Source organism: Pristis pectinata, chromosome 8 (assembly GCF_009764475.1).
Source record: "Pristis pectinata isolate sPriPec2 chromosome 8, sPriPec2.1.pri, whole genome shotgun sequence".
In the NCBI taxonomy this organism is placed as follows: domain Eukaryota; kingdom Metazoa; phylum Chordata; class Chondrichthyes; order Rhinopristiformes; family Pristidae; genus Pristis; species Pristis pectinata.
In genome coordinates, this window is record NC_067412.1 from 77,074,143 (window position 1) to 77,146,231 (window position 72,089).

General features: G+C 39.9%; 1 protein-coding gene and 1 long non-coding RNA gene across 4 annotated transcripts in view; one reads left to right on the plus strand and one right to left on the minus strand.

Moving 5' to 3' along the window:
- Positions 1–2,304: 2,304 nt before the first annotated feature.
- LOC127573262 (serine protease 23) lies at positions 2,305–25,812 on the minus strand. Of its 3 annotated transcripts, XM_052021307.1 has the most exons (3): positions 25,499–25,812; positions 21,829–21,942; positions 2,305–3,683 (listed from the first exon to the last, which is right to left on the minus strand). In XM_052021307.1, the coding sequence occupies exons 2-3, from the start codon at positions 21,864–21,866 to the stop codon at positions 2,552–2,554; spliced, it is 1,170 nt and encodes a 389-aa protein (XP_051877267.1). In that variant the 5' UTR covers positions 21,867–21,942; positions 25,499–25,812; the 3' UTR covers positions 2,305–2,551. The 3 variants fall into 3 exon arrangements, with proteins under 3 accessions (XP_051877267.1, XP_051877269.1, XP_051877270.1); XM_052021309.1 differs by lacking the exon at positions 21,829–21,942 and having other exon boundaries at positions 25,499–25,808; XM_052021310.1 differs by lacking the exons at positions 21,829–21,942; positions 25,499–25,812 and adding an exon at positions 25,391–25,474.
- A 27,529-nt stretch (positions 25,813–53,341) lies between these two features.
- The window catches only part of LOC127573266 (uncharacterized), a 30,562-nt gene continuing 11,814 nt past the window's right edge, over positions 53,342–72,089 (plus strand). The window contains exons 1-2 of the long non-coding RNA XR_007956764.1: positions 53,342–53,454; positions 54,399–54,525. This is a non-coding gene — a long non-coding RNA (uncharacterized LOC127573266). The remainder of the gene's footprint in view (positions 53,455–54,398; positions 54,526–72,089) is intronic.

Consider the following 72,089-nt stretch of genomic DNA (forward strand, 5'->3'; position numbering starts at 1 on the left):
GCTTCATTTCATTCCAAACAAAACAATTTTAACAAGTTCATGGCAAATCAAGTGACAGTCAAAATATTTGAAGAAAATACTTTCATTAGTAATATTTTTAAATTAGCTGTTTTATAGTGTTGAAAGTAAGTGATTAAACTCACCCATCTCTAAATTGAATTTTCAATATCTCTTAAGTGGAGGTTGTTAATTGGGAATAGGTTTCAGGTGGGCAAGGTTCAACGATGTCAACCTTCCTAACCTTTGTATTACCTTCCATGTGGCATTGTTTCCTCCCACTAGCTGCCTGCTTAAAACTGAGTCTGCTGATCAACTGCTGGCTGGCAAAGATTGGGCAGCCTGATGGCCACCTGCTAGCACTTGACAGGTAGGAGGTATCATTGTCATGGTCTCGAGGTCATCATGGATAGAAGCCTGGGTGGGAAAGGTCTATGTTTTTCTTGGCTGATAAGGAGTTACGTTGGTCTATCTTGGGAAGTGAGTTTATTTGCCGGTGAGTACAATTGTACCTCCTCCTGTAAAGTTTTAGGACCAGAATGGGCACTGGGATCTATATAGAATTTTAGATAAAATATGATACTGTTTTCAAAACAGGAGTTGAGAAACTGCTGAAGAAGTGTACTTTTTAAAATAAAATCCTTGTGATGTCTTGTTAAGTAACTTTACACTGTTTGGTGCTACTGAGTCTCAATGAAAACTATGTGAGTAATCTGGCTCAGCCTGTCATACTATGTTGAACACCAATAATAAACAGTAATAAGTGTGCCCAATTACTGTGATGAGACATAAATTTGAAGTATGTCCAATCCTTGAATGAAGATGAATTAAAAGCAATAGCCTTGTTAGTTTAAGTCTAGTTTTCTCTTTCCTCCTTTCCTCTCTTCTGACTATTTACCACAACATAGGGATTGATCAAAAGAAAAGTCGCTTGTTATTGCAGCACCTATGTGGTGTGGCACAGATTGATGAGCAGTGAGTCCTATTCATCATGTTTTGCAGGTCTCAGCCTTGCCTCTGTAGGGAAAGTGAGAAGGGAATTCAGATCATGGATCTCTGTGGTTCTCCTCCAAATTGTGAGTGAGCAGTATTGGAATGGATCTCTATTTCTCTAGGCATTGTACAGTGAGGGTTCAGCCCGTTCTGAATCTTGCATTTGAATTTACACGTGGGGAAATTAGAGCAGCAATGGACTGAAGTCGCCTCTATACAGCTCCTTAACTGCATCTGCTCAGTATCAGTAAGAATTCCTGGGATCAGGCTAGCTAACAAAATAGCTCTGCCCCTACATCATCAGTGGTGCAAGTTGGTAGCCAATTAAGTAAAGTCACAGTGAACCACTGCTGTTAGAAAATTTGGCAAGATAATAAAAATAGTCTTTTCAATAATGCTACTCTTCCCAACAGCAGATATCTCCCACAATTTGCTGCTGCAAGGAATCTAGCCTTTTACAGATCTGATGGGCCCTGTATGTGATAGTAAGGGCCTGTTTCTTGGTGTACAGTAAGCCTTGGGGTAGCAAGTAGGAATGCTGAAAATTTCTGCGTAGCATCGGTCTGCTATTGCTGCCCCTTTCCATGATTTTTAGTGTTTCAAAAGAGTCAATGCTGGAATCATCCCTTTTCTTCCTCCCCACAGGTACTTTAACCTTGTAGATTTTTGGTGTTTCCATTTCCCTCTGTTATTAATTCATCTTGCATTGCCTAAAGTACTCTGGGTTTGGACACTGCAACAATAAATACTATCAAAGCAGCTCTTAAACGTGGATGGGGGCTTTGATCAAACTGGAGGAAAAAGTACCTGCATCAAAGGCAATAAAATTAACTTTGTGTATTTGGCTCTTGTTACACCATAGAACAGTAGGTGGAAGATGGCAACTTTTTAAGCAAAATGGCAGGCAAAAAAGGCATGGCTTAACAAATGACATTGGGGAAAATGGTCTTGGGAGTGATTTCTAAATGTATATTTTTTTTTCCCACTGATTTTCCTTTTCTCCATCTCTTTGTGATTTACTTCACAAAGTCTATGCAAATTAGAGAGAGAACTATTCTCTGTAACCAGAAAAGAAAGCAACTTCAGCCATTAGGTTTTCCAGGACTTGGGTTGCTATTAATTACTATCTTTAACCAGAGTAAAACCCCTTTACTTGGTGACCCTGGAAATTGTTTTAAATTAAAACTCATTACTAACAAATGTTTGAATTTTAAAATGAATTCCACTTGATTCATAATTTTACTACTGAACATCAATTTTCAATTAATTGCTATGATCAACTGGAAAAAAAAAGTGAGAACTTGACTGTGGCTCTTCCTCTATCCCAAGATGTTTACTTTTAAACTTGGCAACCTTAAACTGGACATACCAAGACTTGATGTAAAATTCCCCAACCTCAACTGTAACCTCCATCTCTGAGAAATGCCTTTAGGGTAGGCCCAACCTTCTGTGATCTTGTATAACACTTCTTTAACAAACCAATGTGTAGGGAATGAAATTTTGTATTGACTGTTTGAAATGGAAGGGGCATCTTGCTTTTCCTTGTGATATTTTAAGGGTTTCAATTGGAATGACATTCGTTGTAATTCCCTTTGATCCAGTAGCAGATCTGTGCATACTTCAGTGGTGTGATGCGGACTGCCACGTTGTAATCTTGCTGCACCCCATTGAGATCCACCCACTGGTGGCCTGAAAATATTCCAACAATTTTCCTTTCCCAGTTGTGTTTCTCTGGCAACCACAACTTAGCATACACACCAGAACCACTGGAACCTGGCTGGGCATCACAGTGCTGGTAAATGAGATGAGGCGTCTCATTGATGATTGGGCAAAATCGATACACCAGTTGCCCAGGCCTGTCGCTGTCAAATCCAGAAAAGTGAATTCTATTGCCAGCCACTTGGGCTGGAGATGGCATTACTGTAAGCTCCATGTATGGCTTGTCATGAGGCCTCTTCAGTTCCAGCAGAGCATAGTCATAGTCCATACTGAGTTGGTTCTGAGAACGTATCCAGCCCCTTGGAACCTGTGTGCGTTTGACACGTGACCACCTTGTCAAGAATTTTGGTGGATGCTTTGAATCTTTTGGCAACTGGGTTTTGAGATTCTCTGTTAAAAACCCAACCTTTAACTTTTTTGCTCCTTTGACATAATCCTTCCCATCGTGGATGCAGTGGGCTGCAGTTAACACGTGTCTCTCTGATACCAGGATGCCTGTGCAACCAGTGGAGATTTTCACTGTTGTAGAAAATGGAAAATTGAGCAGGAAATTTTTTCCACGAATATCAAATCTGCCGTCCACCCCAAAAATCTGCCGCTTGCGCCGTGATCGGCGTGAGGTGTACTTTTCTGAGAGCAGGGAGTCGGAGTCAAAGCCAGAGATGTCCACCCTGGTAAGGGTTCGAGTGCCATTGGTGTAAACTGTTTCAAAAGAGAGATTTTCCTTCAAATCCTCTAAGGTTGGGTGAGCTTCTCTCCACAGGCACTCTGCATTGCAGTGGGTCATCAGCTCCAGTCTGGCTTTGGCAGAAAATCGTGGTTTGCCTAGCTTCACTGTTTCTTGGGGAAGGAACACTGGTATCTTCTGCTTGTTCAAGGTCGTATTCGAGTGTGTGTTAGATACCCGGGACTGGTTGGCAAAATACAGAATAACCAGTAGGATCTTTAATTGGCCCATTGTGAAAACTGGTGTCCTGCTCAAATAGAAGAAATATAGTTCTTGTCAATAATGACAATGAAAACATTTTTGCATTTAAGAAAATCAAAGGATCACAGGTTACAGTAAAGAAGAAGGCAGACTTACTCAAGGGTCCTTTAATAACACAAGGTGTCTATATGTTATTAGACTACTTACAAGTAGATAATCAATTTTGTGAAGCAGGGGAAAAACAACTGATCTCTTATCACAAATCAGGTCCAAGAATTTGTACATATTGCAACCATGGAAGCAGGTTGAAGACTTTTGTAATGATTATGGTTATGTTATCAATCAAATGGATTAACTACACACAATCATTCCATGTACTACATAACACAAATTGTATAACTAAAGTTTAGCACACTATTTCACATTTAGCCACAGTTCAAAAAGATTTCACCACAAATAGTTGGCATAGTACTTTTAACAATTTACTGTACAACTTTTCTGTTAAAATAGGTTGCTGGTATTTAATGATTATTCTATGTTGTAATACTCTGCAAACTGCCACTGAGATCACTATAGAAACGTGTTTGCAATAGAAATTACCATTTAGTTTAATTATGCTTCACTGGTTTTCGTGAAGCTTAACGATCATGGAGTCATAGAGCACTACAGCACAGAAACAGGCCCTTCGGCCCATCTAGTCCATACTGACCTGGTCTTCTGTCTAGTCCCATCTACCTGCACCTGGACCAAATCCCTCCCATCCATGTACCTATTCAAACTTCTCTTAAATGCTACAGTTGAACCTGCATCTATCACTTCTGCTGGCAGCTCATTCCACACTCGCACCACCCTCTGAATGAAGATGTTTCCCCTCAGATTCCCCTTAAATATTTCACCTTTCACCCTAAACCTATGTCCTCTAGTTCTAGTCTTACCCAGCCTGGGGGGGGGAGGGAGCCTGCACGCATTCACCCTATCTACACCCCTCATAATTTTGTTTATCTCTATAAGATCTCCCCTCTTTTTCCTGTACTCTGGGGAATAAAGTACGAACCTATTCAACCTTTCCCTACAACTCAGGTCCTCAAGTCCCAGCAACGTTCTTGTAAATTTACTCTGCAATCGGTCAAGCTTAGAGATATCTTTCCTGTAGGTAGGTGTCCAGAACTGCACACAATACTCTAAATTCGGCCCCACCAACATCTTGTACAACTTCAACATAACATTCCAACTCCTGTACTCAGTGACCTGATTTATGAAAGCCAATGTGCTAAAAGCTCCCTTTATGAACCTATCTGCCTGTGATACCACTTTCAAGGAATTATGGATCTGTATTCCAAGGTCCCTTTGTTCTACTGCACACCTCAGCTCTACCATTCAGTGTGTAAGTACTACCCTAGTTTGTCCTCCCAAAGTGCAACACCTTACAGTTGTCTGCATTAAATTCTATCTGCCATTTTTCAGCCCATTTTCCTAATTGGTCAATATCACACTGCAAGCCTTTGATAGCCTTCCTTGCTGTCCACTATGGCCCCAATCTTGGTATCATCCAGTTTACCACATTATCATCTAAATCATTAATATTGATGATAAACAACAACGGACCCAGTGCTATTCCCTGCAGCACACCACTAGTCACAGGCCTCCAGTCAGAGAGACAACCATTTACTACCACGCTCTGGCTTCTCCCACCAAGCCAATGTTGAATCCAATTGACCACTTCATCCTGAATGCCAAGCGACTTAACCTTCTGGGCCAGCCTCCCATGCGGGACTTTGTCAAAAGCCTTGCTAAAGTCTATGCAGACAATGTCCACTGCCTTTCCTTTATCAACCTTCTTGGTAACCTCCTCAAAAAAAAACTCTAAGATTGGTTAGACATGACCTATCACATACACAGCCATGTTGACTATCCCTAATCAGACCCTATCTATCCAAATACTTGTATATCCTGTCCCTTAGAATGCTTTCCAATAACTTACCCATGACTGATGTCAAGCTCACTGGCCTATAATTTCCTGACTTATTCTTAGAGCCTTTCTTAAACAATGGAACAACATCCTCCAGTCATTCGGCACCTCACCCGTGGCTAAGGATGTTTTAAATATTTCTGCCAGGGCCCCTGCAATTTCTGTGCTAGCCTCCCACAAGGTCCGAGGGGACACCTTGTCAGGCCCTGGGGATTTATCCACCTTAATTTGCCTCAATACAGCCAGCACCTCCTCTTATGTAATCCAGATATGGTCCATGACCTCACTACTCTTTTGCCTCAGTTCTATAACATCTCAAAGTAAAAATATTTTTTAATGGATTCTCTTGGTTTATCTTGCTCTTTGAGATTTCGTATGTTTACTGCCTTTTTGTTGCTTAAAAAAACTCAACTAATGTAGATTTTTAAGTTGGCAAGAAAATGCTCTGTTGGTGTAAACTGGTCATCAGGAAAATGTGAAAAGAAATTTGGAATTTTGTCATAAAATGAATTGTGTAAATGAACATTTGATAGGTTCATAGCTTTTCTTTGTCTCGCATTTAATGGCGGTCTTGATTCATTTGTTTGAATGGGACCAATGCACTAGCGAGCAGAATTGGTTTTCAATGGTCTCCCAGACTGGACTTTGAATCAGAGACAAAACCAATCTATAGTCACCTGTAATATGTTTGCTTTCCTGTAGGTGGGAGTAAAGTTCTGGGAGAAAAGCTGAAACTACATTCGGCAAAATGAAATATTTTCCTGTTTATGAAGCCTAATTATTTTTGCCTGCAGGCACTTGACTGTTGCTTCTAAGAGATTAGAGTGAAATTAAACTTCATATTTTTGTGGAGTCTGACCAAGCAAACATTCTTTGTAACTAACAGAACCAATGGAGAAACTTAAACATTTATTTTGCTCATTACTCCCTGTTGTCTTAAATGGCTGTCCATAGCCAAAATAGTGGCAAATGCATAGACTAAGTATAGGAATTTATTTATTTTCTTAAAGCAAATTATGGAACAGCAGTGAGATCTTTGCCAACACTTTCATTGGCTGCTGTACCACTGCATGGGTCCTAACACACCAATAGGATGGTTAGTCAGGCCAAAGACACTGACAAAGAGGTGCAATTTCCAGACTTTTTCAGGTGGGTGTTGTGGGATCACTTGGTGTGCAGACTGACGATGAGAAAATTGGAGGAAGCTTGCAGAACAGCAACCACTATGGAGATGCCTTTAAGATAAGTGAGAGTTTCACTCGGACTGAGGTACAAGCAAGAAATAAGCCCACAGAAATAGTACTGGTGCCATGGTTGTCTTCTTCCCAGCTGAAGCACGTGACCACAACAAGTGTGTTTGCAGGGAAACTAATAGGTCGTGTCAGTGCAAAAGGTGGGAAGGCCTACAAGTCACTTGGGTGCAAAAGGTAGGAGGCCTTGCCATGGACATTAAGGGAGTCAACCTGCCTCAGACCACCTGTTTGAAGTCACCCAGTGTCGCAGGGTAGGGTACATTCTATGGGGGTGCATGTGCCTGAAGAAAGTAACCACAAGCAAAGACGGTAATCCTCATTGCCTCAGACGCATGGGGTGAAGGATTGACATTTTCCTGGTGGCCATCGTATACATGGTAGAATCACCTAATGAGGAGTGGAAATAGTTCATATTGCACACCTGAGGATGATAAAGATAATGTCAACTTATTGGTCAAGGAATTACCTACACGTGCACATCAGGAATGTGGCACGTTGGCCTGTTCTAGGCCAGACTGTGTATTTAAAATATCTCAAACACTTTCTGCTAAGATGAAGCAAGCCAGTTTGAGCACATATGCAAAAGAGACGCCTTGAGTTGTAGAGGGGGTGAACAGTTGGTGGCCAGTTGTCTATTTAGTTACGGCCCCTTGGTGTGCATCAGCCATCATGAGCATAAATTGTGTAGAATCACTTGGCTTGAAGAACTTTTTTTTAAAAAGGCGATTGTAGCAAATAGGAGGCAGAGATCCAGGAGCCAGTCATGCTTTGGGTTTCACTGGCCCGCCCAAAGTGAGTACTGGTCAGGTGAGCTTGAGGGCCACCTAGAAATCTCCAGCAAGTGGACCCTGGCAGGTCAGGGTCACAAGTTCCAGATCCAACAAAATGGTTATGAGACACGGCTATTTTACAGCCCTGAGAGAAGGTACAACCCTGGATGTGAATATTGGTAGCTCACACCATGAGGGCAGGTGTACACTGAAACCATTGTGGATAGAGTACAAGGACAGTCTATCTGATGAAGAATGTGGAACTTGGACTGAAAGAAAAGTTAAGTAGTTAAGTATAAGAGTTTACCAGAAGAAGATAAAGCAGCATTTTGGCCAGAATATAGATGTTGCATGCCAGAAAGGTCAGGAAAGTAATCAATGCAATCATAAAGCCAAGTGTCATGATAAAATTGCTTAAAAGGGAATGTGATATTCCAAATGTGACTTTACAATAAGAATAGTCTATAGCAATAAAGAATATACATTTATTGACATTGGGAACATTGAGAAAATCCTTTGAGAGCTAGAGATTTGCAGTGTTGACTGTTCAGGTGTTTGTCAGTGAGAGCTGGGCAAATGTATTTTACCACAGGCAGCAAGTGAAATAGGTCACGTACATCAGAATTGCAATGAGATACTAGGGAAGGAGCTGTCGTTTACAGAGGCACTTGCGGAGGCCACCATGAAGTTGAGAAATGGACCTGTAAAGCATTTGTGAGAATTAAGCCAGGATTGTGTTCCTAAAGAGGAAGGTTTGTTGAATTGACTGAGTGAAAGATGATCCATTATGAGAAGTTTGAGTCCAAGGCATCACTTGGACAGTGATTTGTCTTCTTCAGGACAATATGATTAGTCAAACTTTGATGGCAAGCAGTTCAGAGGAAGACTGATCTGTTTGAATGAAATAAGGGTGCCAAGTCGTCATTTTCTTCTGGCAATCTCTTAGTGTTGAGGATGACTCACTCCCACTCAAGTCCTCTGAGTGTTGTGGTGGCTGAAGAGGCTGACTCTGCCACAAGCAGAGTGGGCATTTGGTAGGGTGGGTGTGTGGAACACAGCTTGAGATTTTGTTTAAACTTGGCTTCTACGTGCTCTCAGTGAATGGACTCAAGGTTTTCGATGCCATCTGAAATGCTTGTCTTCCGTTTTGAGCTGGTGGGCCAAGGATTTCCATTAGTTGGCGGGGATATTAGGCTTTTTTTGAGGAGACTTTGAAAACATCCTTGAATCGTTACCTCTGTCCATAATGACAATTTCCTGCTGTGACAGACCTTGGAATGCTGTAAGAGTCCAGAAAATGGGACTGATGGATTGGGAGAGGTTGCTGTCCCACCAGTGGATTTGTGGGATAAATGAACCAGTGACAGCAACCTCTTTGGGTGGGGGCAGGTTGCTGCCTCCTATGCACTTGGTTCCAGGTTTGAGGTCTTGATCTTTAAATGCTTTTCCTCAGGCAGTGAAGATGATGAGTTTCATCTTTGCTGAGAGGTGGCTTCTGAGTTGTGCAAAGTGGTCCATATTTTCTAGGGGCTTATTGTGGGTCCTTTTAGTGAAGAGATGCTGTTACACAGCAGAGGCAGGTTGGTAAAGGACCTTTATTTTCTGGATGTTTAGTGTAAGCCCCATTCTTTTGTGTGGTTCAATGGACGAGTTGATGATGATCTTCAGAGTGTGCATACATAACTGTCGCCTATATACTGCAGCTTTGATGACCGAGCTTGGAAAGGCCATGGCTCTGGATTGGAGGTGACATCAGTCTCAGTTTCTATCTGTCCTGTGAATTAGCTCAACTCCAGCAGGAAGCTTGTTGGAGGTGAGGCATAGCATTGCGGCAAAAAAATAAGTCTGAGAAAATCTTGCTTGACAACAGTTTGGACTGATACTGGGTTGGTTAAGACAAACATTTACATGCTGTCATGGAGGAGATATAGGAAGGAGGCAAATTTCCTAAGGGCATTCAGCTTTCAGAAAGACATTCCATAGTCAATTAACAAAGTCAAAGATTTCTGTAAGGTTAAAAAAAACTGTTTACTTGTTGCTCCTTCCTTGCATGGTGAGGGCCAAGCCCACTGTGTCTTTAAATGGAGGAATCTACTGTGCAATTTAGGAAGGAACTCTTCAGCCACTGGCAGACAACAGAGAAATCCCTCTGTAATTACTGCGATCCAATTTGTCTCCATTGTTAAAGATGGTCAAAATTACAGCATCCTTGAGATCCCCAGGAATGTCCTCCTCCTCCTCCTCCCAGGTGCAAATAGTTTGATTTGGGATGGCATCGAGGACATTCATGTTGAGGACACAGTCATGGGTAAAGATTTCTTCAAGGTGTCCCTTTCAGCGAGTCCTGACTTCCTTGATATTTTTGCCTCCATTCTTGAATTTGGTGGGGTGGGTCCTTGGGTGTTTGAACCTTGACAACACTGAAGAATCCACCCATGTTATGGTTATCAGTGTGTTGCTGGACAGCCTTTAGGTATGTGTTGCAGTTTCCTAGTCAAGAATGCCTTGCATTTGCAGTTAATTAGCTCCTGGACATCCTGGTAAGTCTTGTCAAACCACTCGGTGTTTTCTGGCAGAGAATCCAAGAGTCTCTTTATAATGCATACACCATGAATACTCTACAGCTCCCGTTGTTTGGGGTTATCAGGATGTGTGAGAAGGGTAATCTTTGCAGGGTCCTCATGACCATCAACAGTTATTTTGTTGCAGCAGCTTTTATTGTTGCCACCATTGTTCTGAGGGCAGGCTGTTTGAGTTATAGAGTCATAGAGCACTACAGCACAGAAACAGGCCCTTTGGCCCATCCAGTCCATGCCAACCTGATCTTCTGCCTAGTCCCATCTACCTGCACCTGGACCATATCCCTCCAAACCCCTCCTATCCATGTACCTATCCAAACTTCTCAAGTGTTGCAATTGAACCCACATCTACCACTTCTGCTGGCAGCTCGTTCCACACTCACACCACCCTCTGAGTGAAGAAGTTTCCCCTCAGGTTCCCAAAAGAGGTGGGGGAATGGCACTGTTGATCAGAGATAGTGTCACGGCTACGGAAAAGGTGGACGTTGTGGAGGGATTGCCTACAGAGTCTCTGTGGGTGGAGGTTAGGAACAGGAAGGGGTCGATAACTTTACTGGGTGTTTTTTATAGGCTGCCCAATAGTGACAGGGTTATTGAGGAGCAGATAGGGAAGCAGATCCTAGAAAGGTGTGAGAATAACAGAGTTGTTGTGATGGGGGATTTTAGTTTCCCAAACATCAACTGGCATCTCCAGACAGTGAGGGGTTTAGATGGGGTGGAGTTTGTTAGGTGTGTCAGGAAGGGTTCTTGACACAGTACGTAGATAGACCTACAAGAGGAGAGGCTGTGCTTGACTTGATATTGGAACTGAACCTGGTCAGGTGTCAGATCTCTCAGTGGGTGAACATTTTGGTGATAGTGATCATCATTTCATCTCATCCTGAAAAGGCCACAGATGAGGTGACCCTGGTATAAAGTGACTATTGTTGGATTTTCTGATCAAGGTGTCCCTTCAGTAGAATGGCTCACACTTTGTGAAGGTACATCCTGATCCTTGTCACAATTCCAATTGCAGTGTTCCTGCATTAAGAAGGCTCTTTGTTCTTTGGAAGCTTGTCTTGGAACAGTATGGGATATTGTCCCAGAGGAAGAAAATGCAGTTGCTGAGTAACTTGAAGAATGAATAACATGGTTGTTGTTGGGTCTTTTGCTGCTGTTAATTGCTGGAAGGTAGACATTCCAATTGGATTGCTGATCTGCTGTTAGGTCCTGCATTGTTAACATTTGACAGACCATTGATAAACTGACTGTGTGGGATCTGGATGAGTTCTTGACGGAATCTGGATTGGGGGATTTGTATATATATAAAAAAACTAAGCAGCCTTCTTAAAAGACAGTAAATCTACAAACAAAAACACTTCAGGCTGCACATAAATAGAAAGATGTTGCAGTGTCTGAGAGGTGGTGCTGGAGGGGGAACTGAGGGTGATGTTGTTACTGTCTGTTCAAATTCATGTGCATGCTGGTTGCCAATATCCTGGGGAGAAACACTCTGTGTCTAACTACCTGCTGATTATGGAGATTATGTTAGTTTTGGATGATCATTAGCAAGTAGAAAGTTCTGTAATTGTGTGTGGTCAGCTGCTGGGAAGTGAGGCAGCCTCTCTTTAATGCAATCTAATATAAGTAAAGAGAATTTCCCATTGGGAGGCCTTTGTAGTATTGTTGTCTTTTTAAAAGGAAGCTTCATCAGAGGGTTTGACACAAATCCTTCTGACTAATTAAGTGGAAAAGAAAGGAAACAGAGAAAGATGATTTGCTGATGGCATCAAGATGCTAATACCAGTCTTGCTATAGGGCTGTCTAAATACTCTTCTGGAAAAAGTACATACCAGCGTCCTTTAATACCCATTTTCCAGGGATGGGCAGATATGAGTGCCAAATTGGCAGAACCACATGGAAAGTTTGCTTGGACATCTGAATCATGTACTTTTGGTATAATTAATTGCAAGCTATCAAGCAATGCTATTGGCTTTGCAAAACCTGATCAAAAATGTTACATTGGGAATGAAGTAGATGGAAAATTTGTGTTACAAATTCTCCCCCTATTTTTCTAATTATTGATTCTTGCATTATTAATCACACACAACCAATGAAAGGATTAATTGTATTTTAAATATGCCTCCAGTAGAGTCACTCTTGCTTCACCAGGATGAAATAACTGTCTTCCACGCAAGCGAACATGTGTGGACAGTTGACGTGAATGGGATAAATTAATGCCAGTGGTTTTGAATTGTGGCAAATGTTGTCCTGTGGTCGTTGGCCACAGAGAACTGGTTTCTCATCACTCATATTTTTGAGACTTAGAGTCATCAGAAACAAATACATGGATAATCTTCATCTCATCAATCAGAGGGTAGAATTGGAACCATATCAAAGTGATAAAACATCATTTGTTTTATTGACTTGAAACATCCATTTTTTTCTAAGTATGTGGGAAAAGTTCACTTTCTAGTTTCCATCCTTTAATGTTCACACAGTATTTGATCTTGCCATACGTTTTGAAATTTGCATGGTTGAAAGACTGCTCTTGAGCTTGGGAGGGTGTATAGTGCACTGGAAATAATTTGTCGGTTCTTCACTTCTCTGGATGGTTTTACTGTGACTAGTTAAGGAATTCTATCTGGCCGATTGTCAGCACAATGGTGTGAGAGATAAGTTGCTATGGTTGTGTTCTCCTTCCTCTGGAAAAAATATTATTAAATCTCTTTTATCTGGCATATACAGATGGGCTATTGTCCATTAATTATTCCAGTAAGTAAAACAAGTTGGGAAGGAGCAAAGAATAATCCTTTAAATGGGAGACACTGCATCACAGTGTCTCACATTTAAAATTTTTAAATTTTTACACATTTAAACACCATTTAAATCTGTACTGCATCAGCGTTCCAGTAAGAAAACTTTGGAATAGATCATACTGGCAAAGTTAGAAACTTGGCTACAGTCCGAAACCAAATCAATCTTTGAATTCAACAGATTAATTATGGAATGTTTCCCTTTGATTAGCTTTGCAATAAGAACGAGATTAGTATTTTATAATGGGGGAATTTTTTAATTTGATGAAGTTGTAGCATGGAACTGGGATTAGACAGTGATATGAATAATGCTTGTTAACAGGATGGGTTTTTCAGCTGGATGATGAACATAGAACTGTAAAAAAAAAAGTCTATGGGGTTAACCATAAAATGCTAGGTAAATTTTAGCATTGGCAAAACTCCCCCACAGTTGAAGCAAATGTCTGTTGTACTGGGAATGGCTTTGCTGCCTGTTGAAGATCTCAAAGGATTACAACATTAGGAGAACCAATGGTAAGCATGCTTTCCTGTGATCTTTCCACACAGTGTGCATTCAGTGCTATTGGACATAGTGGTAATGATGTTTGGCCATCTGCTTCATTTTCTTCCGCTACTTCATTTATCTTTACTTCAAATGATTTGGAAAACAAAATTTACATATACCTTTTGTTCTGTGCTCTCAATAAATTACGACTGTTAATAAACCCTTGCTGACCATTTCTAGTAACTCAGAAGTGTGTAGATGGGGGAGAGAAGGATAGCGGACCAGTTAACATGGGTCACTGCCATCTTCTTAGATGCATGATCTGTTTCTTGCATTCAGTTCTACATCTACATTTGTATCCAACATCACAAAAGCAGTAATACAACAATACAGTCCATTATATCATGAAAGCCATGCTTCCATGAAGTACTCTAAGATCCCTGAAAGCTACTTGCATTTCTAGAAAGTAGCTAAGTTTTATTGAACACAATCCCTCTTCATCTGTAGTCATTTCTTTCCAGTGATTTATGTTCCAAACAATTTCCTCCCTGTCTATGTAGATGCTTCCGCCACATAACCAGTGAAATTTGTGCCCACGTATTTTGCAAAAATGCTTCTGGCGCTGTGCATTCAGGAGGACCCAGTTAATGGTTCTATTCTAGTTATGAAAAAGGAATGAGAGTCTAATTTCTTGGGCCTTAGTGTTGGAGGTTAAAGAAAAATGCCCTTTCTGTAAACCTGGTGGAATCACACTTAGGCAAAAACAGGCTAGGTTCAGACTGAAGTGCCTTCTCCTCGGGAAAAGTCCAAGCCTGGCTATTGACTGGCTGACATCTTGAGGTAAGAACATTTATGAAGATAAGCAAAGACATAGAAAAATATTTTATTACTGTTATAATGTAATCATGAATTGATTTTGATCCCTTAATCAACTTGGTGAGGAAGCAAGGTTTTTTTTACAAAGTGATTTAATTCACTTGGTTAGCATTTAAGAGATTATTTACTCGGCTTAAGGACTTGGGAGATGTAAAGTCATAGTGGTCCAATGATCTAGATTTTGAAGTTAGCACTCTCTGCTGAGTTCAAAGAAATCAACACACAAAGATCTTGTGATATCTGTGATATTGCACTCCCCTCACCAGCCCCCTTCCTAAGTCGTTTGGTACCAGGCACCAGTCCATGGAATCCAGTAACTGTAATGGGATAAACTAGCTGAGCAGGTAAATTCAAGAAGAATTTTCATCGACAGCAAACCAGGGAGGAAAAAGAATGATTTTTATTTAAAAATTGAACATTTTCCACAACTCTAAATACTGATTTTAAATTTACAGGTAAGTTTAAGATAGAAACAGAAATATCATAAGCCTTAAAATTTATAAAATTATTTTTAAATCGCTTGTATTTTATAATATTTACCTAGGAAATGTAATCATATGCTTAAATTTATTTAGTAGCTAGAGCATTTGCTAAGCATTAACTATGGCTCACTGTGCCATTAAAATGTCACTTGCACGTCATGCAAAAAAAATGCAGCATTGCATCTCATACTACAGCAAGATGAATTGGTAAGTGTTTGAAGCTCTTGTTAATTCATTGACTTTCCTTGACTGTGGCAGAGAAGGCCGCAAAACAGGAGGAGCTCTTAATCACTGATAGCAATTGTTTAATTATTCATGTGTAGAACCCCTGAAGTTGCTGTTAATTTCACAAAGTAATGTTATCAAATGCTGACTGTTTTGCTTTTATTATAATTAAAAGAATTAGGCAAATAGTACTGGTGTAACTGCAGTAATACAAATTGGCACAGTCAGTTTCCATTATAACTTGGGACACCAGAAGTTATCATTTTAAAATAACTTGATTAGAGTGACAAAGAAAACAAGTATGCACAAATGGAACATTGTAAATCAGTGAGTGTATGCTCAAAAATGCCTTTTGACAAAATTAAGGCTATTTCAATTGTTGTTAATTAATACATCTGACTTGGTTTAACGGCACAGTAGCTTAGCGGTTAGCACGACGCTATTACAGCGCCAGCGATCGGGGTTCGATTCCCGTCACTGTCTGTAAGAAGTTTGTACGTTCTCCCGTGTCTGCGTGGGTTTCATCCGGGTGCTCCGGTTTCCTCCCACATTCGAAAGACGTACGGATAGGTTAATTTGGGGGTTTAAAATGGGCGGCGCGGACTCGTTGGGCCGAAAGGGCCTGTTACCACGCTGTAAATAAAATTTAAAAAATTTAATTTAAATTTTATACTAAGATATTAAATGAAATATCAAAGCACAGAAGGAAAATAAAGTATTCCTCATCAATAATTGAGTGAAAAGTTAGGAATGGTTTTAAACATTCCTTCTGAAACACCAGTTTAAAATAATCTTCAATGGAAGCAAGCTGCATGGAAGAGATTATCTTTTCTCAGTCTAGTATTTATGTTCCTGCATTTGAAACTAGGGAAGGAATAGTGTAACTATGTAAAAGGAGTAAATGAGATGGAAATACAATATGGAAATGGCCTTTTGGGAGGAAATAAAGTCCATAAAGGACAGTTAACATGAATCCAGAAAGTTGTGTGAGAATAAGCAATTAAACTTGCAACTCAACAACTTACTTGCTTGAGTTATTCCACACCAAGCCTGGCCCCTACACCTTAAGGTCTTTGAAGGCGTAGGGACTGGGATTGTTGAGGAACACCTCAAATCTGTATCTTAAAAATGAAAGCATTCTAAGTACTTTTTCTTCATTTCCCTCTGTCAGGAAAAAAATTAACCCCCTCTCTGTTATTTGGATTTGAGTCTAGTGTTGGTCCCTTTTAAAAGATTCATAATATCTGAATGTGTTTATGGATAAATTAGGCATCTGTATTGCACTTTATAACAATCCTGAAATTATTCTGTGGGAGGATATACACTTACTGCACACTCCAGTTTTATATGAAAACTAAGAATTAAACAATGCTTTGCCAAAAACCTAAAAGTTAATTCTTAAGTTAAAACAGGCATCATAGATTTTCTGAAATATTCACTATTATTAAGCTGTTGTAACAGCTATTTTTAAATTCATAAATGCATAGAGTAAATCCTGCCACAATACTCTTATTGCTTTTTGCCCCAAGTAACTTAATTATTGTCCTGAGCAACAGCCCTTTCTTACTAAGTTTAACAAAACCGGTTTTTTTTTGTTTATAGAAATAGTGATAGTGTTTCTTGTAAAGTATTTTCTTAATTAAATCACCACAGGACAGCATTAAGGCATTCATCAGGTTTGCTCCACTTTGTGTTTGTCTATGGGTAAACATTCACACTAAGTAATATTTTATTGATTTTCATTGCAGAGGACAAATTATTGGAAAGACGTCATTTTAACCTATTATGTTGGTCATCTGAATTACTTCAAATTATCAGGGCTTTTTTTTCAATTCAGAGAATTTCATCTGCCTTCATGTTCTTTCCTCCTTTATCACGCCACTACTTTTTGAATGTATATTCCTTCCTTCACTTAACAATATATTCTTCATCTGTCTTTGCTTCCTGGTTTATTGTTCCTTGTTCTTTTCTCTACCTTTTATTTTCTCCTTCTCTCTTTTGTCCAATATTCCATACTTATGTCCTTGTGCTTCTCTTTTGTCTCCCTTCATGACTTCCATAATCTTTGATTCATATTTTCTCTGGTCCATCTCCACATTTGAATAATGTAACATTGGTATTCAAATCACTGATTATATTAATCGCCTAATATGACTGACTAACTCCACGAAAGCCACAGCTGTTGTAAAATAATACTACCCACCTACAAATGCCGGCAGAGAATGAAATTCTGATACAACGGTTATTTGTTTGTCTTTAATTTGTCAACTGGAGTAAAATCAAAAATAATAAGCCTCTCAGTTTTCATACAAAGACAACTTAATTGGAATCTTATCCTTTTTCAATTTCTAACAAACGTATAAAGAAACACTTAAATTATTATACAGCTTGAAATATATCTTATTTCAAAGCCCAGATTTTATTTTAGCTTCTATATGATCCAACAAAATTAATCTTAGAAATCTTTCTGAACTTTTAATTACATTTTAAGTGGATTTTTTTGTGCAACGAATAGAAATTGCTAATCGATTTTGTTTTAAGGAAGGAAAAAAAAGTGCGAAGGAAATGAAAGGCAAGACTTTGTGTAAGGAGCTGTAAAATGGTACTTAATTGGATTGTTTTTTTTACAAAAGGCCATCACAGGATTCCTGGGCTGTGTCGCTTCATAATTTTATGATTCTGCACTGTGTGTGAATGTGTGACTTTCTTTCCAAGATCAGTTCTACCACTGCAGAGTTGCCCTCAATAGTTATCTATTTTTTACTTTTAGTTTATTAGATAAACTTTGCTATCTTACCAGTTGGATTGAAATGATATTAAGAAAAAAGTACAAATTTTGCCAAGAAGCTTACTATTAGGAACTGGATTTGAATCCACTTTTGCTAGAGGGAGTGTTGAGGGAATTTTATTTTCCATCTATTTCATTGGATAACACTGGGTTTGGTTGATGTGGCATTTTGGAGCTTTGTGTAATAGCTAATTCATGCTAATTTGATCTGGCTGTGATTAATGCTGATATGTTTGGAATTTTCTACCTCTGAGCTACGGATGATTAGCTGTTGAGTATATTTAAGACTGAGATCAATAAGTTTTTGAGCATCAGGGAAATCAAAGGATTTGAGAATCAGATTTAAAAAGTTAAGTTGAAATTGATCAATAATCATCTTACTGTAAAGTGAAGTTGGCTCCACAGAAAATGAGCTCATGAAATTGTTACCATCAATGCATACTGATGGTTGTCCAAATGTCAGTGGAATTGAACTGTTTTGAACCATCTGGTCATGCAGTCTGATTTTGTAGTCCCATCATAGTTACGTTGGGTGCTTTCTGAACTAAACATTGCCAGCTGGGATAAAGAGAACTCTAGTTTTATTTTCTGTTTTTGGTTCAGTATATTAGCATGGTACCAAGGAAATTCTACAGTGCCAGAGTGTGGTCTTTCATATGAGATATTAAATAGAGGTCCCTTCTGCAATAGTAATATTCCATGACACTTGAAGAAGAACAGGGAAACTTTTTACGTCCCAGTATTTTTTCTTCAAAAAGATACCAAAATATTTCTGATATGCATAAATCCATAATTGTGGCTCTGCACTATTCATTCTTGCAGTTGCTAGGGTTGTAAAACTTCTCTCACTGTTCAGTCTAAGCCGTACTTTAGCATGTTCTTGTATATCCCAGGCCTCTAAGTAACATGCTGTGATATACACCATACTAATTATAACATGTTCTGATTGGTACAACATACTTACCCATAGTATACATTATATTGGACGTAAAAGTAACATCTTACTGTGATAAGTATTTTCTTTTCTATATTCCCCACTCCTTGCCCAAATGCACTAATTATGTAAGCCAAGTTTCACAGGTATTGATGGCCCTCCAGAACTCACCTGTGGCAATTTGTCAAGTACAAAATTACATAGATCATATACAAGTCTAACTGGTGAATAGTTCAGCTAACGCCAAAGGAATCATCACCCATCCCTGTCCACCTGTCACTTGATAGTCGTACCCTCCTTTTCTTTGTAGCAATTGAGTGGAAACTCAGTCAGATTTATGCCCATCTGAAACCGTGGTTTGCAAAGGTCAATTGATTTACCCAGTGTCAATCTAGTAAGTTGTCTAAGTGCTTACCTGATTCTTTGATTAGTTTATAAGGTTTGGGTTTGTGCTAGATAAATTGTGTGCATTATGAGTCATACTACCAAACCCAAAAAAGGACCTGGAAGAAATTCTAAATATCCTTCGAGTCAAATGCTTGCATCGGAATGATTTGTCATATTGTAATGATTATACATATCACAAATATGTAACCAACTATTTTTTCTTCTCATGGAAACTTGTGGTTAAGAAAAAATTCCACAGAAGTTAAACTCCTTCTTCAAATCAATTGCTCAAAATTTAGTTTATTATAAGAAAATTTGTAGTTCTGTTTCTCTCATTTCTCATATCTTCCACGGTCAGGCATGTGGCTAAGTAGTTATATAGCTGACTTTTGACAAGCTGATATTGTTGCCCTGATGTACATTTCCCAACGTATCTTGAGGCAGGAGGGACAGACAAACTGCTGTTGCTACTCTCCTACAGGAACAGAACTGAAGAGTACAGTTGTCCTGGAACTTTGAGCATTAGTTATCATCTCACTACCTGTGCCATGTATCATCATTCTCTCATGACATTACAGAGAACATAGAACAGTACAGCACAATACAGGCCCTTTAGCCCATGATGTTGTGCCGACCTTTAAACTTCACTTAAGACTATCTAACCCCTTCCTCCCACGTATCCCTCTATTTTAAATTCCTCCATATGCTTATCTAGTAACCTCTTGAATTTGACCAATGTACCTGCCTCCACCACCGCCCCCGGCAGTGCATTCCATGCCCCAACCACTCTCTGGGTAAACTAGCAGTTAGCAGAACAAATCTTAACGCAGCCAGTTTTAATTAAAAATTGCCATTTGATCCATGAAGCCTATGTCAGCGTGACTGTCACTTCCGGAGGTTTTCACTCTAATTCTGAATCCATATTCTTTTATCATGCCCTTTAATATGATTTCAGTTCCTGCCTTAGTTGTATCAATTAGTCATAGTAATGCAACCCATACGTTAATAATCTATTGTGCAGAAAATTCCTTTCATGATCCCCATTATGTTTCCAAGCTATTCCTCACTTTTAAAGCCCAGTATTTATCACCTCAAACTATCTCATGGTTTTGAATATCTGCATTTTATCTTTTCATCTGATTCTAAAATATTGTTTTAGCCACACAAATGGATACCCCATATAGGGGAGTGTGTGAAGAGCAATGGGCAGAATATAAATCAGGAAATTACAGGTGTAAGTGTAATGATTTTATAACTCTTCAAAATTCCTTCACTCAAAAAAAAATGTATGAACATATGAAATAGAAGCAGGAGAAGGCCGTTTGGACTCTCATGTCTACTCCACCATTCAAACCAACCTTTTACCTCAGTGCCACTTTCTTATACTTATTCCATTTCCCTTGATTCCCTTAATATCTAAAAATCTATCGGTCTCTGTCTTGAGTATATCAATAATGATTCACTGCCCTTTGGGTAAAGAAATTTCTTAACAAAAGCCCTCCCATAGGAATTCACAGTTAAGTGTATTCAGGGAATACTCTAACTTTGAAAGAGGGGAGCATTTGATGAAATCTTGAAAGGGATGTAGATGGAGAACCTTCTATTGTATGCCTGAATTCCAGGGGAGCTAGTAAGTCATTTTCCTGTCCTTGATATTCTTAAACTGATATCTTGTGAGCTGTCTGGCAAGGGCTTCAGTCTCAACAAAGGCTATACGATATCAATATCACATATGTGCAAACAAAAGGTTTTTTTTTACTTCATTGTTTTCTATCCTTTGGAGAATTGATTCTCTGTATGACTTCTACCCCTTGGGTTATGCTTGGCTCGACGATTAGCATGGTGGATGGATAAATGATGATGACTGTTCTCATTGTTGTGCCTGAGGTTTTAAAACCTACTGATGAACAGAAGCAGCTTTATCTTTTATGTAACCTGTAGCTTCCCTGAAAGTACTTGGCAGGCTAGCACAAACCTAGCATCACCCTCCTTTTACCATGTGTAATAGCCAAACTAAAGGTTTGATAGGATTAAAGAGATGTGTGCTAGAGAATCTTGAAAGCAGGGTGGGTGGGGGAACAGAGGATTACAAAACCAACAATGTTTCAAGTTAATGCTCTTTCATTAAAACAGGTTGTAACACAGGGTTATTGACTTTAATTCGGTTTCTCTCTCCATAAATACTGACTGACCTGCTGGGTGTTTGTCACTGTAAAGGGCAGGTAGTCATTCAGTCAACCATGATTTCATGTTAGTAATTTGACCAGAAGTTGATAACGCATATCTAGTCAGCTGTTACAACTTAGAGGCAGGTGATGCAAATGCATTGTGCATTGCATTTAATATTATGTCTTACTCTCTAAATGTCAGTGTGCCTAATATGCTCAAGTTTCAGGGTAATAATGAAGTTATGCAACATAAGATAATTGTAAACCAATCACTTTCTTAAAAAAAAAGTTGCAGGAGAATTGTTGCCCAGCAAGATGTGTAGTAATGTAGGGGTAGAGGTGGGAGGGGGACTGAGGAGCTAGAATGAGTTACCCACACATAACACATAATGTGTTCTTGTTATGACCAACATTTTACTACTGATTCATCAGCACAGGGAGAATAGTTGATAGTAATGAAATTTCCTTGTCCAGATCTGACCTGAAGTCATGAGGCTTCATGGACTCTAACATCAGCATAGAGTTGCACCTATCCTGACAATATTCCTAGTTGTCCCAGCTCTGGCGGGTGTATCCTGCTGGTGGAAGTAGATACCTGGAGGTGGCAATGGAAGAGTCAACAATGTCAGTTCTGTGACCGTGACTGTATTAAGCTGTTCTTTGAATAGACAGTGGGACAGTTCTCCTTACTTTGGTAACAGTCTCAAGAGTGTAGGAAGCAATAATCTGCAGGGTCCACTGGCCCAGATGTGTTGTTGTGTCCTGCTTTAATATCCAGCTCGAATCCAATGGGCTGTTGGGTTTGTTTGATATATTGCTTTTTAATGGATTGAGGACCATTTCAAGAGCAATTAAGAATCAATCATAATTGAGTACACAAAGATCAGGCTGGCGAGGGCAGCATATGTATTGTATTAGTAAACTTTGAGGTTCTTCTGACATTTTGATATTTCAGGATGACTTTTCCAAATACCATTCCAGATTTTATATCTGAATTTACATTCTCATATTTCCACAGTAAAATTTGAATTAGATAATTAACTCCAGCATCTGAATTACTAATTCAACAGGATGGCCTGAATGCTATCATAACCAAAGGGCATTAACAAAGCAGCCCTGTCCCAGAAGTTACAAATTATATCACAAAACCCCGATTTTCATATTGAAATGGCCAGTGGCTGAAATGGGAAGTTTTGATTGACCAACGGTCAGCTCTATTCAAGGTGGCAGTAGCTGGAGTCTTGGTTCAAATAGGGTAGCAAGGATTATTACATGAGGGCAACTTTAAAGTAGACCCAATACTTTGAACCATTCATCCTGAAAACTCTACTTGGTACACTTACTGTTTAAAGGTTTTTATGGCAAATAAAATCTTGGGTTTCAACAAGATAAAATAAATTAAATTCCCTATTGGAATATTTCCATTTTTTCTGGTTCTACATGTAGTTTTGATACCACTTTTGGCATTTCTCTATTAACTTTATGTTAACATGACAATAATGGTGCTGTAACTTACAGTCCAATTTGCCATCCAAGAATACATGTAGAGACACAAGAGACTGTAGACGCTGTAATCTGGAACAAAAAAACAAACTGCTCTTGGAACTCAGCGGTTCAGGCAGCATCTGTGGAGGCAGAGGGATGGTCAACATTCCTCTGCCTCCGCAAGGATCTCGACCTGAAACGCAACCATCCCTCTGCCTCCACAGATGCTGCCTCACCCACTGAGTTCCTCAAGCAGTTCATTTTTTGCTGGAGAATATTCGCAATAGCATTGTCACATTGAAATATATTTGATGCTTAAAGGGATTCTACCTGTGTTGAAATTACCTAGTTGCTATGCTGACAAATAACAGGTGCAGGTTTATATTTAAGCTGGAGGATCTCATTGGAGAGTAGGCTCTATCTCACCAGGAGAGAGGAAGTAAATTGGAAAGAGTTGTCTCTAGGCTGCAATTGTTCACCTCCAAACAGCTGTTCAGAACAGAACTCTGGCACAGGTCATCCACCTGCATTCTCAGCTGCAGTTAGCATGTGGTGTAGAGAAACCAGAGACTAGGGAAAAAATAGAGGAAATAATACTTGTAAAGATTAACAATTGATGTCTCAGCAAGTCAAAGCACCACCGGATACTGAGTAATATTATACAGAAATGCTTTCTGTCTGTCTTTAGTCTCCACTGAATTAGTTGATCTTGGTTGAAGGAGCACTAGGAAGCTATGAGCTGAGCTCAATGTCCCTGAGCTAAGAAGAGGTCAACCTGGGTTCTCACTCCAGATCACTTTCAAGTGGCTCTGGCTGAATAGTGCATGTTTGTGGGTGTTGGATGAGAATAAAAACAGTCTTAACTCTGTTGAATTCCGTAACCAATAGCTCACCATTGCTTATTATTTGGGCTTGTACACGAAGGATGGAAATTTAGACATGGTAACATTTGCTGTTGGCATCTGTGAAATCCTACTCAGAAAAGTTTCATTTTCTGTAAGAGGGGAGAATAATGAACGGGAGATAAAATTAGGAACCTCACCCTTGCGTCCCCACCCACCCCCATTCTCACTGACAAGAAGTGAAGAGAGAATGAACACATGGATAGTATGAACTTGCAGTTGCTGCCAACATGGCTACACTACACACTGAAATCTTCAGGATATTCTGTTACTAAAATGGACCAGAAACTTGAAATTCCCCAACACAGAAACTTCTTCCTGTCAAGCCCCACAATGAATCAACAGTGCTCCTTTAATTTGAAGAGCTGCCTCTTCATGAACAAGGGGGCAGCAAACTTCTTAATGGGAAGAGGAAGAGTCAGTTACTGTTTGTCAGTTTTGGCACAATGATGTCAAACTGAAAAATAATCATTCCAAATAATCAACAAAAAAAGTTTACTAAGCAGTTTTCTTCAATGAGAAAATTGATCTGTTTCTATTTCTTTTAGTCATGCATAAAGAAATAATAGCAGCATTGAGTATAACCTAATCAGACAAGATGTATCAATCAATTCTCTTGTATACTAAAGTGCATCTTAAGTTAAACAGAAAAGCTGGGAAATGTAAATCAATATCATTTTAGTTTGTACTCAACACTGGAATTTGTGATAATGTTTTGAAGAAATTAATTCATTGTTTTTCAGATGCAGACGTGCATTTGCTTTTTCAGAATTTTTTTTTTAATCTGAGAAGGTAGAACTTTCAGGGAAACAAAAAAGAAAGAAAGCCTCCTATAGTATTGATTCATAAGTAAAAGAATGAAAGTAAGAAACACCAAACCTGCACACTTCATGGAGAGTAATGCTTATTGGCATGAACTGCAAGCAAGACAACATTCATTGCAAGCACAAATGTTATCTGGAGATTAAGTCAAACACAGCAATTCACTTTGCATTCATTCATATTGTGTGGATTTTGACGGATCAAATCTCTTATTCTCTTGTATTGTTCCAAATTCAAATGGATCACTGTGTCAAATTCCTAATCAAACAGTTAAAGTGAAATACAAGTATTATCCTAGTACTCAATTGTCAATCAGTTCTTCCGTTTAAATAACTCTGTGAAACATGTTTGACCCACATGGTATCACATCTGGAGCCAGCAATACAATTGAGATTAGTCATTTTTATGTTTAGAAAGTGTTTATTCCTCTCCAATCCATATTTTCCTTGATTTTCTAATCTCTATGCAATCTAGAAACTTCAGGATAAACAAGTTTAGCATTTACCTTCTCTACATTTTTAATTATCGCTAGTGCCTTACACAATGGACCACGATCTTCTCAAGTGGAAAAAAGGATAATTTTGCCTTAATTAATGGTTTCATTTCATCATAACTTAATTAGCATTTGCCAGGAACAAAAAGTGAGGGTTTCTCCCTCAACTTTTATATTCATCTGAATTCTATTGTCATTTTCTTTTTAGTAAACAGTCTTTGTTCTCAGAATTCAGCTGTGTTAAACATTAGCAACAGATGTTACAATCAAGTGACTGATCCATATTTTGATCTTAAATGCACACAGTGTATTCAACAGTACAATAAATCAAAATTCCTTACCTCAACCCTGAAGGAAACAGAATCACTGTTTTTTGTTTAACTCCAGTTTGTATGTGATAAGATTTAAACTCAAATCAATTTCCAGTACAATAAATCAAAATTCCTTACCTCAACCCTGAAAGAAACAGAATCACTGTTTTTTGTTTAACTCCAGTTTGTGTGTGATAAGATTTAAACTCAAATCAATTTCCATTTCAGAAATCAGTTGCCTCCTGTCTTTCTCTGTTGCGTTAAGCTAATATTGCTTGCAGTGCAGACATCCAGCAAAGACCTCTGCCTCTGGGGTTAGATTTGGCGTCCTGTGCCAGATCCAGACTGTTGGAATCTCTCTCTTTCTATGCTCGTGAACTCCAGCTATGTTTGAATACTTGTTCCTTGCTGGCTGTGTGGGAGTTTGCATTTTAAATCACAGTTTCCCTAAGATGGGTTTGAAAGGTTTCCCCTATGGTCCTAGTGCCCTAAATTTCTGTTCTGAATTACAAATACAGCTTCAACTATGGATGCTTCATTCCACATTGTTACAGTCATCCAGATTTTGCCATGTTCCATATTTTTTAACAGGCACCTTGGGATGTCGTACTCTATTAAGGAGACTATATAACTGTGTGCTGTTTCATAAGCAATTTAATTTATTTTGGTGTTTGCATTATTGTGTTTGTAGTTTATTCCTTTGAAAAAATTCAAATTTATTGTATATTAAAGTATGTTTCAAAGATCCTTTTGTTCAAATAAACAGTTTTAAACACTTCTGCATTACGTGCTTTGTCACTTCATATTTATAATATCCTGCCAGTTCTGAGGAATCTTTAGCTCTGTAATACTCTTCCTAATAGCCTAAGTTACTTCAGTGCCCTGTAGGACGTGGAAATAAATTTTGGTCCCTGGGTTGACGTTTGAAGACAAAGAAAATAGTGGAACAATGGATTCACTGAGGAATTGGTGATAAAATATTTGGCACATTGAAGGATCTGAGATTATATAGTCAGCAGTTCTATTTTTTTGATCAACGAAAATAAACTGAAACCTGACTCCAGGACAGATGTCAAAAGAAATTTTGCATCTTTTCGATGGATTCCTATTTCTGCCACAATCTTTCCACTTCTGGTCTCACTACTGTATAAATACATGAACTCTTGGCTTGCAAAGAATGGATTACTAATGAATATTCCAGTCTAAGCAGTTCAGTTGAACTGTGCAGTTATATAAATTGACACAGGCATAGCATAAGCATTAGTTAATATGTAATCTATTAGCTGCAGTTGATAAGTTGGCAGTCTTGTTTTGCACAAATGCAGAAAATTGAATGGAGATATGCATGGATATATTGTATATTTACACATGCACATGAATAAAAGTAAATCCAGTAACAACTTGTGTTCATTTAATGTCCCTAAAAATAAAAAAACAATGTAATTCAAATGTGAAAGAAGCACTGAAGATCAAATATATTATTGAAACCTATTTAGAATGTTTTTGAAGCAGCATGAAAGTTAATAAGGGAAATGGATTTTACCAACATTTTCGAAATGTCCAATGTTCTAGTTCTGGCAGATTACACCAGACCTAGGTAATGTCTGAACAGCTTCCAGATTAAGAAATTTAAAATAATAACTGCTGATGTAACTGTCCTTTAATGAGAACAGATACTGGCATGAGACCAGAATATTTCCTCCTTTTGAAGAGTTTAAGCATTTACTAGTGTTACAAGATCTCCCAAGAGAGGTTTGATGTTACAAGGATGAATCCCTTGAGGGTGCTTAACTAAATTTAATATTAATTTTAATATCTGTAACCTTTTATTAGTCAGAATATGACATCAGTATTGAGTGAAGAGATAGGTGCAACTTTAAAAAGGTAGCACTTGGGTGCACCTTGGAATTGCAGTTGAAAAAGTATTTTTCTGTAATGGAGTCTATGACTGATATGAACAACATTTTGGCTAGAAATGAACACATTTGAAAATGGAGAATAACTTATGAGCAGGGCTATGAATCATTAATGAAAATGTTTTCAACTTATTAAGGCAGAGAACTCAAAAGAACAAAGTAGCCTTGAGGGATGGCTTTTAAATATTTTTTTCCTACATGCATATTTTACCTTGGGAATCATCCTACCCCTTCTTGTGCTGTTGTAAGGCTTATAGGAAAGCTCATTCTTCATTCTCCAGTTGCAGGATTAAGGTTCTCTACCCTTGGGCAAAACAATATTCTGATATGTGCTAGATTTATGAATGCAGATCTGGTTACCAGTAGGTGTAGCTAAGTTTTTCAATCAGTGTGTATTCTTTCCTCAGCTGACCCCTCATCACCACACGTTAGCCTTGTAAGTGAATGGCTGTGGGAAGACCTGCCTCATCTTCTCGATTCTGTTTTGAATTCTTCTTCCAAGGCAGGGTTTGCTTTCACTCCAGCATAATGCGTTACTGGCAGTTTGGATTCCCTGAGACTGGACAGTATTTAACCTCAGATTAACAGTGCTTTTATCATCAGCACTTCAACATAAAGAAATTCCCTCCAAAATTCTTTGTATTTTCTTTAGTGAAGAATTTCTTCACCAAAACTGACACTCCCTCTAAGTGTTATTTTAACGTCTGATCTTGCCCCAGCAACAAACTGAAACATTGAAAATTGTTTTGTTCATAGCTGGTGCAAGGTTGAAGTCAGCCTCCTTTTGAGTTAAAAGCTCCGCATGTGTGTGAGGGGGGAAGAGAGAGTGTTTGTTTCCATATGTTTTCAGTCATAGTTACTCTTTAGCTTGACTGTATATATTTAGCTTTGCTGTGTCTTGTTTCCTTTACGTGCAAAATGTGTTTGATAGAAAGATATGATTCATTCAGGTCTAATGCAGTACAGCATGTGTCTCATTGTCAACTCCTGTGCAAATTTGGACCATGTCTCACATGGCTGAGATTTATACTAAATTCCACAAGGCCGTGAGGTAATGTTGCCGCTCTATAAAACTCTGGTTAGACGACACTTGGGAGTATTGTGTTCAGTTCTGGTCACCTCATTATAGGAAGGATGTGGAAGTTTTAGAGAGGGTGCAGAGGAGATTTACCAGGATGCTGCCTGGATTAGAGAATATATCTTGTGAGGAAAGGTTGAGCAAGCTAGGGCTTTTCTCTTTGGAGCGACACAGGATGAGAGGCGACTTGATGGAGGTGTATAAGATTATGAGGGCATAGATAGAGTGGAGAGCCAGCACCTTTTCCCCAGGGCGGCAATGGCCAATACAAGAGGACATCAGTTTAAGGTCAGAGGAGGAAAGTTTAAGGGAGATGTCAGAGGTAGGTTTTTTTTACACAGTGGTGGGTGCCTTGAACGCACTGCTAGGGGTGGTGGTAGAGGCTGATACAAAAGGGACATTTAAAAGACTCTCAGATAGGCACATGGATGTAAGAAAAAATGGAAGGTTATGGGCTGCTTAGGAAGGAAGGGTTAGATTGATCATAGGATAAATTTATATAGTTCAGCGCAACATTGTGGACCAAAGGGCCCGTACTGTGCTGTACTGTTCTATGTTCAAATACTTCCATAGAACTATTTTGACATCAACTTCACCAGGGAAGCATCAGAACCTCTATAAACTGGGTTTCCATTTCGGGCAGTGTTACAGTAGAATACAGCTTCAGTCAGAATTTCTGGCCTAAGTAAAATGTGCCTTGATTTTCATTCAGTATAAGATTTGTATTAACCCCACAGTACCAGAATAGTACATGTGTGTGCGTGTGTCTTGGCCCCACTTCTACACTTAAAGCATGCTTGGAATAAAAGGGAGTGATTTAACTTCAGTGCAAATTCATTCAATGTGTGTCAGGTTTCAGGATTTCAGGCTCTACCTGCCATAGAGTGAAGTTGTTGTAAAAATGTGTTCAAAATCACATTGGGTTAACTTTGCTCCCAAGTGAAATTGCGAACTTGCACAGTTTACAGCTGTAAATTATACTTTAGACATACTATCCAAAAGCTCTTGTTGTAGACAATGAGCAGTTTGGTATTCAAGTGATCATTTGATTTCAGTTTCGCTGCATCAACTCTTCATTTGAATTCAGCAGGGCTGTCTGCCAAGCTAAGCTCGGAATGAAGCTCTTGAAATGGGTGTGCTGGGCAATTTTACTAAAAGCTGGGTCAAGATTCCTGGCTTTTTAAAAAGGGAGAGCTGTAAATACATTGAATAAAGTTCATTCAGTGAGTTGTCTTTTTCTGAGGTAACAAAGCCAGGTCATAAATAACAAAAAAAAAGTGAAACCCTACATGTATGTTTGAAGTAAAAGGGGATATTTAAACTTAGTGCAAATAAGTTCAAGTTTCAGGCTCTACCTGCCATGTAGTAAAATGTTTTAAAAGATTGTGATAAATTTAACTGGTTTGCAGGTATAAATTATATTTTAGAGTATCTGTAATGATGCTTAATGGGTAATGAGAGTAGTTTGGCATTCAAGTGATCATTTAAGCTTGCCGCATCAATTCTCTTTATGTGAATTAAACTGGGCTATTATCCTGTATGTTTATTCACTGTGAATTAAACTAGCTTAATGGTTTGTTACACGTCTCAATGTCTTTAGAATGATTCACACAAGGTATGTTTCCAGTCCACATCACTAAAGGAGTTGCATGTTGTATTGCAGAGGTACATGATATAAGTATACAGAGTGCAAGATAAGTCAAATTCCATCAAAGTAAATGTGAACGTCACAGAACTTGAGAAAGTATCAATGACAGGCTAAACTTGTACCTCTATGATTTAAATAGATCTGTGTATATGCTAATAAGTGTGAGTAGGCACAAGTGATTATTCCACTTTACCCGGTGTGTGTTGTACATGTGGATGTGACGTGGATAAGTATCTGACTGGAATTAAATCTCCCCTTTACCCTTTGCTCCCCTTTTTAGGGGACAATGGGATAGTTCATATGAACATGGGAACAAGAAATATAAGCCACTGAAGGTCAATTTGCATTTGTGTGCAATTCTGTTCATCACATCACAGAAAGGATGTGAGACTCCAGGGAAAATCAATGTGGATGGTTCCTGGGATATAACTACTGTTACAAGGATAGATTAGAGAGGCCAAGACTGTTTTCTTCAGAGAAGGGAAGGCTGAGGAGAGGCTTGATTAAAAATATATAAAATAATGAGGGGTCTGGGAAAAATGGTGAGTGGGAGGCTGTTCTCTTGATGGAGGGATCGAGGACTGAAGGTCATAAATATAAAATAAAATTAAGAGAATTAAGAGTAACATGAGCAAAAACATTTTCACACACGCATTGTTGAAATATGCTTGCCTCAATCCTAATTCATTGATTCCTTATCACAGAATTGTCATCCCTAGTTCTAGACTCTCCATTGAAAGGAAGCAGCCTCTGAGCCTTTACCTAGTCAGTGCCTCTTGGTATCTTGGAGGAACTCAGCAGACCAGGCAGCATCCATGGAGAAAAACAGGAAGAAGGGTCCTGACCTGAAACATTGACTGCCTGCTTTTTTCTATGGATGCTGCCTGGCCTGCTGAGTTCCTCCAGCATCATCGTGTTTTTCATCTAGGTTCCAGCATCTGCAGTCCTTTGTTCCTCTTGGTATCTTGTTCTCTGTGAGATCATCCATCAGTTTTCCTCAGCATAAAATATAGTAACTCCTTTGTTACAGCTCCCCCGCATACTCTCTGTAGATTGTGCTGTAATGAGGTGATTTCACCTACCTACCTGTTCCTACTTGGTCTCCAGCATTGTTCTCAACCATCTGTAACTTCACAGCATGTGGGAGCCCAGCATCTGGATAGCAGTTTTCTGAGCTGCTTTCAAATCTGTCTGGTGTATCAGGGCTCTATTACAATGTTCCAAGTGGTGGGGGAGGTGGTTGTATACTTGATGTTATTGTTGTGTGCCCAAGCTAGAAGCTGACTTCTTGTACTTGCTGCCAAGTTCCAGCACTTTCCTGGATCACCATTACCTGCTCTTACTAACTTACGCTGATAGTTCCTGCAAACCTGGATTGCTCTAATTCATGGCCTAAATCAACCAGGAAGTAAATACTATGCAGGTACTTGGGAAGGGTGGAGCACAGGATATTGCTTCTGAGAAGGGTTTTCCCTCTCAGGAATGTTCTTCAGGGAATTGTTCTGCAGAGGGATGTAAAAGAAAGTTTGGGCATATCTAAGAAGTTCAACCATATCTCTTCAGCTCACCGTGTAAAGAATTTTGGAATTTTCTTTCTTTTTTTTGTTCTTGCCACATCAACTCAGAATTCTGAGCAGGTGATTGAACTACATGGCAATCTTATCAACATGACAGACCTACAGTCTGCTGCATTTTTGGTCGTATTAAATGAGAGAGTTCCTGAGTTTGCAACTGCAAGCATGTAGGATCAAAATATATTGTGACTACAGAAAGCCAATGTGAGTGCATTATGAAAGAATTGTGATTATGGTGTGGCCTCATGAATGGAAACATTGTGCTGCATAGGAAAGAAGAGTTCATGGTCTTGAGACAGATGGAAAAAAGTTTTCTGAGTATTTTGCGGAGATGTGGAGAAGTGATGAGCTCCCCGAGATGCTCATGCCAGACATTGAAACATTCACTACATTAAATCTGGTCCTGCAGGTGATACTGCTATGTCTTAGAAGTCCTGCCAGTTCTCTTCAGACCACTGTGTGAAAATCTTCAGAATTTTCTTCCTTTTATGGTCCTTATCCTGACCTCTTCCACTAAGACCTCCCAAACAGGTGATTGAAATAGGTGGCTATCTAGCTAATACAAAGGATCTACAGTCTGCCAAGGTTTTGGTCATCAGTCAGGCAGAAGTGAATGCAACTTTCCATTGGATTCATGAATGATTAAAATATTCCTTGATTCATTATAATATCCTGCCTTGCAAATGAACAGGTAGCTTGCTCTGATGCAATTAAGTAGCCCTCTTATCATAATTAGCCAATTAAAATCAGCCAATCTGTTAACATCATGTAGATTTGTTGCCCTCTACCCCTTAACCCACGCCACCTGAATCTTGTTCCAGCAAGATGTATGATGCAACATGCTTTAGAGTGCACGTCACCACTCCCTCATTGGAAAATAGGGTTTGTGATTTAACTAGTGCTGCAGGGTTGCATTGCTGTCCTTCAGAAAAGAAATGAAATCCTTGCCCATGACACATTGGATAAATTCACTGATTCCGTGCTCCTTGTGAGGCATTGCTTGCAAAAAAAAAGCTTGGATCAGAAAAATGGAACTCCTTTGTTGTAACCTTAATTCAGTACTTGTTTGTTTTGAATATTGAGTGCAGGGTTGTAAAATGTTAGCTTCCTTGGAAAATAGTAAGGAATTCTACTGAGGCTTTGCATTATCCCCTCAGACATAACCACCCCAAATAGATTAACTGATCACTGAATTCTTTCTGTCATTAAAAGCAACATCTTTTTGACTATTTCTTAGTAAAGAGTTTTAGGTTTTGCTGATACATGTGTTAAAGCAATGAATAAATACAACTATTTTCCTTCAAATTCTGTAGGCCACATTATCTTAAGTTTTAAGTTTTATTGATGTTGATAAATGTGGAAAGGATCATTAATTAAACTTGTCAGAACACTTGGCAGCTACCTTTCATGGTCAATGTTAATATTGATATGTCTTGTTTAGAAATGGCAGAATCACATTATTGATGCATTTTCACTGTGACAAATGATAATCTTGCTAAAATCTCCAATGAGTCTTCGGTACTGGGCTTAGTCACCCTATCTTGCTACACCACACTGCCCCTTGATAACAAAAGTTGACAAGGAAAACATGAATCAATTTCCATACCTCAGGAGCCACCTCTCAGTGAAGACTGACACATGGAGGCCAAGTGAAAATATTGTCTGAAAAGCATAAGAACTTCCCAAACAACCCATTTCTGCACCTGTGGCAGAGTCTGCAGATCCTGCACAGGCCTTCTCAACAACTTCATAACCCAAAGAACCAGAGTGGAAGCAAATCATTCTTGAACCCAGGGGAGTGCATAAGAGAAGAAAAAGCAAAAGAAGCAAATGTACTTTTTATCAAAACTGCAGAGAACAACTTGTATTTAATCATGAAAGATGAGCATTTGCTATAGAACATCTGTCAAATCTTCAGTACAAGCCTTTACTATTTAGAGCAATGTTTATACATAAATTTCTTGAAATTCTTGTCTTTATTCTTACTGGCCAGAAACATAATCTAATCACAAAATGTATCCAAGATTCAGGACAAGGAGGGCCAGTGAGAGAACTTTTGCTGTTGCTTGCTTTGGGCGTGCTTGGTGTTGACACCAGAGAAAAGATTTACCTCTGAGCAGACTTTGGGCAGCCAGTCTGGCAGTGATGCAGGCCAGCTGGCTGTTCAATATTCCCAGCGGGGGAACAGATCCTTTCTGAAGGCTGGGCCTCATTCGCATTTGGCTGGCAGAAAGTGAACATTGGATTGTCAATGCTCCAGGATTACTTTGGAGTCTCCTGGAATTAAAGACTGATCTCCAGAATACTGCTGCAAATTCAATTTAAGTTGCTTTAGGGGTCCTAAATCTGGCTGTGAATCTGGTTCTGAACTTGAGCATTCATCTCCATTTTCCGTTAAACCCAAGAGAAAAATTGTAGGGGCAATAAAATAAAATGTTCAAAGAAATTCTTCTGTAGACAATTTTTCACAGCTAAAAATGTTGAATGAGGGGTTACAAAAGCATTGAACATGGAGAAGAGTGCTGTTTCTTGATTCTATCAGTCAGATCGCAAAATTATATGTTCACTTTCTGATTACCATAGGCAGGGTTATGTGCCACAAGACTGGATTGTCAGGCAACCAATGGAAACGATGTGAGCAGGGCAGTTGGATGTGATGAATCCTCCAGGAATATGTCCAGCCAAAAACTACCTGGGTTAGGTTCAACAAATGATTGGGTGGTCAAGCCAGCCTCTGGCAGTGGAGGTGCATTGATGTGTGGAGGTGATTGGTCAGTATCAGGGAGGATTCATTGCATCATGGGCTGGTTTCGTACCTCCACAGGGGAGCTTCTCTTCACTTAGTCCCATCAAGATAAGGGTAAGATAATGTGTGTGCTCTTTACTGGTGGCCAGCTAACATAAGGCAGAACACGTGCAAAGTACACTTCATTCAGTACTGACCTGAATTGGGATGCAGTATCCTGTCTATGTTAGAGGACTATAATCTGCATTTTAAATAAGCTTGGATCTGATTTTTTTATATCATTCTGGCTAGCCAGTGGCAGATGTGGGGTTAGTTTGTGAAGACCACAGTGCCAGTAGATAAGTCACATCCCTACATTTTGGGGCTTTTACTACCCCATTCTGCTGGGAAAGCTTGCTGAGAAGAATCTTGATCATCAGCACTGATACTTCATACTCTGAATTCAGTGCAAAACCCACAAGTTTATTCCTGACGTTGGTGGTGTCCAGTCTTAGGAATAAATAGGAAGTTGATTAATTATGAGGAGAGTCTAAGGAATTTCAGAAGGTCAAAGGCTCGTAGATTGAAATGGTTATCAAAAGATATTCGATGGAGAGAACCATGAGGGAATACATTTCGTATTCTTCCTCCTCTTGAAGAGAACATAGATTAAATAAAACAAAAAGAACAGCATAACAGAGAAGTTGAGGGCTTGATGTAAAAATCTTTAAAAGTAGGGAAAGTTGATAAAGCTTTATTAAATTAAAAGTTTTATAAAAGGAGCAGCAAATGTAAAAGCAAGAGAGAATAGTAAAATGGTACAAAACAGACTGGGCCACAGATTATGTTCAAAGTTATGTGCATTTTTATTATATTAGTGAATTCATTGCTTAAGGGCAAGGAGTTAGAGTCAACAGAAGAAGCTGAGGAGATGGTTTTATGTAAAAGATGTTTAAACGTTTGGAATGCCTGACCAGAAACGATGCTGGAGGCAGGATTCATACTGGCTTTTGAAGGAAAAGTGGACTAATATATTAAAAATGCAAAGGCAGAGAGGAAAAAGTAAACCATTAGGGATGGAGTCAGGTTTGTTACTATAGTAATCTGGAATATTTATATTTGACATAATTGGCGTTTAGTCAGATCAAATGGTAAATTTGGACTATTAACTACATTAGCTATGACTCAATGGGAACACACTAATTCAAAAGATTGTAGGTTCAAGTCTCACCCCAGGAACATGAGTACAAATATCTAGGCTGACACTCTATTGCAGCACTAAGAGCTTGGCACACAGATCCTTAAAAGTAGCACAGGGTGAATGCTGCTGTATTTGAGATGCTACCTTCAGGTGAGACTTAATATTGTTTTTGTTCAAAGTTGACAGGTGACACTTTATTTAGAGATGGTAGCACTTGTTTTTTAGCTTGTGTCTTTATACCTCCCTCTCCCAACCTGGTCTCAGGACTCCTGCATGGATGAGTGTGTGCCTTCAAGAACATAACGAGTTTTCCCAAACTAGAAGCCCTGGATGAACGAAGAGATTTGCAGTCTGCTGAGGGCTAGATCTGTGGTGTTCAAAACTGCCAATCCAGAACCCTACAAGAAGTTCAGGTATGACCTGCAGAAGGCCGTCATGAGAGCAAAAAAGCAATTCCGTGTGAAATTAGAGACACAATCGAATGCACAACAGTTGTGGCAGGGTTTGCATGCCATTACTTTTTTTTTATAATTTTATTTACAGCGTGGTAACAGGCCCTTCTGGCCCAATGAGTCCGTGCCGCCCATTTTAAACCCAAATTAACCTACCCGTACGTCTTTTTGCAATGTGGGAGGAAACTGGAGCACCCGGAGGAAACCCACGCAGACACGGGAGAATGTACAAACTCCTTACAGACAGCGACGGGAATCGAACCCTGTTCACTGGCGCTGTAATAGCGTCGCGCTAACCACTACGCTACCGTGCCGCCACGTACCGTTTCCTATAAAGCAAAACCTAACAGCAAAAATTGCAGTGATGCTTCACTCCCCAATGACCTCACACCTTTTTTGCACGCTTTGAAAGGGAAAATAACATTATATCTATGTGAATCCCTACAGCATCCAATGACCCTGTGATCTCTGTCTCGGAGGCCAACATTAGAACATCTTTCAAGAGAGTGAACCCTTGCAAAGCATCAGGCCCCGACAATGTACCTGGCTGGGTACTGAAAACCTGTGCAGACCAACTGGCTGGAGTGTTCAAGGACATCTTCAACCTCTCACTGTGATCTGAGGTTCCCACCTGCTTCAAAAGAGCATCAATCATTCTGGTGCCCAATAAGAGCAGGGTGAACTGCCTCAACAACTATCACCTGGTAGCACTCACATCTACTGTAATGAGAGGTTGGTCATGGCTAGAATTAACTCCTGCCTGAGCTAGGACCTGGACTCACTGCAATTCACCTTCTGCTCCAACAGGTCTACAGCAGATGCAATCTCACTGGCTTTCCACTCGGCTTTGGAGCACCTGGACAACAGCAAAACATGTGTAAGGCTGCTGTTTATTGATTACAGCTTGGCGTTCAACACCATCATCCTCTCAGTGTTAATCAACAAGCTTCTAAACCTGGGCCTCTGTACCTCCCTCTGCAACTGGATCCTCCACTTCTCATTGGGAGACCACAGTCAGTGTGGATCGGTAGTAACATCTCCTCCTCGCTGACAATCAACACAGGCCCAGGGAAGTCGGGAGAACATACACCAGTCCTCATTGAGGGGTCAGCAGTGGAAAGGGTGAGCAGCTTCAAGTTCCTGGGTGTCAAAATCTCCAAGGATCTGTCCTAGGCCCAACATACTGATGCAATCATGAAGAAGGCACTGGAATGGCTCTACTTCATTAGGAATTTGAGGAGATTCAGTATGTCACCAAAGACTCTTGCAAATTTCTATAGATGTACAGTGGAGAGCATTCTGACTGGTTGCATCACCACCTGGTATGGAGGCTCCAATGCACAGGATCGCAGGAGGCTACAGAGAGTTGTAGACTCAGCCAGCTCCAGCACGGGCACAATCCTCCCCAACATAAAGGACATCTTCAAGAGGCGGTGCCTCAAGAAGGCGGCATCCATCATTCAGGACCCTCACCATCTGGGACATGCCCTCTTCTCATTACTACCATCAGGGAGGAGGTACAGGAGCCTGAAGACCCACACTCAATGATTCAGGAGCAGCTTCTTCCCCTCTCTCATCAGATTTCTGAACGGTCCATGAACCCATGAACACTACCTCATTGTTCCTTTTGTTTGCACTATTTATTTATTTTGTAATTTATAGTAATTTTATGTCTTTGCACTGTACTGTTGCCGTAAAACAACAAATTTCACATCATAATCAGTGATAATAAACCTGATTCTGATTCTGGTCTACTGCATCTGGCGCTCACAACGTGGGGAAACCAAGCATAGACTAGGTGATCATTTTGCAGAGCACCTACGCTCCCTGCACCTGCCATTTCAAGCTTCTGGGTGCATTTCAATTTAACCCTTCCCCCATTCTGCTATATACTTGGAACCTTTCCTCTCCCCTCTCAGTCCTGATGCAGGGTTTTGACCTGAAATGCCAACTTGCAGCTTTTTGCCTTCACAGATGCTACTTGATCCTCTGAGTTCTTCCAGGGTTCTGTTTTCTTTGGGGTTTTTTTTGTCATTAGTCCAGACGCCAGTTAGGTGAGGTTGTTGACAGTTGTCGTGAGTGGTGAGCAACACAGGGATTCTGGAAAGTAGAGAGATCACATCACTAATTTAACAACAATGCTGTGATTTTGGAGCTCTTGCATCTCTTTACCTTGCCTGCACAGGAAAGTGACAGGGAGGATTCCTGCATTCACAGTAAGTTAAAGAAGATCACCAACTACAAACAAGTTGGTGGCTAGTTGATTTCTTCTGCTGTTGATTTGGTGGTTCTTGTATTTGATGTTTTCCATATTTCCTAGGTTCAATATTCAAGCACTTATGGACTTTGCCTGAGCTTTAAGCTTTCTGCCTATTTTTAAATATCCCTTTAGTAACAGAGCTTGGTTGGGAAAATAAGTAGTGGGGACTAGCAGCAAAGGGAGTGGAAGATGATACTGCTGACTTAAAGACCCAAATATGCCACCACCTGCTGAAAAAGAAGAAAACCACATTTCATCAATCATGGTGCAACAACTGGAGACTATATGAATGTGCAGCAGATGGGTACGTGATCAAAACATAACTAAGTCAGAAAGTGCAATTTACCCTGGAGCATGGGCCATGACTGGAGACCACCATGGTAGAGGCCCATTAATCTGCCCTTCAACTGTGGATTCTCAGGTTGTTGATACAAGCAACTTGGATGTTTGACTGGAGAGGGGTGTCTCTTTTGGTTCCCAATAATTGGGGCCAAGGGTTGAGTTATGTATCTTCACCACAAGATGTCACAAGGGCTACATTATTTCAGATCTGTGTTTGCTTGCAGACATGTTGTCTAAAACTAGTGTCATAGCAGTTATGGAGATGTATAATCTTCTCCATTAAAATCACAGCACAAGTAGATCTGGTGGTACCTGCATGTGTGACAGAGAGGATGCAGGCCCAGAATGTCTGTGCATCTGAATGGCTTTCAGCCTCAAATCGGCCTCTGAGTTTACCCACACTGAGGCGAGAAGCACTTTGGTCTCTAGAATGTGCTTCAACACCTGCCACCCTGTTGTAACTCAAGTAGCACCGAATAGAAGCATTGGGTTGAGGATAAGAATTTACACCACACACATATAGAATGTGTTTTGATAATGCATCCAATAACTTGATAGGCCAATAAGAATATAATTTTATTATAGATGAGAAACCTAAGGGGGCAGTCAAAGCTTATAATGTTCATACCATCAGGATGAAGATAGATCAAGAGATAGGCTAAGATTTTGATCAGATTTCAAAAATTGCCTTCCAAGCTGTTAATATAGTGGAGAAAAGCATTTCATTTAAACATGTCAAAACTTTCATTATTATCATTACACAACATGAAATCAGTCTCCCTTGGAGGCTTTTTTAAAAGTTACTCCCAGTTCCACTTCAGTAATTGCCTTGATTTCTATCCTTTCTTTCTCTTCCTGAGTAAAGACAGATGTGAATTATGTAACTCCAATGTCCCTTTGTTCCCAGATTCTAGCTTCCCATTATCATTTTGTACTGGGCCAATACTTCACTTCAACCTTTGTTCATAATGTTCTTTCTTGTGATGTTCTTGGCAACCTTCCATTCAATGTTTCTCCAATTAGTTGTTCATTTTAATTGCTTGCATGTTGCCCAATGTGTATTAATAAAAGAATTGCAGAAAAATACAAATTTGATTGGTAAATGACATATTTTATCAATCTCATCCACGATTCATGAATTGCCTGAATATGTTGCAGAGTACATGCAACTTTTCTGCCGGAAACAGTGGTGTGCAATGTGCCTCAGTGGGCTGTCCTTTGCCTCCAGCTGTAATCACCATTTTATCAGATATAAAATGCCAGTGTGGGACACAGTCACTACAAAATGAAAGTATGTTCAAAGTAAAAAGGCTGATTTTACTCCCCCCTGCACCACCCCAACCCACCCACTACCATCACCACCATGCCTGACTAGAATGGAGAGTGTAGGGGATTTTAAAATCTCCTGTCCCCTAGATTGACACTGCATTCACACTGGCCAGTTTTTTAACTATTGTTTTGCGATGAATTTGGACTGGCCAGATGAAGGGTCTCGACTCAATGTTGAGAGTTAGAACATCGATTGTTGCAGCACAGTACAGGCCCTTCGGCCCACAATCTTGGAGTCAAGTGAGGTGGAGAAAGGGGAGGAATCAGATTGATTAGAGAAAATAGGAACAGAAGAAGGAGAAAGGAGAGGTCAGAATAAATTGGGGATGGAGAAGGAGAAAATTGCCAGGGGATTAGAGGCAAAAAAGGAATGGTTGGGGAATGGAAGATGGGCAGAGAAAGAAGGTCGGGGGCAGGGAGGGGTGAAGCAGATATTTGATAAACATGGTGTACTGGGTGATTGTTGGGGAGTGGTGTAGACATCATCTGAGTGTTTATCAGAATCAGATTTATTATCACTGACATATGGCATGAAATGTGTTGTTTTGCAGCAGAAGTACAGTGCAAAGACATAAATCTACAAATTACAAAAATAAGTAAGTAGTGCCCAATCAGATTCTGATTCAGTTGAACAATTCATTGGCAGCTGGTAACACTAACTTCAGATAACTTTACCTGACTGATGACAAATGGACCAGGTAGTCACTTTGTTACATAATGCTATTCCAGCTAATGCTGCAAGATGGAATCAGTTATTTAATTTTCCACCTACATTTATTGCTGTTTCAGCAGCCTCATGTTGGCAATCTTAAAGCTTTTTCCATTGTGAGAACATGGCAATAGAATATGGAAAATATTTTAAATGGAATATTGTAGCCAGTCAACATTTTGATATACAGATACATGTAGTTACATTCATACCAATTACAGTAGCAAGTTAATCTAAATTTGTCTCTTCATAAACTGTCAAAGATAATCGAAGTATAACTAAAATAGTTCTGAGTAAAAATTAGACAAAACTTTATTCTGCTTCAGACTTTGCTATATCTGATGTCAGCAACACCTTGATAAGCACAAAAAACTTTTTTTGTGAAGGAAAGGAATAACATTTAATTTTTTTTCTCATGTTCTATTGATTGAGGCTGAAACACGTGCTGTCTACAGTTTGTACTGCAGCGACCCTTCCCATTTCTGGGACTTCTACCATCAAGTAGAAAAAGAGCAATAAAACCAGGGGAACAGCATCAGCTCTTGGGTTGTCTCTCTAGCTTTGCATTATTCTTTAATATTTAACTATTCCTTCATTGTCCCTGGGCTGAAATCCAAGAATTTCCAGGCTTAAAAAAGTGTTGTGCTGATGAAAATCACATTAATGTGCATCATGCATTAACCAGTTTTGTGCAAGTTTCCAACTGAGTTGATGGCAGTTGTTAATAAGGTATGGCCATTTTAGTGCCACACTTTTGTGTACCCTTGACACTGTAGTGCAACACCCAAAATTCATTTCTGGGAAGATTTCCAACTATATTGATCTGAATCACAGTTGATTACTTTCATTCATTGAAAAAGCAGGTTTTAATAACACTGAGGGTTCAAAATGAGATTTTAAAGGCAGAAATATCTCTCCGGTAGCCACAGGCTTAGAATTGTACAACTCTCTGTAAAACAAACCTCAAGCATACTGTCCCAGACTGTGGACCTAGTCCCCAGGTGGTTTCAGCAGATAACTCTTCAAAATTAAATGGCGAGAAATGCTATTTAAAAGAAAAGTAAAGTGATTAGAAATGTGTAATCAAACTGGAGAAAGCTCACTGACAAAACAGATGCCAGACATAGCATGAAATTGCCAGTGGGCAATGAATGTAAGGGCATGAGTGCCCTATCTGAATGTTTGCACTTTGGGCAGGCCTGCAATATAGCAAACTGTGCATGCAAAAGTCAGATATCAAAAATGATACGCTCCCTCATTTATCTATAATCTAGATGGCATCAAAAGCATTGTGTCGCCTGGACAATCTTGGTTTCCAACTTATCACAGACACTTCCTTTGTTTGCTCCACCACTACCCCCTCTACAATTTAAAACAGTGGTTTTCCCACTTTTCCAGTTCAGATGAAGTATCATTGACTTGAAAAGTTAACTGTCTCTTTTTCCACAGATGCTGCCTGTCCTGCTGAATATTCCAGGCACATCTGGTATTCATTTCATATTTCTGGCATCAGCAGTTCTCTGCTTGTCAGAAAAATACCCAAGGCTCACTAATGTTCTTCAGCAAAGGAAATCTGCAGCCCTATTTGATCCCACTTATATGCGAGTCCAGGCCAAGAGCAATGCTTGCCTCTTAACTGCCCTCTGAAATGGCCTATCATTTCAGCAACAAAGGAACCTGTTTGACCATGCTGCATCATCCAAGGCATGGGATTTGGACATGGCAAATTTCCTCCCAATCCAAACAACCATTAGAAGTCCTAGAGAAACAAAGGACTGCAGATGCTGGAATCTAGATGAAAAACAAAATCCTATCTATGAAGAACTGGGAACTGGCGATTAAATTAGGAAAGCTATCCCACAGCTCAGTCATGCATCAATCTGATTTACTGAATCACATCATACAGCCAATTTCATAATCTAATCCACCAGAAGGACAGACCCACCAGAGGGAGGAGTATAAATAGTAACAGATAGGATTTCATGGCCCAAGATATCTCCAAAATTGACTGAAGGTCCCTCAAGTTCTCATGTTATCAAGTCAAACATGGGTAAGGAAGCCTCCTCTTGCATTTATAGGCTATACTGGGGCTATCCTGATGATGGAGCAGGATGGGCCAGGGAACAATGACAGAGGTAGCTGGAACATGATTGGAAGGTAGGATTCTGTTTAGATGTGTTGGGCTATTGCTTGACTGGTCTGTGGAACAACTCTTCCAACTAAGGCATATGTCCCCACATCTTTGTGAGGAGGATCTTGCAGTTGACTGGGGTGAGTGTGTCTTGTTCAAATCTGGTGTCCCATTTGAGGCTGTGTGATCTATCTGGTTTTATTTCTCATTATGTTTTGTAATAGCAGTTTGGCAAAAATTTACAAAAGGCTATTAAAAGTGATCCACATTGCTGGGGATTTGGAGTTGCATGGACCAGACTGGGTATGGATAGCCAAAAAACATTAATGAATCAGATAGTTTGATTTTTTAAACAGCACATAACTAGTTCCATGTTTATCACAATTGGAAACGTTAATATTCCTGGTCACTTAATTGAATTATAAATTCTTCATATGCTGTGGTGAAGTGATTTGATCTCTGTTCTCCAAGTTATCAGCTCAAGCCTCTGAATAACTAGTCCTGTATCATAACCACTTTGATGCTATTCTATAATGAATTAGTGCATAATTTTAATGAACAAATGCTTAAAGAACTTAATATGAAAAAGTTAAGCATTAGTTGACTAAACCTTGTACAATGATCTTTCATAGGTATCTGATCTGTTGAGTATTTCTAGCATTTTCTTCATTAATGATGCCATTATGTTGAAAATGAATTATAATATTACTTTTACCTCAAAAATTAGCAAATATAAGACCATAAGACATAGGAGCAGAATTAAGCCATTCAGCCCATCGAGTCTGCTCCGCCATTTGATCAGGGCTGATTTATTTTTCCCTCTCAACCCCATTCTCCTGCCTTCTCCCTGTAACCTTTGACACCCTTACTAATCCAGAACCCATCAACCTCCGCTTTAAGTGTGCCCAATGACTTGGCCTCCACAGCCGTCTGTGGCAATGAATTCCACAGATTCACCACCCTCTGGCTAAAGAAATCCCTCCTCATCTCTGTTCTAAAGGGATGTCCTTCTATTCTGAGGCTGTGCCCTCTGGTCCTGGACTCTCCCACTACTGGAAACATCCTCTTCACATCCACTCTATTGAGGCCAAATATGTTTTTAAATGAACCTTAATGAAAGATCATGTTAGTTTTCAATTTGAGTGTGCGTAGCTACTTTGCTGTAAGTCAAAGCTAATGATTTGTATATCGCTTTTAAAATCAGCTGAAAAAATAATAGATGCTGCTTGTCACCTGTTAATGCTAATGAATGGGCAGAAAGATTTGAAACCTTAGCATTGCTGTTCAAAATGCATGGCCACAGCACAATTGATGTTGGTACTGCTAAATGGCCAAATAACCTCTTTGATTTCCATGAAATTGCTGAACTTTTGCATTAATTGTGAATTAATCAAGTTGCAAAAAGAGTAAGTAACCAATAGACTAAGTAATAATTGTTGATCATTAGTATATAAAATCATGAGGGGCATAGATAAGGTCAATGGTCACAGTTTTTCCCATAGTAGGGATGGGAGGGGAATCTAAAACTAGAGCACATGGGTTTAAGGTGAGAAGGGAAAGATTTAAAGGGGACCTGAGGGGCAACTTTTTCCACACAGAGGGTGGTCGGTATATGGAACGAGCTGCCAGAGGAAGTGGTAGAGGCAGGTAGAATTACAACATTTAAAGGACATTTAGACAAGTTCATGGATAGGAAAGGTTTTGAGGATAAAGGCCAAACGCAGGCGTAGGTAGGCAAATTGGTTGGCATGAACAAGTTGGACTGAAGGGTGTGTTTCTGTGCTGTATAACTATGACTCTATGACAGTCTTTAATGGATCCACTCTAATTCACCCTCCATTTCAATCCTTCCACTAATTATTTAGCACTCATTTCAGTTAAAGCGGAACACTCTTGGATCCTTGAAAGATCAAGATTTCAAGTTCCTTATTATCCACACAGTGCTGCTTACAGCTTCCATTTCCTTCAGCTTTTATGCAAAATTAGTGAATGAAATGCAAGGTAATATTGCAAGAATGAAATCTGCAGTGGGCTTCATCCTTCCCTTTTGCAGTCAATGACCTGTCCTTCATGGTCATTTCTGCATTGAAATTGATTGCAGTTTTGTTCTAGTCTTTATATTTAATACTTGCACCTTTCTGAGAAGTTTTTATGGGACTGTGACCTTATTCATGGAGTCATAAGGTCACACAGTGATAGAGCATAGGCTCTTCAGCCCACCAAGTCTGCACTATCAACTACCCATTTTTACATTAACGTTATTCTAACCCATTTTATTCTCCCTGCATTCACCATCAACTCCCAACCAGATTTGCCACTCACCTACCCACTGTCAGCAATTTACAGAGGTCAATTAACCCATCAATCTGCATGTCTTTGGGATGTGGGAGGAAAATGGAGCAGCCCAGAGGAAATTCATGTGGTCAGAAGGATAACTTGGAAATTCTACACAGACATATGTCAAGTGTTGCATTTTGTTAGGTCAAATGGAAGAGGAAAGTATACAGTAAATGGCAGGATCGTCAGGAGCAGTGATGTACAGAGGAATCCTGGGGTGCAAGTCCATAGCTCCTTGAAAGTGGTGACACAAGTAGATAGGGTTTTAAAGAAGGCATATAACATGCTTGCCTTCATTGGTTGTGGCGTTGAGTATGAAAGTCGGAAAGTCATGTTGCAGCTGTGTAAAACTTTTTTTGGTGAGGCCACATTTGGAGTATTGTGCGTACAGAGAGTGGGAGGTGCCTGGAATGCACTGCCAGGAGAAGTGGCAGAAACAGATATGATAGAAATGTCTAAGAGGCATTTAGTTGGACACATGAACAGGCAGGGAACAGAGGAATATAGATCACATGCAAGCAGATGTGCAGTTTAAATTGGCCTCATGGTCAGCACAGATATTATGGACTAAAGGGCCTGTTCCTATGCTGTACTGTTCTATGTCCTATGTTCTAAGACCAAAGATCAGGTTTGAACCTAAGCTGTTGGAGCTGTGAGACAGTAGCTGTACTAGCTGTGCCACTATATTTAATTTTCAAACAATGATTTACAGTAGTGTAGTGGGTACTGTGAAGCAGGGCTAAATTACTGGATTATTTTACAGAGGCCTTGACTTTCAAATCAGAGGTGTGAGTACAAATCCCACTATGGCATTAGGAGGATTTAAATTCATGTATTTAAATAAACCTGGAATGAAAATATCAGTAATGGTAACCATGAAACAACCCGAATCTTATTTAAAAAATTGATCCAGTTCATTGAGGTCTTTTAGGGAAGGAAATCAGCCAATATAACCCACCATCCTAACGAAGTGTGACTGCGGACCACCAATCTGGTTGACTTTTAATTACCCTCTGAAATGGCTAGCAGACCACTCATGGGGAAAATAGAAGTGGACCATAAATGCCAGCTTTGCTGGTGACATCCATACCATGTGAATGAAGAATAGGGTGGATTTCCGCAATCATCAGCAACTTTTAAACAGGATGTTGAAATACATCCAAATGGATGTATTTCGAAATAGTGGTCCCAGCAGCGAGTCCTGAGTCGTAAGTACTATTTCAATGCTTCATCCCGCTCAAATGTAAACTTCTTTAGTGCATACTCATTATTTCTACTCTTCAGCCATTTCCCTATTCTAGCAGTCGTTTGCCCATTAATGGTGGGAAGATTTGCAACAATAGGAAGTTGCCTCAAAAATCTATAATTGTGTTAAACTTAATCAAAACCCCTTTGAAGATTAAAGTAACCCACATCACAATCTATTGTCCACATGAGAGGTCATTTCATCGAAGAAGTTCAGGAAATTGTTATTTCCATTATGGACCCAGGGTGACTGCTGTTACTGTTGTATAGTTGAACTGTGTGTCTATCCTTAATAAGTTCCATTACATGGACCAGAAGTAAGACGAAAACTTTAGCAGTTGCCTGCTTTTCTTACTGAACATAAGCAGCACAATAACCCATTTCCAATCCTCTAATAATTTCCTGGTGCCATTAATTCTGTCGTAACTTCGCAAACCTCATCCCTAGTCTCCTGGCATTTTGGGACAAATACCAACTATCCTGTGGAAATTGTTTTTCTAGTGTGTTCATTGACAATGCTGCATTAGCCAATGATTTGAAGCTGGAACAAGACATATGAATCACAACAAATGGTTATTGTACAGCAAACAGTTAGAAAACAATTTATTTAAGGAATAGAAAAAATATCTCCAGCAACCTCTCCCAATAGAAACAGAAATATATTGCGAGTGAAGTGTAGTTACATATAAATTAGGGGCATTAGCTCAATCTCGAGTATTTACAGCAGCATGATGACCAAAGCTATCAAGTAATTGCTTCTCATTTTTGGAGCAATTATTGATTATACATGGAATCATTTTGTTTAGAGAGGACAGTTTGCTTATTTTTCTCATATGAAGAGAGCATTTCTTCAGAATACCTATCATTCTGTGCTACTCTAGAGTTTCACAATCCTTGCTCTTTTCTCTGATCCTGACTGAAGAATTATTCAACTATTGTTCTCAATTATTTATTTAAATTGGTCCTTAATTTCACTGTACCTGGTTATTATTGTTGGCTGTCCCCCTCTCTATTTTCTTTTTACAAATAGAAAGGATTTGCTTTCAGCCTGTTTAATTTCTTCATTTCTATGTGAAAAGCATATAGTTGGAAGGGGATTGAGGTTTTATTTAGTGAAACCTAACACAATCTATCTTAGTCAATAGCACACTAGGGAATTAATGAAACTGTTGTTGATTTGGAAGGAGATATATAACAATTTATAAAAACAGTGAAGGCTCTTAATTGCTTGGTTGTCCTTTTCTTTAATTCTATTGACTTGAGGGGGTTAAAAGTTTCTGTTGTTTTAATCTGGGTGTAACCTTGGCAGAGATGTTGCTGCTGCATCCATCACCATTTAAGCATGAGCCAGATGGATATTTTCTAATATATTTTGCACCACTCCAGAGCAAACATTGACTCAGATACTGCCTGACTGCCAGCTTGTTATTATGGGCCAGATCACGGTGCAAAAAATAATGGTGAGTGAAGATGCACATTGTGAGTAATGTGCAAATTGGCTAGCAACCTTTGTTGAGAAAAAGATATTTCATGAATTACAAATTGCCTCAGATTGCTGGACAATTTACTCCATTCCACTCTTATCTTTACAAAAACAGCATTACATATTTAACATCCCTTTAACTTTAATGAAGTTATAATTGTTCATTGCTAAGTTTCATAACTAATGTTGTTAATACTTTACAGACTAAATGCAGAATAGCTTCAGTGAATCACTCTGGTCCAGAAAGCGAATGATCAATCATTTTTTCGGATATTTCACTCTTACTGGAGATTTCAGTGCAATAACCCATTTTATTCAGCAGATTCTGTTGAATACTCAACTCTCCCATGTCAAGCATATCTTTTCTATTTCCCAGACTTCTACCCCACACCCTTTCCTCCCACCAGCCTTCACATTCAATAGATCATCCGCCATACTTTCTGCTACATTCAATGAGATTCCTCCACCTTCTCCTGCCCTTTTAACCTACTGATTGTCATAAAGGGATTGTTCCCTTTATGACTCCCTGGTTCGCGCTTCCACCTTCACCAACTACTCTCCTTCTCAAGACACTTTCACATACAACCACAGCAGATGGAATACCTGCCCCCTTTCCTAAAGTTTGGCTTCCGCGACTCAGATAGTTCTTCCAGGTGAAACATAATCAATTGCTACTTTTTCTAATCTAGTCTACTGCATTCAATGTTCATGATGTGGTCACCTCTACATTGGAGAAACCAAATGCAGGTTTGGTGACTGCTTTGCATTACACTTCCATTCAGTCTGAAAAGTGAGCCTGAGCTTCAAGTTGCCTGACACTTTAATTCTCCATCCCACTTCCACTCTGATCTTTCTGTCACTGGCCTCCAATTGCTGTTCCTATGAAGCTCAATGAACAGTACCTCATCTTCCATCTTGCACTCAATTTCAGGTAACTGGCCTTTCCTGTTTCTGTCAGATTTGGCCAGTTCCTACATAGGGTTATCCACATCGGCTCCATTTTTCTCCCTCCACAGATGATGCCTGATCTGCTGGGCATTTCCAGTTTTCTCTTTTGTTTCAGCATCTTATTCATCTATGAATTAGGTGGCACCAAGAGAATTGTATCCATTGGATAACTTTTGGTCTCCCTCATTTCATGGATGGACCCTTCATTCTTTCCCTCTCTCTGCAACTCAAAACAGACCTCTCACTTTTCTGGTTTTAATCAAACATCATTGACCTGACATGTTAAATCGTGTTCTCTCTCCATAGATGTCACCTGACATACTGAGCATTTCCAGCATTTTTTATATTCATTTCAGATTTCCATCTTCAGATTTTTTTTTGGTTTTCAGCTCTTCTAAATTCTCTTTTTTTTCTTTAAGTTCCTTCTCTTTTTCTTAATGTAATTTTGAATTCACATACACTATCTTCCTCCTCCTAAATGTATTTCAATCCTTTATCCCATTCCATTAGTTTGACAGGTACTCAGTTGGGATCTTGTTTCCCACACCATGTTTTTGTCAGCTTCGTCTTCCAGCAGCTTACAGGGTGAAACTGCAGGATAACGTCCAGGTAACTGGTGGTCTTTGGGATGCCTTGCTCTGGCCTTTTTTGGAGGCCATTAACTTTTAGGAAAACTGAGATGTATTTTAGTATCCAGAAAGATCTGCTTTTGATAACTGGTTGTGGTTTATGCATTTTTTAAAATATTCATTTAAGATGTGGGCTTCGCAGTCTGAGCCAGCATTTAATTGCCCATTCCTAGTTGCCCTTGAGCTGCCTTCTTGAACTGCTGCAGTCCTTGAGGTTTATGTATATCCACAATGCTGTTAAGAAGAGAGTTCCAGGATTCTGAGTCAGGATGGTGTGTGGCTCGGAGGGCAACTTCCAGATGGTGGTGTTCCCATGCTTTTGCTGCCCTTGTCCTTCTAGCTGGTAGAGGTGGTGAGTTTGGAAGGTGCTGTCTAAGGAACCTTGGTGAATTGCTGCAGTGCATCCTGTAGATGGTACAAACTGCTGCGACTGTGTATCAGTGGTGGAGTGAGTGAAAGGTTGTGGATGTGGTGCCTACCAAGTGGGCTGCTATGTCTTTTGTGATGTCAAATGTCTTTAGAGTTGTTGAAACTGCACTCATCCAAGCAAGTTGAAGGATGTACATTGCAGCCTGGATGTTGTGCATTAAAAGAGCATCCATCTATTTGCTCCACCTTTGTTTCTACCTATGTAAACAGTTTGAAAATACCAGAACAATGGCTAGTAGTAGATTAGAAATTTCATTAAGTGGTAGAACAATTGGATCAGAGAGTAGAAAGGGAAGACCCATCTTATCTTTACCTGCTACATGTCTGCCAGATGAGAGAGGGGTTGGCAAAGAGGGTTAAACTTGTTCCTTATAATTTTATACCTCCTTTAAAATAGAAACACATAGCAACTATATTATGTTCCACGTGAAAGATTTTTGTGAAATAATAACATGCCAAGGTCTGATTGAAAGAACAGAGCTGAGCACAGCACTCTGCTATCTCTTCGTTTTTGCTAAGCAATTCCAGTGCTTGTGGGGAGAACTCATTATATGTGGTTGGCATGCTTGGTAGAGAACATTATTGAAAGGTGTGGCTGATCCTTCTTGCATTCATTAACGTACTAAGTAAATCAATATTGAACACAACTGGTCTGAGCAGATGTTGGCTGTGACTTAGATTAGTAGCACTCCTGCCTCTGAAGCAGAAAATTGTAGGTGCTAATCCCATTCTAGAGACTTGAGCGCAAAATTGAGTGCCATATTAAGAATGTGCTGCGTTATTGGAAGTAGTTTTATTTTGACTGCATTTTTTAACCTCCATAGCAACAAATAATTTTTTCTACCTGATTCCAGTGTTTGCATTCCCTTTACCAATGTCTGCTTTTCCAATTAAATCTTAAATAATTCCATCTTTTCTGAATTGAGACTTGTGGATGCTGAATCATAAATGATATACAAGGGTGAGATAGATTCTTTTCTAGCAAATAATTTTTAATTTTTGTAATTTTTAAATCAAAAATTACAGGAATCAGCCAGGAAAGTAGAGTTGAGGAGAAAAAGCAGACATAATCTTATTGAATGGTGGAGAAAGCTCATGGTGTTGTATGACCTACTCTTGCTCCTATTTCTTATATTCTTACAGTGAGAAAAAGAAATCCCCAGCTCTATAATGTATGAAACCCTCCTTTTTAAATTATTGTTATTATTTAACCTTGTTTCTGCTTCTATCCATCCTGCTCCATTCTTTCATCATTTTAATTCTACTCACATTAATCTACATGCTTTTTAAGATATGTATTCCCACTTCATGTTTTATTTAATTGACAGCTCCATCTGTAGTGAGTTAAAATAGCTAGCTTATACATCTTTTCTCTGTGATCAATTAAACATAGTACATGGTGTACTAAATTGGAAATAATGCACACCGAGTTTACCAGAATGTTTTGAAAGAGGTCCACAATGGGGTGGGGGGGGTGTGGTGAGGTGGAAGGGTGTTGGGAAGATATCACCGGAAGCCAAAAGAGCTAGCTTCCTACAGCTGTGCATTTTTCAGCTAAATATTCCAAACACATACAGATTCTGTATTGCTTAATGGAAAAGCTGCAAGAGAATTTGGAACAAGTATGAAATTGCATCACAATATATTGAAGCTGCAGAGATACTAAACAATATAGATTATTGACATGTGTTGAAAATACTTGGCAGTCTTCAACTGGAAGAATCGAAAATAAAGGTCCAGGTGGGGCCATGAGGTTCCACCCACTATGGAACTCCTTCACTGACCCAGCCAAACTTCATAGGATTTTGGCTATTAGAACCACTAGAACTGCTCTTCCCTCAGTTCTCAGGTCCTCAAGACCAATGCCCTAACCCTCTGCTTTTCCCTGAACTTGCATCTTTTGCTACTTTCTCTTATTTCCCCTGAAGCTCATTCCAAGTTCACTTTGTCTATGAACTCCACCATCTCCCCTATCAACAATTCTGTTTGATTGATAAAAGTTGCCTCTTCAGATACCATCCCTTCCACTCCATTAATCTTCCCTTTCTCTACACACCTATTCCAGTGTCTTTGCAATCTACTACTGCCTTTCTCCTGCTTTTCAGTCCTATTGAGGCTTATTGAATTTGTTTCTGCTTCCCAAATTGATGGCTAATTTTTCCTCAACTCCATATTTATATTTCCAATCAGGAATCTACCCTGCCAAATTACAGAAACAGACCTCTTCAATATGAAAGATGATATCCTGTGTGATTGCAAGTAGTCACATGAAACTACTGGAAAGTGGAAAAGTTACTTGGTCCAAATGGGACGCACCCAAAGTTACAATAAGCAGAAATAGCAGAAACTCTTGTCACAATATTTGAATCCTCTTTAGATGTTATGTGTTGGGAGGACAGTAGAGAGGACTGCAAATATTAAACTTTCTTTTAAAAGAGGAATGAGGTAAATCCAGCAACTCTTAAGCCAAGCAGCCTAACATAAGTAGAAAGTATGTTGTAAATAGGGACATTTAAGAGACTCTTAGATAGACACATGAATGATGGAAAAATAGGGGGCTATGTGAGAGGGAAGAGTTAGATAGATCTTAGAGCAGGGTAAAATGTCGGCACAACATTGTGGGCCGAAGGGCCTGTACTGTGCTGTAACGTTCTATGTTCTAAATACTTGTGTACAACATTCTAGGGAAACATAATTAATATATCAAGCAGGTAAATTTAGAGTTAATAAACTGAAAGAAAATCAATTGCCATTTAGCAAAAATACAGAGGTGAGCAAAGTTTTTTTTAATTAAAAGCCAACTATATCATTAGAGCCCATGGGATAAAGAGAGAGTGACAGGATGATCACCAAACTGACTAAAGGATAGATAGTAGAGACTAGTAATGAATGTTGTTTTTCAGACTGGGATTCCCCTTGAGGTCCATATGAGGACAACTGTCTGATATAAAATAATCACCTGAACTTGAGTATAATATCAAAATCAGATGATGGTGTAAAACTCATAGATATGGTAAACAATTAGAAGGATAGCAACAGACTTTGAGGGGATTTAGGCAGATTGGTGAAATGGACCGACATATAACAGGTAAAATTTAGTGGGGAAAAACTGGAATTGACGCATTTTGGTAATAAGAACGAGGATGGGTCCCATTTAAAGTGGTGTAGGAATAGAGCTCTCTGGGGTGTGGGTACGAAACAGATGAAAGCAGCAAGACAAGATGGGAAAGCTATGGCAAGTGACAAGGCAAGATTTAAAAAGAAAAGCCAGAGGCATCCTTGACTTTAGTAGTAGGTGTGTCAGCTGGAGTATCATGTTTAATTCTGGGTACCACACATCGAAAAGATTTTGGCATCAAGTTGAGAAGCTTTGATTATGTGGAGAGACTGGAAAAGCTGTGGTCCTCCCCAGGGCAAAGAGGAAATCTGTTGGAGATGTTCAACGTCTGAAGCAAATAAAAATGTTAATTCCAGTGGTTGGATGTAGGGAGGAGACGTCAGAGGAATGGAAGATTGCAAATAGAGTGGTGAAAGCAGTATCAATAGTAACATTCGAGAGAGAATTGGATAAGTACTTGAAGAGGAAATTGAACAGGACAATGGGGAAAAATAATGAATGGGACTAATGGGATAATCTGCTATCGAGTCAGCACGTGTGGTAAGATGAATGATCTCCTACATTATTCAATCATTCTTTGAACATCTTGCCTTTTATCTAGTGTGGGTCTCACAGTGCAACTTTGCATATTTGTTATTTGTGTGTTCTTTTAACATTTTTGAATTGCCCAACCAGGTGACCTTTTTATATCACTAAATAGATTTTTATTTTAAGCAACTTGCAAGGCACTTAACCCATCAACTTGTTCTCTCCCTCTCTGCAGTATGAATTAATCTGTTCTCTCCAGTTTTTATCCTACCAAGGCAGTTGTTCAACTTTCAGTTTATGGTTTTGTTGAAGGATTGTACCCAAAACTTTAACCTATCTTTTCTTAAAATGTTGATTGACTATACTGAATGTTGAATATTTTCTGCTATTATTTTGATTTTGAACATTTGCAGAATATTTTTCTTATATTGTTTAGATTTCATTATTGCTCTTCTGCCTTTTAAGTCTCCTCCCTTTTTTCTTTTTCCATTTGCTTAGCCATTAAAACGAGGTCAAACTATTGCAAATGTTATTTTAAGCCAAATAGAGTTTACAATATCACATTCTAACATTAACTGTTCACATACAACTCACTTTCCAACAATTTTACAGAGAAGATGAACAATTTATTTAAATTATTGCATTTGTTAATAACAGGAGCATTTCATGATGACGTCGAAATGCTAATATTTCAGTTTTTGGGAGAGCAAGATACTAGACAAAGTGGACTCTTATTAATCCTTAACTGTCAGTAATTCTTAGAGCAGTGAAGCTACATGCAGAATGACAAGTTAGTGCAAAGCACAACATATGTAACTAGTAATCTTTTAAAATGTGTCACAAATGGAGTGAATTTAAATGAAATCCAAGAGATGAAATTAGACCGCTGTAGGCTGTTGAGTTCCTACAGTAGATTATGTATGAATAAATTGGCAGTTTGTACCCTTCATTTCCAGAGAGAACCAACACACTCTTGATGTATCCTGGCCAACAGTGAGACATCAAATGTTATTGCGACTCCACTATTCTGGGAGTTCCTGATGTGTTTTGTGGAGAGAAGTGCCTTCATCCATCACTTGAAATGTAAGTAAGCAATGTTGATGGTGGATTCTCTTTGTTGGGAATTCCCTCGAGAATGGTTCATTCAGAAAATCGCCTATCTTTGAGGTGAAGTATACTTGACTTTACATGAGAGAAGATGATAGGACACAAATGGCAGAATCCAAGCCAAGAAAAAGAAACATAGGCTTTTTCTCAATGGATCCCTCAAACACTGGGCTGACAGGCATTCAACTGTGATGACATAAAACAGGAAATAAATTTTTGGACAATTATAAGAGCTCTTGTATTTTTATATTTATACTTCTATATTCTTATTTTTTAAGAATAGGTAAAGGCACTTGGAGCAAAATCCGTTGACTTTAATGGAAGTAAGTGTGCAGGATTTCGGTATATCAAGTATCTGATACTCTTGCTTATAGTTAGCACTGGCCACTAAAGACAAACATCTTCATTTATCTCTTGGCTGTAAAGCTTCTGAGGCATAGCATGGATTGTCATGAGGGAATGAAGAGATTAATAACTCCTGCAATATGATTTAGGCACAAGTTAGCAAACACGGCCAATTGCAGAGTTGAAGAGATAAGTTTTAGTGCAGTAAGATGTTGGAAACAATGAGTCCAGAAAACAAACAAATGGAAAAGAAGGGAAGAAGATGAGTGATGAAGTGTAAGAGCGAAGGAGACACCAAGGAGGAGAGAATTGCCAATTGCTAGCATGACCTCTCACAACCAATAATCCACTGGTTTTCCCCCAAAATTGCAAAGTGATCTCTCTGATAGTGTCTTCATTACCTGATCGATAGCCACTTTTTTCCTACCTCTTATTTTCATTAATAAACCAAAGTATTCAAAGATAATAAAAATAACACATTGATTTTTGTAACTCTTTAGTTGTTCCCAACTGCCTGGCAGAGATTAATCTTTAATTGTTGGAATTTCCAGAACATTCCCATTGTGCTAGCAACTATTAAGTAAGAGTGGAGCAATTGCAAATATGGATACCCTTGTGGAGACAGTCTAATAATCTTGTCTGTAAGTTACAAAGGAATTCATCATATTTTCTACAAGCCTAATTAATGACAGGATTTTGAAATTCCAGTGGTTTGAGGTCTGGATTCTATAGCTTTTTGGAGGGAGCAGTAAGTATCAGTCTACAAAGCCAGACAGATTACTGGAAAGAATGTCATGCATTTGAATGCTCATTTCTGCTTTCGTGTCATTTTATCTCATAACTAAGTTTGGAAATACAGGCATAAAATCTGAGTCCAGGCTATTACTTTCAGGGTCATTGTTGTGTGTACAAATACACAAATAAGAAAAATATTAATTAATTGTAGCTGGAAATGTTGATTTATGGAGCAAACTTCACTGAGCAATGATGAATCAGCAGTGGCATTCTCAAAGCCCCACTGATGCAGCAGATTAACATACAGCACACTCACCAACTCTTGAGTGTCACGGAGTACATTGGAAGAGTGGCGAACAGCCTTTGGGAGGGTGGTATCTATGGTATATGTTTATAATGGGATAAAAAGAAATTGCCAGCTTAGCCCACTCAGTGGTACTTTTTCTCTTAGTCAGAGATTGCGAGTTCAAACACTGCTTCAGCAATTTAGCAGTTGCTCCAGCTGGCATTCTTGTCCACTTCTGAGGGAACCCTACATTATCTGAAATAGCAATTTTCAGATTTGAGGTTAAACCAAGAATAAACCATCTGCCAGGTGAGCTAAATGTTGAAGATTCAATGTTACAATTCAGAAATAAGAATGGCCTTTTCCTGTGTTCTACTCCACAACCAATAGAATCAAAGATAGATAATTGATTAACTGGTTACCTGTCTCATTGCTATTTGTCCGGCTTATTGGTATTGGTATTGTTTTGTTATTGTCACCTGTACCAAGGTACAGTGAAAAACTTGCATACGGTTCGTACAGGTCCATTCATTACAATAGTGCATTGAGGTAGTACAGAGTGCATTGAGGTAGTACAGGGTAAAAACAATAATAGAATACAGAGTGAAGTGTCACAGTTACAGGAAAGTGCATTGCAGGTAGACAATAAGGTGCAAGATCAAACAAGATAGATTGTGAGGTCAAGAGTCCATCTCATCGTTTAAGGGAACCATTCAATAGTTTTATCACCATGGGATAGAAGCTGTCCTTGAGCCTGGTGGTATGTGCTCTCAGGCTCCTGTATCTTCTGTCTGATGGGAGAGGAGAGAAGAGAGAATGACCCGGGTGGATGGGGTCTTTGCTATTCACAAAGATAAGTGGCACATTTTGCTCCTGTAACAAAAATTGATTTGGGGTAAGCTAAGCTTCTCCCACTTTCCTTGCAGCCACTTGCTTATCTGTCCAGCCTAAATGCTTCTATTGAGATTAATGCCTACTGCCCTGGTCTGCCAAAATGCAAAAGAAGGGACAGAGGGGAAAAAGAGAGAGGTGAAAACAAGTGAGAAAGAGTGAGAAATAAAGGAGAGCAAAATAAATTGTGGAATGAAAAAAGTAATAAATCTGGGGCAAGAATCTGAGGACAGCAAAGTGGAGATTGAACTGAAAGAGGAAATGAAAAGAAGATGATATATTAGAGTGAGCTGTGGACAAAAGTGTTTGCATAGTGACAGGATTTTGAAAAATGGAAGAGCAGAATGAGGTGAAAGATAGAGGAGAAATGTAGACAGAATAGTGAAGTAAATGCATCACAATCTGGGCAAGTTTGACAGAAGTTTGGCACCAGGTTCCACAACCCATTTTTGCAGACATTCCAATCTCTGCAGGAAGTGTGTGATAGGTACTCCATTTGCATATTGATTTCTGAACATTAGAGAGGCCCCAGTAGGGAATAAACATATTACAATAATTATACTCTTATATTAGCTAATATATCTGAACATCACATTCAGAGAGTTTGAAATAAAAGCAGCAACTTCAATTCCACATCAGCTTGAGTGTTTATTGATTGTAGCAGTTTACAACTAACATAATGGACAATATATCACTCCAAAGACTGAACATTGGACAGCTTTGATAGGTCATGGTTATTCTCAGTTGTTTTCAAGTCAATGTTACAGTAGTTGGAAATGTTGTAAAGTATCATATGGTATAAAATTTGAGTCTCGGAAGTAACTTTTATATTAAACAATTTCTCTTAAAATGGGAATCAAGAAGAGAGAAGTTTATCTTGGTCTTTGTAGCTAGGTTGTAGAATCAGTTGGGTTGCACTCTGATCAAGGCATGGGATCAGTGGTGGGGCTGTTGTTGGGGTGAGTATCAGTAGTCCAGGGAGGTGGGTAGGGTCAGGTAGTCAGATTCATGAGCAGGGGTTATCTGATTGGGTTATATCCATATTTCCATATTTTCTTATTCTTATAACATTTATTTAGAAGAGCAGTAGGGATAATCCAGGGAACTACAGGTGGGTGAACTTTGCATCATTGATGGGAAAGTTATCGGAAGGGATTCAGAGAGACAGGGTTTATTTGTATTTGGAAAGGTAAGGACTGATTACGGATGGTCAGCATGGCTTTGTGCGTGGGAAATCACGCTTCATGAATTTAAGTTTTTTTGAAGGGGTGACCAAAAGGATTGATGAGGACAGGGTGGTGAGGTTGTTTACATGGACAAGGTCGCACATGGTGGGCTGGGATGTGAGGTTAGAAAGCAGGGAATCCAGAATGACCTAGCCAATTAAATACAAAATTGGTTTGGTGGTAGGAGGCAGAGGGTGGTAGTGGAAGATTGTTTTTTTAGATTGGAGGCCTGTGTGCTACAGATCTCTGTTGTTTGTCATTTATATATTGATGATTTGGATGAAGAGTAGGTGACATGCATGTTGGGAAGTTAAATCTGGGCAGGAAATACACAGTGAATGGCAGGGCCTTGGGGTATGATGTTGAACTGAGAGAGCTTGGAGTACAAGTACATAGTTCCCTGTAAGTAGCAACACAGGGTAGTGAAGAAGACATATGACATGCTTGCCTTCATCAGCTGAGTCATTGAGTACAAGAGTTGGGGCAATGTTACAATTGTACAAAATGTTGGTTAGTACTGTGTGCAGTTCTACACTACAGGAAAGATGTGATTAAGCTAGAGGGGGTGCAGAAAAAATTCACAAGGATATCTTCTGGATTGGAGGGCTTGAATTATAAGGAGAGATTGGATAGCCTGGGTCTGTTTTCCCTGGAGCTAAGGACACTGAGAAGTAACATGATAGAGGTATATATGAGATGCGTAGATAGGACAAATTGCCAGAGTCTGTTTCCCATGGTAGGTGGTGTCTAAAACTAGAGGGCTTGTGTTTAGGGTGAGAGGGAAGATGTTTAAAGGGGATCTGTGGGGTAATTTTTTCACATAAAGAGTAGTTGGTATCTGGAATGAGTGGCCAGAAGAGCTTGTGGAGGCAGGAACAGTAATAACAGGCATCTGGACAGGTACTTGAATGAGCAAGGCACCTAAGGATATGGAATGAATGCAGGCAAGAGGGATTAGTATAGATAGGAATGATGGTCGGCTGGACAACTCTCTGACTCCATAGAAGGACAATTTAGCACATTGAATCTATGCCTGCTCATGGAGCAATCTCATCCCCCCACCTACTCTTCCAGGAACATTATCCCCACATTTCCATCAACTCCCTCCAAATTCTACCACTCATCAACATTACTGGGACAATTTCAAGTGGCCATGATGCTACCATCCCAAACATCATTTGGAATGTAGGAGGAAACCCACACAGTCAGAAGGAGAACATGCAAACTTGACACTGACAGCACAGAGGCCAGGACTGAACCCAGGTTGCTGGAGCTGCCTCACAGCACTATTAGCTGTGCCGCTGTGCCCCACTTGCGTCATGAAGAGCCAGAATGAAAAAGGTATTTTGTTTGGCACTGAAACTGGATTAGGTAGCACACAAAAACATACGCTATTCTATTCAATTTCTAAACCTGTGTCTATTACGTGGAAGAATACAGCAAAGAACAAGCTCTTTGGTCCACAGTGTGTGCACTGACCATGATGCTAATTTAAACTCAACATCTGCCTGCACTTGGTCCATATCCCTCCATTCTTTTCCATTAAGCTGATTTTGTCAAGGAAGAAATGCAAGAGAAGGCAGGTTACTTTTTCCTCTGCAGTGAACTTTATTCTGACATACTTTAAACACTGGAATCTGGGTTATGCAATGACCTAGTTTTGGCAATATAATGTATCAAATAAAGCAAAAGATATGAGCACCAAATGAGTTGGAGCTGGAAGTCCAAACACAAGGAAAGAGTGGAGGTGGATAAGCCCTTTGTTATTTTTAGTTTAAGCTTGCCAAAGTACAAAAGTAACTTGACCAGTTGAAAAATTTCACATGGAGTTTTTAGTTTCAACTAAGCCATTAGAAACTGAAAGTATTAAGATGCTAAGAAAACATAGAACAGTACAGTACAGTACAGCACAGGAACAGGCCCTTTGGCCCATGAAGTCTGTGCTGACCATTATGATAACCTAAATCAATCCCATCTGTTTGCACATAGTCCATATACCTCCATTCCCTGCCTGTTCATGTGCCTGTCTAAATGCATCTTAAACTTTGCTGTCGTATCTGCTTCCACCACTTCCCCTGGCAACAGGTTCCAGGCACCTACCATTCGTCTGTGTGGGAATAAAAATCTTACCTCATAAATCTCCATTAAATATTCCCCCTCTCATCTTTAAGTTATGTCCTCTGTTTGACATTTCTACCCTGGGAAACAGACACTGACTATTTACCCTATCTATGCCTCTCACAATTTTATATACTTCTATCAGGTCAGCCCTCAGCTTCTGATGCTCCAGAGAAAACAATCCAAGTCCGTCCAACCTCTCCTGAAAAGGTGGAATGATTTTGCATTACAGGAGGATATTCAACTTGACATCCACTTAAATTTCCAGCAGTTTGGTTAAACAAAAGCCATAAAAAGTCTTCAGTTTGTCAACCTGATAAAGTCAAAGTTGAGTTTATTGTCATATGCACAAGTACATGTCTGCACAGGTGCAATGAAAAACTTACTTGGGAATGGAGGGATATGGACTATGTGCAAACAGGTGGGATTGATTTAGGTTGTCATAATGGTCAGCACAGACATCATGGGCCAAAGGGCCTGTTCCTGTGCTGTACTGTTCTATGTTTTCTTAGCATCTTAATACTTTCAGTTTCTAATGGCTTAGTTGAAACTAAAAACTCCATGTGAAATTTTTCAACTGGTCAAGTTACTTTTGTACTTTGGCACACAAGCACATAGCATTATATAAGCAGCATTTGCAAGAAAAACATAAATTAAAATAAATTATGCATACCATACTACATCTGAAAGATTTTTGCCTGCTAGGAAAACTAAGTGATCCACTCAAACAGGAGCACAGCATGGCAACCAGGAAGCAGACTTCACCTGATCTCTCGCCTTGCAAGTCTTCCATAGCACCATGACTGTTGCTCAGCCCATATCAACTAATTCACGACAGACCAAGGACCGAAACAGGGTGTTCTGGATTAGCAATGTTCAGATCGACAACACGGTAGATTTATCCATTACTCTGCCAAGGGGGTTTTAAAAGCCAGAAGTTTTCAGCCATTCATCTGTTTGTTAAAGTCAACTGAAATTTTAAAATGCCAGGAATTTCAAAATGTGGCCACAAGTCATAATTCAAAGCATTTGGTGTAAAAAAAAAACAAATTCATTCACTAAGCAGCCAAAATCCACAGTCCTTGCTCATTAAAGTGAAATGAAAAAGACGGCCAGCCTAGAAATTGTTCCTCATATTGCAACCTTGCCGCAGGTTACATGGTTGAACCTTATGTAAAACCCAATCACTAAACATGATCAGTAGCACACTTCAAAGAGAGTCATGGAGTCATACAGCACAGAAAAGAGGCCCTCCAGCCCAACACACCCATGCTGACCCTGATGCCTTTCGATGTTATGCTGCTTCCATAGTGTGCGATCCCATGTGTGAATTATGTGATATGCACAGGGGCATTCATGGTGATGTCAAACTACTTAAAAAATATATTTTGATATCACTTGCCCAAAATTCATTTCCACTTTCATGACCCATGGGTGGCAACGATCACTCATACCAATGCAGACCTTAATTGAAGAGTTGAGGCCTCCTTCAGCATTAAGGGGACCTAATTTACCTGGGCTCTATCAGAGTCTGAACCATCTGTTGTCACAAGTAGGTCTTTTAATTGTTTCTCTTGGTGTTGTCCCATTGCAGATGTTCTTTGAGCACCCAATCATGCATCCACACATGCCTTGATACACTTTGGCTTGATCACGTCCAATGCCCTTCCACCCCACCTGACCACCACTGGCACCTAATCATGTCTGAGTCGGCCACCCCAATGTCTTACTCCTGATGCCCTATCTCCTTATTCCCATTGTTGTCCCATCTCTGATGTCTCTTTTCACAGATGCCCCTGACCCTTTGTCTCCAAGTACGATCCTACTCCCACCACCCTACTTCTGTCTACTTTCTACTCCCAAGCCCCCATAATACAACAGCAGAGCCAGAGAATGAAAGGTTTTTGTTTGAGTTCAATTATGTATGGCATCTCTCCTTGCTTAGTCCAGTGATCTTAAATCCAACTGTAAAGTCGAAATGATATCAAATAAATAAAGTTTGGGTGCTGGCACTGTGGCAGTACAGAGATGATGAAGGGCACTGCAGGGTAGCAGTGTAAAACCATTTTCACAAAAACAGTGACAGATGGACTACAGCAATGTTTCAGTACATATCCATGCACTGCTTTTTTATGATTTCATTAATATTACTAATTACAACAGCAAATTGATCATGCTTTGATTTGTTTTGGAGCTGGACAGGCCTTGACACGAGATAAACAAAAGCTTTCTTCAATACGATTTCCTTACCTTACTCGCAGCATTTCTCTCTTTCCTTCTCTTTTCTTTTCATCCATTTCCTTTCTTCATATATATTTGCTTTCCTTTACTTCTGTTTCTCCTTCATCATCATCAATTTCCCCCTTTCTCCCCCTTTGTGTCACAGTCAGGGAGTTGTACAGCACAGAAACAGGCCCTTCAGCCCACTATGCTGCACATTGTACGATACTACACTAATCCCATAAAATTCCATTTTGTTCCTCTTTATCCACCTCTTAGTCCGACTCCAACCGGAGTGCAGTGGTTAATGGTCCACATGGGTTCCCACAACCTCATTGTCACCCCTGCTGCTAATAGCATATTCTAGTTGTTGCATGATACGGCTGAGAATGACTATTTTTATTAAAGTTCCCACTATAGGGGAAGTTCCCACTATATGCCTGTGATTTCTTCCTGCGGAAATGGGATTGTAGAAGGAACCTTATTTGTCTGCACTGGGGCAGGAATGGGGTAGCTAAATAAACAAGGTCTGTGCTGATTTCTGTCAGCAAATATTGGTACCTTAATTGAGTCATCAAATGCTGTTTGCTGGCATGAAACATTTATGGTTTTTAGGTGTGGATCTATAAGAATCTTGCTGTATAGGTCCAAGGGCTTAAGAAAGTGCTTCAACATGAGCTTTATCTGTCTGGGTGCCTACATCTTGCTCAGCTCTTGGCTCAAATAGGAAGCTTTCTTTTCCATCTGATATATAGCTACACACCTTTGGGAAAGTTACATAGCATGCAGCACAAAGCTTTTGGAGATCTTATTTTCACTGTGTTGTTGGATGCCCTCTAGATTTATATAGACATTTGAGGGGCCATTTCAAGATGCATGGAGCATATTCATTCATGACTGTGATGATTGTATTATTATTTTTTGTCCTCTGTTGTTGTTTTGTGGTTATTACACTGGTAATGTGGTCCAGGACTTTTGAGGGTGGGATTTGATCTCCCAGGAGTCAAAATCTGTTCATTTTTAATGACTGCATTAATTTCAGCACTGTGGATTTCCTTAGCATAAATGTGTTGGCACTAATAGTTGAAGTTAATATTCACTGTTGTGAAGATGCAAAAACCCTAGTAAAGAACTCAGGTAAAGAAATTGTGTGTAGGAACCCACTTGGTGATTTGGGTGTGACCAATAGTCTTTTGGATTTTGGAATAGAACATAGAACATTACAGCACAATAAAGGCCCTTCGGCTCACGATGTTGTGCCAACATTTTATCCTGCTCTAAGATCTACCTAATCCTTCCCTCCTACAGAGCCCTCCATTTTTCTATCATTCATATGCCTATCTAAGAGTCTCTTAAATGTCCCTAATGTATTTGCCCCCACAACCTCTGCCGGCACTGCGTTCCAAGCACCCACTACTCTCTATGTAAAAAAACTTACTCCTGACATCTTCCTCCAATCACCTTAAAATTATGCCCCCTCGTATTAGCCATTTTTGCCCTGGGAAAAAGTCTCTGTCCACTTGATCTATGCCTCTTATCATCTTGTACACCTCTATCAAGTCTCAATTCATCCTCCTTCTCGCCAAAGAGAAAAGCCCTAGCTCACTCAACCTATCCTCCATGGTCTCCAATCCAGGCAGCATCCTGGTAAATCTCCTCTGCACCCTCTCTAAAGCTTCCACATCCTTCCTATAATGAGGTAACCAGAACTGAACACCATACTCCAAGTGTGGTCTAACCAGAGTTTGATAGAGCTGCAACATTACCTTGCAGCTCTTGAACTCAATACCCCGACTAATGAAGGCCAACACACCATAAGCCTTCTTAACAACCTTATCGACCTGCACGGCAACCTTGAGGGATCTATGGACGTGGACCCCAAGATCCCTCAGTTCCTCTACACTGCTAAGAATCCTGCTATTAACCTTGTATTCTGCCTTCAAATTCGATCTCCCGAAGTGGATCACTTTACACTTTTCCAGGTTGAACTCCATCTGCCACTTCTCAGACCAGCTCTGCATCCTATCAATGTCCTGTTGTAACCTACAGCAACCTTCCACACTATCCACAACACTACCAACCTTTGTGTCATCAGCAAACTTACTAACCCACCCTTACACATCCTCATCCAAGTCATTTCTAAAAATCATAAAGAGCAGCGTTCCCAGAACAGATCCCTGCAGAACATCACAGGTCACCAACCAAGAACATCACCAAAGGCGCAGCAATCTCTTCCCTTGCTTCCCGTAATAACCTTGGATATATCCTGTCTGGCCCCAGTGACGTATCTGTCCTAATGTTTTTCAAAAGTTCCAGCAGATCCTCTTTCTTCATGTCAACATGCTCTAGCTTATCAGCCTGTTGTACACCATCCTCACAAACATCAAGGTCTCTCTCACTGGTGAATACTGAAACAAAGTATTCATTAAGGACCTCCCCTACCTCTTCCGTCTCCAGGCACATGTTTCCTCTTTTATCCCTGATCGGTCCTACCCTCACTCTAGTCATCCTCATATTCTTCACGAACATATGGAATGCTTTGGGGTTTTCCTTAATCCTACACGCCTAGGCCTTCTCATGTCCCCTTCTAGCTCTCCTAAGTTCATTCTTAATCTACTTTGTAACCCTCCAGAGCTCCGTCTGATCCTTGCTTTCTAAACCTTAGGTAAGCTTCTTTCTTCCTCTTGACATGATATTCTACATCTTGTGTTCCTTCACTCTACCATCCTTACTCTGCCTCAATGGGACAAACCTATCCAGAACCCCATGCAAGTACTCCCTAAACAACCTCCACATTTCCATTGTGCACTTCCCCAAAAACATCTGTTCCCAATTTATGCTCCCAAGTTCCTGCCTAATAGCATCATAATTCCCCCTCCCCTAATTAAATACTTTCCCATATCATCTGCTCCTATCCCTCTCCAAGGCAATGGAAAAGGTCAAGGAGTTATAGTCACTGTCTCCAAAATACTTTCCCACCAAGAGATATGAAACCTGATCAGGCTCATTGCCTTGTACCAGGTCCAGTATGGCCTCTCTAGAGAAGCCATAGTCAGCCTGTCCACATACTGTGTCAGGAATCCTTCCTGGACACACCTAACAAACTCTGCCCCATCTATCCCCTTTGCACTAAGGAGGTGCCAATCAATATTAGGGAAGTTGAAATCACCCATGACAACAACCCTGTTATTTTTGCACCTTTCCAAAATCTGCCTCCCGATCTGCTTCTCAGTGTCCCTGCTGCTATTGGGGGTCTGTAGTATACTCCCAATAGAGTGATTGCTCCCTTCCTGTTTCTGACTTCCACCCATGCTGACTCACTGGATGATCCCTCCAGGACATCTTCCCTTTCTACAGCTGTGATACTGTCCCTGATCAGCAAAGCCACTCCCCCACCTCTTTTACCTCCATCGCTGTCCATTTTGAAACGTCTAAACCCCGGAATATCCAGCAGCCATTCCTGCCCTTGTGACAGCCAAGTCTTTGTAATGGCCACCACATCGTAGTTCCGTGTACTTACCCACGCTCTAAGTTCATCAGCCTTGTTCCTGATACTTCTCGCATTAAAGTAGACACACTTCAGCCCATCCAACTGACTGCAATTTTGCCCTTTCAACTGCCTATCCTTCCTCACAGTCTTTCAACACACTGCATCTACTTGTACACTAAATGCACCAACCTCTGACCTATCACTCGGGTTCCCATCCCCCTGCCAAACTAGTTTAAACCCTCCCTAACAGCTCTAGCAAATCTGTCCGCAAGAATATTGATAGTTCTGACACTGAATATGCTCCAATATTTGGAGAAGCACTACCCAGTGTGCAGAGAATTACACGAGAATAAAACAAGATAACTATTCACAAAGCTTGCATGATAGACCATGTCATTATGAATCCTGATTTTGAGTTAGAAATCAAATAAACAGCAAATGCTGGAATATACAACAAACTATACGGCATTTAAGTAAGATTAACAACACATTACATAGATAAAGAAGTTTAACCTGATCTTAACTGCCCTCTAATCATCATGTTATTTCACCCTTTCAGAGAAATTCCCTTTGTTCCACCCATCAGCTTTCCCTATCTTTTCTGTTATTTGGACCTTGTTTCTCTCTTACTCAGTTCAGATGAAGAGTCCCAGCCATGAAACATTAACCTTCTCTTCCACAGGTGCAGCCTGACCTGCTGAGTTTTTCTGGCATTTTCTGTTTTTGTTCCAAACTTTGTTGTTGTTTCCATGTGTGTTTTGGTGAATTGAATGGTGCCATTATGATAAATGCCAGAGAACTAAGCAGGATGCTTCTTTCAGGAGTAAGTTTTCTTATTTTTCAAGAGATCATAGTCATATGTGTGGCTAAGTCATGATTGCTAATGAAGTTGACCCTGAGTTGAGGTATTGCAGTGTATTAATTGAACTTTCAGCTTCAAACATTTGGCTGAAAATTCAATTAATACACTGCAATACCTCAACTTTTACAGTAAATGAAGCTGGCCATAATGGTGCTTTAGATTCCCAAGAATGTCATCTCTTAGTACTGCTGTTACGTCCTCCCTTATCAAAAAGGCAACACCCCCTCCTCGCCTACCTGTACGTCTGTCACGACTGTAGCATCTGTCTCCTGGAATATTGATCTGCCAGTCCTGGCCTTCTCTCAGCCATGTTTGTGTTATGGCTATAACATCCCAGTCCCCAGAGCCAATCCACGCTATGAATTCATCCACTTTACCTGTTAATCATCATGCATTGAAATAAATGCACTTTATCATCATGCATTGAAATAAATGAGTATTCCTTTCCCTCCCTTCACTGTGCCCTGGCTATTCTGATTACTGAACTTGCTCTTGCTTGTTACTGCTTTATTCCATGACTTGCTCCTGCTCAGAGTCCCGTCCTCATCGGTCCCTCTCTGTTTCAAGTGCAACCCGGCGCTCTTGTACAGGTCACCTCTACCCCAGAAGAGATCCCAATGGTCCAAGAACCTGAATCCCTGCCCCCTGCACCAGCTCCTCAGCCATGCATTCATCTGGCCTATCTTTCTATTTCTGACCTCGCTGGCACGTGGCACCGGCAGTAATCTGGAGATCACTATATTCAAAGTCTTGCTTCTTAACTTCTTACCTAACTCCCTATACTCATTCTGCAGATCCTCCTCCCTTGTTCTACCTATGTTGCTTGTACCAACATGTACAATGACCTCTGGCTGCTCGCCCTCCAGCTCGAGGATTTGCCGCAGCCTCTCAGAGACGTCCTTGACCCTGGCACCCAGGAGGCAACAAACCATTCTGACGTCTCTTCTGTGACCAGCTATAGCATGGCTCAGTACTTGAAACTGCATTTGTCGATTAACTTTAATATTATACTTTAATGTTGTAATTTGTACTGGTATCTTATTGTCACTTGTACCGAGGTACAGTCAAAAACTTGTCTTGCATACTGTTCATACAGATCAATTCATTACACAGTGCATTGAGGTAGTACAGGGTAAAAACAATAACAGAATACAGAATAAAGTGTCACAGCTACAGGGAAGTGCATTGCAGGTAGACAATAAGGTGCAAGGTCATAACAAGGTTGATTGTGAGGTCAAGTGTCTATCTCACAGTATAAGGGAACCATTTAATAGTCTTATCACAGTGGGATAGAAGCTGTCCTTGAGCCTGGTGTTATGTGTCCTAAGGCTCCTGTATCTGCTGCCTGATGGGAGAGGGGAGAAGAGAGAATGACCCAGGTGGGGTCTTTGATTATGCTGGCTGCTTCACCAAGGCAGTGAGAGGTATAGACAGAGTCCATGGAGGGGAGGCTGTTTTCTGTGATGTGCTAGCTGTGTCCACAACTCTCTTCAGTTTCTTGCGATCCTGGGCAGAGCAGTTGCCATACCAAGCCGTGATACATCCAGATAGGATGCTTTCTATGATGCACCGATAAAAGTTGGTGAGTGTCAAAGGGGACATGCTAAATTTCTTAAGCCTCCTGAGGAAGTAGAGGTGCTGGTGAGCTTTCTTGGCCATGGTGTCTATGTGGTTGGACCAGGACAGGCTGTTTGTGATGTTCACACCTAGGAACTTGAAGCTCTCAACCCTCTCAACCTCAGCACCATTTATGTAGCACACTGCCCCCTTTCCTGAAGTCAATAACCAGCTCTTTTGTTTTGCTGACATTAGGGGAAAGGTTGTTGTCATGACACAATGTCAATAAGCTCTCTACCTCCTTCCTGTTGAAGTTGTCACCTGTTTTCAGCCAGAGTTTGTTTCATCCAGTTTACTCACCTCTCTCGTGGGATATGTTCACAGTGCATGAGAGCAGAAGTACTGCTCTGATCTGCTCAACTTCCTGAGCCTCCACCACCTGCTTTGTATCTTTCCCATCATCATTGCCGATTGGATAACATATTGCATTAGTTCACAATTTAGTCAGCTTTCATTGAAAGGATTTAATTGTTTCCAGATTTTCATGACTGTATTTTCTGTTGTCGTGAAGCTGCTATTTAGGCTAAAACTGATTTGCAATGTTTGGGTTCTGCCCTTCCAATGATATGTTAAACCAAATTCTCCAAACTTAGGTAGTTTATATACATCACAACATGTAACAAAGAGCATAATTTTAACTAGTTTTAATATATTGGCTTTCTAATTGTTCTAATCTGGTTAAAGTCAGCAGCAGTTCAGGTTCCTCAAATAAATTTCCTTGGTTATTGGCTGGGAGTGGTAATGTAAATTTTGGGGAATGAAGCCAAAATTCCTCAGGATTTAATCTTGGCAGTTATATCAAGATTTGGCCTCCCAGTGGCCTGCAGCCCTGACCCTACAATGCTGGGGCAGGCAAATGCAAACTCCACAGAAACATGTTCTCTTATTTCTTCCCTGCCCTTGGCACCTGGACATTTTGAAGTTAGTTTTCTGATTTTGGACTGGTGGCAATTGGGGGTGACCAGCCATTTATTCCCTTAGTCCCTGTGCACTTTAGTTAATCTTGATTTTTCTTTTAGTAAATCCCTGTAAACTTCTTCAGGAGTTGAGGTGAATTACTTGCCCGAGAGCTTAATGGGGCTGAATATGTGCATGTGGACATTCATGAGTTCACAATTACACATCGGCTGGTCCTGATATTGGTGAAGGTGGAAGGAGTTCAGGACGAGGCTGGGGATCCTGGTGGAAAAGAACATCATGTTTTAAAACTGTTCACAAGATCTCCTACCCAACAACCAACCAACCACATTGTGGACAGGAATGGTTACAGCTCAGGCTGCAGAAGAAAAGGGAGAGAAGGTGTCATAAAGTCATCCAATACAGTAGCTGGCCCTTCAGCCCACCAGGTCCATGCTAACCATAGTACTTATCTATACAAGTATCATTTACCTGCATGGCCTTCTGTGCCTTGGCAATTCAAGTGCTTATCTTGATGATTCTTAAACATTGTAAGAGTATCAGCATCCACCACCTCCTTAGGCAACATGTTCCACATTCCAACCACTTTCTGTGTGAAAAAAATTCCTCTCAGATCCCCTCTAACCTTTACCTCTCACCTTATACCTATGCCCTCTTATTTTTAGACACCCCCACTATGGGAAAAAGATTCTTACTTTCTACCATATCTGTCTTCTGCATGTAGTCCAGACGAAGATTGTGGTCAGTGGGGAAGAGGGTAGGGGATTGGTAGAGGAGATGGGGGGACATTTGCTGTCAAGAACTGGAGGTAGAATGTGGATGTGGTGGTATCAGCAATTGTCAAGTGTCCAGGTTGGCATGGGCTGTGAGGGAGGTGGTTGTCACAGATAATGGAAGTGGAGGGTTTACCAGATGTGGGAGGGAAGCAGGTAAGTTTGATGAGGCTGGAGAGAACACATCTGATAACCTTAGTCCGCAAGCTGTAAAATCGGGTATCTTATTGATACGCTTTTCTTGTCTCTCTTTACTGTGGGGTTTACTGAGGTCTAGGAAATCTAGACAAAATGATATTAAAGTATGTATAACCTGTAAAAGTAGGCACAGAGCATCCTCAAAAGACTACTAATTAACCCACCTCATAACAGCAGATTGATTGCCCATCCATGATTTGCCTTCTGTTAAAATTGGAAGTGGGTGGGCTGGGTTAACTTTGAAATATTTATGATTGGAATTTCTCAACCAAACTAATCTACCTTTTAGAGTTAAAATTGCCCCACTGGGGCCTCAACAGATGGGGGGATGGTTGCTGTCCAGGATTGTGAGGTCATGGTTGGGAGTAGAATGTCGAAGTAGTGGTATCAGCAATAGTGGAGGGTCCGAGATTGGCACGGGCTGTGGGGGAGGTGCTGGTCATAGATAGTGGAAGTGAAAGGCTGATGAATGCGGGAACCCCAGCAGAGGGAATACCCAGCCTGCAATATTAACTCGATTTCCCTTATAAGGGATGGGTAGAATTTATTTATCTAGTGAAGGTAAATCCAAACTCCCAACACAACCTGATTTCAACTGTTTCTATCGGGTTCTGTTAGTCTTTCAACAGGGGATATGTTGAGAACCTGGCAGAAGCTGCAAGGAGTTTGGTTGTGAACAATAACTCTACTTTTAAATGCAGTTAGGGAGGATTTAGCTAAGCTTTTGACAAGGGTCCCCATTTTAAACTAATCAGTGAAATAAAAAACCCATGGGATCCAAGAGAGAGGAAAGTTGGATCCAAAATTGACTCAATGGCAGGGGAGAAAAAAGATTATGGTCGAAGGATGTTTTTGTGACAGGAAGCCTATTTCCATTAGGGTCCCATAACACTATGTCCCGTTTTACACATCAATGATTTAGACTTGAATGTAGATGCCATGATTAAGAAGTTTACAGAGCTTTTAAAAATTATGTGTATGGTTATTGGTGAAGATAAAAGCTGTAGCCTGCAGAAAGATGTTTAGATGGACACAAAAATGGCAAATGGTATGTGGTCCTCAGAATTTAGCAAGGACAAATGATGCAATGAAAACACAATAAATGGCAAGATACTGAGGAGTCTAGAGGAACACAGAGAGGGTTGTTGTGGTCCATTTCCCTGAATGCCACAGTAAAGGTAGCCATTCAGAATACTTGCCTTTATTAGCCAAGGCATAGGACGTAAAAGCAGGCAGGATTATGCTTGAAATATATAACACTAATTAGGCCACAGCTAAACCACCGTGTTCCATTCTAGTGATCACATTACCAGAAGGCTATGATCATATCAGAGACAGGAAACAGAAGATTTACAAGGCTGCTATCAGACTGGAGAATCTTAGCTATGAGGAAAGATAGGCTAGCCTGCAATTGTTTTCTTTAAATTAAACATAGATGATGAGACATTTAATTTAAATGTACAAAACATTTAGAGGTCTAGATACTGTGAATAGGAAGGATCTATTGCCCCTGGCATTGTAGTCAAAACAAGATGACACAGGTTTAACATAATTAAGAGAAAGATTAAGAGGAGAATTGTAACGAATTTATTTCACATAGAGGATGGTGGGGATCTGGAACTCACTGCCTGAGAAAGCATTGGAGGCAGAAACACAAGTATTCATCCATTAACTCAAATGTTTTAAAATATAGCTTTTTATATGTAAGAAGTGCATTGATAAACAGAAGTTTCATGACATACAAGGCTACAGACCAAGAGCTGGAAAGTGAGATTAGATTGGTTCTTTTAGGCTAGCATGGACGTGATAAACCAAATAGCTTCAACTGACCTTCAATCCGATGATTCTTGACAAAGCATTT

Coding starts and splice junctions, on each gene's coding strand:
- LOC127573262 (XM_052021307.1), bottom strand. CDS start 21,866: ATGCTGATGTTAGAGTCCATGAAGCCTCATGACTTCAG. Junction 3,684..21,828: donor ATGAAGCCTCATGACTTCAG/GTCAGATCTGGA, acceptor CTATTTGAGCAG/GACACCAGTTTTCACAATGG.